This window comes from Triticum urartu, chromosome 4A, assembly GCF_056163025.1.
Source record: "Triticum urartu cultivar PI428250 chromosome 4A, HENAU_Tu73, whole genome shotgun sequence".
NCBI lineage: Eukaryota > Viridiplantae > Streptophyta > Magnoliopsida > Poales > Poaceae > Triticum > Triticum urartu.
Genome location: NC_141876.1, coordinates 560,591,105 through 560,661,816, shown reverse-complemented (window position 1 = coordinate 560,661,816; position 70,712 = coordinate 560,591,105). Strand labels below are relative to the sequence as shown.

The following is a 70,712-nucleotide window of genomic DNA, read 5'->3' as shown; positions in this document are numbered from 1 at the left end:
GGTATGTAGTGACTCGCTATATATTCGGAAAGAATAAATGATGTATACTGACCGTAATGTCAGGATATGTGTAGGAGCGACGACCGAGGTCAAGGCCCTTAAAAAGGCCCTGGACGAAGCCGATGGGAAAGCTGTCAACGAGCAGGCCGCTCGTAAGAAGCTTAAGGCTAGGCTGAACGAGGTCCAGCAAGAGCTCCTGGACGCGGTGAATAAGTGTGAGGCCTTGGAAGGCGATGTTTCGGCTCGAGAGGCCGAACTCGCCAAGGCTCGCCAAAGCACGAAAACGGCCCGGGTTGAAGCCCAGGGTGCCCTCCAGGAGATCCGAGAGGCCAAGAAGATCGTGGCGGGTAAGGCATTTAGTATGCAAAGCAAGTATGTGAAGAAGAAGTATTTCCTACTAACCCAAATTCGGAGTTCTCTAGGGGCATTTGCAGATCTACCGCGCAGTGTGTCTAACGCTGCGGAGTTCTTTCGAGCCGAAGAAGGGAGCTCAACAGAGAAACTGTTCTGGTCGCAATACCTTACGCCAGAACATCCAATGCACTTCACCGATCAGCTAAAACAGCTGGTCAAGCTGCATAGAGTGGCCGAACTGGCCATGAAGGATTTGATAATCCGGCTGTGGCCTGCCGAAGTTATACCCAGCAGCTACTTCGGACTCGTGAAGCAGCTGGTTGGTGCCTACCCTCGGCTGGACATCGTCAATAGGTCGGCCTGCATCGAGGGCGCGCGCATGGCCTTCGCCCGTGTCAAGGTGTGGTGGGCGAAGATGGATGCCGTCAAGCGTGTGACCGAGGGGCCACCTGAAGGCAAGGAGCACCGCACGCCGGAGCGGTATTTTGAAGACGCCCTGGAGGGGTCCCGCATTGTGGCGACGCAATGTGCGCAAGACATTATATTCGAATGAATATATTCATGTTGTCTCTGCCTTGTATGATGAAACAAATTTTGTTATGTAATATAATGTTTGTTTTTTTAAAAAAAATCACCTCCTATGCGGCCGTGTTGTATGAAATCTGAGAGTTGGTCAATCGTCGGCTTCTGCCCCCACGTAGGAAGTACGGGGGTGTTCGGGATATAATCTAAACACTCTTGATCCAATTATTTGGTCCTTGAAGGAGGTGTTTAGCGCAGCGAACCAGGCAATCAGACTATTCGGCTTGAATACCCTCACTTAGCCATAGGAGTTTGACGATAAAAATTTAGGCGCAGCCCCTGGTATTCGAACCAGGAAGCTATAAACACCTGATCGGGTAAGTACCAATCCCTCGCGTAATGCGGAAAAAAATCTCTAACGATTTGAGACATCCGAAGAGCTCACCGGCTCTCACTGCATCATGACAGTCAGTTTTCGGCTTTCTCTACTGGGGTGCTCCTTTGGATAAACCAAGGCACAATCGCAGTAGTTCTCCCTTTACTACCTTAGCCGATATAGCGGAACGTAAGGTAGCAAGCACAGGAGCTGGGCAACCCAACTATTGACCAAAGACATGATTCGAAGCCAATGCATATAGTGCTAAATTCGGGGTGCCGAACTATACTATGAAAAGTGTTCAGACTTTTTGTTGCCGTAGTGTGGGGTGCTATGAAGCCCCTGGCAAACATCAAACGTACCAAAGTGTACGGGTGCTACCTGATAGGGTTACCCACAGGGGGATAAAAAGAGAAAACAGAAAGGGTGCAAAGGTGATAAGTTGGGGCCTTAAAGCTCCAGCCGCGAACTGTTTTCATTGTAATTTGATTAATATGTCGAGGCGCAATGATACAAGTAGTGCGATAAGCAATAGGCTATTTATCATGCCAAAAACCAAGGGGAGAGCTGCATGTGGGTCCTGAAAAATAGGTAGAGTGATTGTTAACGAAACCACCTTGAAAATCCCCCATACGTCTGTGTTTCTCGCCGTCTTGGTGTGTTTATCCTTCAAGAGGGCTAGTGATCAGGCCATCAGATGGGGCCTGCGGGATTGAAACCTGAAAAGGAAACGAATAAAAGTGAAAGTATGTGTGTATCCGGTGTCGGTTGAGCCGTACTGTGGATCACAAACTAGCTATGCTTGTGTCGATGCCCATGGAATTTTGAGTGCGCAGTTATGTACGCGTGGTGCGAATGCCACTACTTGACCAGGACTGAGACGGAGGCCGAATTGCTAGTCTAGCTCCTGACGAGCCGAGCTGTCCTGCTGCAGGGTAGTTCGGACCCTCTTGATGGTGTCTGTGGGCTCGGCAGCCGAATGAAGGCTCTGCTTGAGAAGGTCGCTCTGTACTTCTGCTGCTAAGGCAGCTGTGTGCTCTTCTGTACGGAGGGAGCGTTTCGTATTTCCATTGACTGTTATGACGCCACGTGGACCGGGCATCTTGAGCTTGAGATAAGCATAGTGTGGCACTGCGTTGAATCGGGCGAATGCGGTCCGTCCGAGCAGTGCGTGATAGCCGCTGCAAAAGGGGACTATGTCGAAGATTAACCCCTCGCTTCAGAAATTGTCCGGAGATCCAAAGACAACCTCGAGCGTGATTGAGCCCGTACAGCGGGCCTCTACACCTAGTATGACTCCTTTGGAGGTAGTCTTTGTGGGTTTGATCCGTGATGGATTAATGCCCATTTTGTGGACTGTGTCCTGATAGAGCAGATTGAGGCTGCTACCCACGTCCATAAGGGCGCGCGTCAGGTGAAATCCGTCAATGATAGGGTCGACGACTAGCACGGCTGAGCCACCATGACGGATACTAGTCGGATGATCCCGACAATCAAAGGTGATCGGGAATGAAGACCATGGGTTGAATTTTGGGGCGACTGGCTCTATCGCGTAGACGTTCCTTAGTGCGCGCTTGCGCTCCCTTTTGGGGATGTGTGTAGCATATATCATGTTCACTGTTTTGACTTGAGGGAGAAACTTCTTCTGTCCCCCTGTGTTCGATTGTCGGGGCTCCTCGTCGTCGTCCTCGCTTTGTGACCCCTTTTCCCTGTTCTCGGCGTTTAATTTGCCGACATGTTTGAAAACCCAACAATCTCTGTTGGTGTGATTGGCTGGTTTGCCTGGGGTGCCATGTATCTGGCACGGGCGATCGAGTATGCGGTCCAACCTGGATGGTCTCTGATTGTTTCTTTTGTATGGTTTCTTCCGCTGGCTGGACTTGGAGCCGCTGAATCCGGCATTGACTGTAGTGTCATCGGTATTATCACCATTGCTTCGGCGTTTGTGCCAGTTACGTCGGAGCTTGCCATTGCTGTTTTTGACCTCGGAGGGGCCTACCTCGCTGGCTGTGTTTTTGCTGCGAACCAGCCAACTATCCTCACCCGCGCAAAAGCGGGTCATGAGTGTCGTAAGGGCTGCCATAGATTTTGGCTTTTCTTGTCTGAGGTGGCGGGCGAGCCATTCATCGCGGATGCTATGTTTAAAGGCCGCTAGGGCTTCGGCATCCGGACAGTCGACGATCTAGTTCTTTTTGGTTAGGAACCTAGTTCAGAATTTCCTGGCTGACTCTCCAGGTTGTTGAACTATGTGGCTTAAGTCATCAGCGTCTGGTGGCCGGACATATGTACCTTGGAAGTTGTCGAGGAAGGCTTTTTCCAAGTCCTCCCAGCCGCCGATAGAATTTTCGGGCAAGCTATTTAACCAGTGTCGAGCTGGTCCTTTAAGCTTTAGTGGGAGGTATTTGATAGCATGGAGGTCATCTCCGCGGGCCATGTGGATGTGGAGGATAAAGTCCTCGATCCATACCGCGGGATCAGTTGTCCCGTCGTATGATTCAATATTCATGGGCTTGAATCCTTCAGGGAATTCGTGATCCATTACTTCATCAGTGAAGCAAAGAGGGGGTGCGGCGCCTCTATACCTGGCCGCATCGCGAGTAGCTCCGATGGAGTCCGTCTATGGTTGTTGGCTCGGGCATGACCAGGTTTGTCACGTACGAATATGTAGCCATCATCATGTGTCGAGGAACGTCCTTGCGATCCGTAAATCGATCGGGTATATCCTGCTCTACTATCCAGGGTCTGCCGGAGGTCGTATGTATGACCCCGAACTGTTTTGTCTCTATTTTTACGTGGCGGTGGGGCAGGCTGCTGTTCGGCCTGAGTTGCCGCTCTATCCCGACCACGTGGTGGTTGGTCCACCGCACTGTCCCGACCGCGTAGTGGTCGATCGGCCGCATTACGCGAGGGAGGTATGGGCTCCGACGTCTCTTCATCGAACTGAGGTAGCAACCTTCGCTTCAGGTAGCTCTTGGTTGGGCATATGAGGCCGTATTCTTCGGCTGCCAGAACATCAGTCCACCTATCGACGAGCAGATCTTGGTCAGCTTGAAGCTATTGCTACTTCTTTTTCAGGCTCCTTGGGGTGGCTATTAGCTGGCGCTTGAAGCGCTCCTACTCGAGAGGTTTCTCAGGCACGATGAAATCTTCATTGCCGAGGCTTTCCTCATCCTCGGAGAGCGAACGATAACTACCGTCCTTCGAGTCGTTGGGTCTGGCCTGTTCGTCGGGACTAGCTTGCCCGTTTTCTTCCTCCTCCTGTTCGGATGTTACCTTAGCAAGGTCTTCATTGTTTTCGGCGTCGTCAGGAGTATTATTTTCGCCGGTGCCAGCATTGCTGTCTTTTGAACGACGTGACTTAGAGCGGTGCCGAGGACGCCGACGTTTTTGCTGTGTCTCAGGAGGTTTATTCTCGACTGGATCTTCTTTGTCATCGTCGTTGGTTGTTTTGGGTGTGTCCACCATGTACACATCGTACGAAGAAGTGGCCGTCCAGCGTCCAGTAAATGCTGGATTTTGGTTTTGCTCCTCATCAGCATCGTCGTCCATACCGTCGATGTCTTCGGAGCTGTAATCGAGCGTGTCAGTTAAATCCTTGACCGTGGCTATGAAGTGGGTGGTGGGTGGGAAGCAAAATTCCCTTTCATCAGCTTCTAGTTCGAACCGGATATAGTTCGGCTGTGAATCCCCCGCTAAGGATAGATTTTTTAATGAATTCAGCACATCGCCCAAGGGTGAGTACCGGAATACGTCTGCGGCGCTGAATTCGGCGATCGATAACCGATCATGCTTGACATGTGCGGACGCACATAGTTTGGAACTTTTAACCGGGAAGGAGCCCGAGGTTCCGGTGACACAGGCATTACCAGAGGTTCGGTCTGTGTGCGGCTCCAACGCCGTGGAATCTGCGGCTTCCGTGGCGGGGTTAAGCTTCCTGTCCTCGGATGGCGCAACCTGCTCCGAATCTAAGGCCAGAGCGGTTACAGGTGCAATTTCCTGGGTATGGCCCGATGACAGATCTAAGTCATGTTCATCAAGGTGACGGGGAGCGATTGCCGTGGTATCAAATCCATCGAAGATCAAGTCTCCGCGGATATCCGCGACGTAGTTCAAACTCCCGAATCTGACCAAACGGCCAGGGGCGTAGCTGTCGATCTACTCCAGATGGCCAAGCGAGTTTGCCTGCAGTGCAAAGCCGCCGAACACGAAGATCTGTCCAGGGAGGAAGACCTCCCCTTGGACAGCGTCGTTGTGGATGATTGAAGGAGCCATCAAACCTTTTGAGGACAGCACAGTGGAACTCTCAATGAAAGCACCAATGCCGGTGTCAAAAACGGCGGATCTCGGGTAGGGGGTCCCGAACTGTGCGTCTAAGATCAATGGTGACAAGAGACAGGGGACATGATGTTTACCCAGGTTCGGGCCCTCTCTATGGAGGTAATACCCTACTTCCTGCTTGATTGATCTTGATGAATATGAGTATTACAAGAGTTGATCTACCACGAGATCGAGATGGCTAAACCCTAAAAGCCTAGCATGTATGACTATGGTAATGATTGTCCTTCCTCCGGACTAAGTCCTCCGGTTTATAGACACCGGGAGGATCTAGGGTTACATAAGGTCGATTACAAAGAAAGGAATCTACTTATTTGATCGCCAAGCTTGCCTTCCACGCCAAGGAGAGTCCCATCCGGACACGGGTACAGTCTTCGGTCTTCGTATCTTCACAGCCCATCAGTCCGGCCCATGGCTAATAGGCCGGACGCCCGAGGACCCCTTAGTCCAGAACTCCCTCACTCGTATCCAGACAATATGAGAATATTGGTGCTGATGCATCCCGCCGTTGAGTTTGTCCTGTGTATAAATTGATGACTTCAAGGGGGTCGGATTCCACCTCAACTCAATTAAATCCTAAAGAGTTTGCAATCTCTAGTCCACACCGCAGAGGCCTTGTCTCGATTGTCGGTTATATCATAAGCATATTCAATATGTTTGCATTGTGCTTCCAAGCATTGTCTCCTCTCATCTCTGATTATATCAGCCGTAGCTCCTCTCCAACATCCTCATAAAAAATAACATCAATGTTTACTTTAACAAATCTTGGTTCAGACCGTGTCCACCTTTGTTCCGGTTCCTTCCTGGTCCGGGTTGAAGGTTTATTGTAACTGTTGGAAATATGCCCTAGAGGCAATAATAAATTGGTTATTATTATATTTCCTTGTTCATGATAATCGTTTATTATCCATGCTAGAATTGTATTGATAGGAAACTCAGATACATGTGTGGATACATAGACAACACCATGTCCCTAGTAAGCCTCTAGTTGACTAGCTCGTTGATCAATAGATGGTTACGGTTTCCTGACCATGGACATTGGATGTCGTTGATAACGGGATCACATCATTAGGAGAACGATGTGATGGACAAGACCCAATCCTAAGCCTAGCACAAGATCGTGTAGTTCGTATGCTAAAGCTTTTCTAATGTCAAGTACCATTTCCTTAGACCATGAGATTGTGCAACTCCCGGATACCGTAGGAGTGCTTTGGGTGTGCCAAACGTCACAACGTAACTGGGTGGCTATAAAGGTGCACTACGGGTATCTCCAAAAGTGTCTGTTGGGTTGGCACGAATCGAGACTGGGATTTGTCACTCCGTGTAACGGAGAGGTATCTCTGGGCCCACTCGGTAGGACATCATCATAATGTGCACAATGTGACCAAGGAGTTGATCACGGGATGATGTGTTATGAGACGAGTAAAGAGACTTGCCGGTAACGAGATTGAACAAGGTATCGGGATACCGACGATCGAATCTCGGGCAAGTATCGTACCGATAGACAAAGGGAATTGTATACGGGATTGATTGAATCCTTGATATCGTGGTTCATCCAATGAGATAATCGTGGAGCATGTGGGAGCCAACATGGGTATCCAGATCCTGCTGTTGGTTATTGACCGGAGAGTTGTCTCGGCCATGTCTGCATGACTCTCGAGCCCGTAGGGTCTACACACTTAAGGTTCGATGACGCTAGGGTTATAGGGAAAGTATGTACACGGTTACTGAATGTTGTTCGGAGTCCCGGATGAGATCCCAGACGTCATGAGGAGTTCCGGAATGGTCCGGAGGTAAAGATTTATATATGGGAAGTCCCGTTTTGGTCACCGAAAAAGTTTTGGGTGATATCGGTAACGTACCGGGACCACCGGGAGGGTCTCGGGGGTCCACCAGGTGGGGCCACCAGCCCTAGAAGGCTGCATGGGCCAAGTGTGGGAGGGGACCAGCCCCAGGTGGGCTGGTGCGCCCCCCCCCCACCAAGGCCCAAGGCGCAAGGGAGAGTGGGAGGGGGCAAACCCTAGGTCCAGATGGGCCTTAAGGCCCACCCTAGGTGCGCCCCCCTCTCTCCCCCCTTGGCCGCCACCCTAGATGGGTTTTGGGGCTGCCGCCACCCCTAGGGAGGGAACCCTAGATGGGGGCGCAGCCCCTCCCCTTCCCCTATATATACTTGAGGTATTGGGGGCTGCAAGACACACGAGATCATCTCCCTCTTGGCGCAGCCCTACCTCTCTCCCTCCTCGTCTCTCGTAGTGCTTGGCGAAGCCCTGCTGGAGTTCCGCGCTCCTCCACCACCACCACACTGTCGTGCTGCTGCTGGATGGAGTCTTCCCCAACCTCTCCTTCTCCCCTTGCTGGATCAAGGCGTGGGAGACGTCACCGGGCTGCACGTGTGTTGAACGCGGAGGCGCCGTTGTTCGGCGCTTAGATCGGAATCAACCGCGATCTGAATCGCTGTGAGTACGACTCCTTCATCCGCGTTCTTGTAATGCTTCCGCTTAGCGATCTACAAGGGTATGTAGATGCACTCCCCTTCCCCTCGTTGCTAGATTACTCCATAGATTGATCTTGGTGATGCGTAGAAAATTTTAAATTTCTGCTATGATCCCCAACAGTGGCATCGTGAGCTAGGTCTATGCGTAGTTTCTATGCACGAGTAGAACACAAGTTGTTGTGGGCGTCGATTTTGTCAATTTACTTGCCATTACTAGTCTTATCTTGATTCGGCGGCATCGTGGGATGAAGCGGCCCGGACCGACCTTACACGTACTCTTACGTGAGACAGGTTCCACCGACTGACATGCACTAGTTGCATAAGGTGGCTAACGGGTGTCTGTCTCTCCTACTTTAGTCGGATCGGATTCGATGAAAAGGGTCCTTATGAAGGGTAAATAGAAATTGGCATATCACGTTGTGGTTTTGGCGTAGGTAAGAAACGTTCTTGCTAGAAACCTATAGCAGCTACGTAAAAAATTTGCAACAACAATTAGAGGACGTCTAACTTGTTTTTGCAGCATATGCCATGTGATGTGATATGGCCAAAAGGATGTGATGAATGATATATGTGATGTATGAGATTGATCATGTTCTTGTAATAGGAATCACGACTTGCATGTCGATGAATATGACAACCGGCAGGAGCCATAGGAGTTGTCTTAATTTATTTATGACCTGCGTGTCAACTTAAACATCATGTAATTACTTTACTTTATTGCTAAACCATTATCCATAGTAGTAGAAGTAATAGTTGATGAGACGACTTCATGAAGACACGATGATGGAGATCATGGTGTCATGCCGATGACGATGATGATCATGGCGCCCCGAAGATGGAGATCAAAATGAGCAAAATGATATTGGCCATATCATGTCACTATTTGATTGCATGTGATGGTTATCATGTTTTACATCTTATTTGCTTAGAACGACGGTAGCTTAAATAAGATGATCCCTCGCAATAATTTCAAGAAAGTGTTCCCCCTAACCGTGCACCGTTGTGAAGGTTCGTTGTTTCGAAGCACCACGTGATGATCGGGTGTGATAGATTCTAACGTTCGAATACAACGGGTGTAAGCCAGATTTACACACGCAATACACTTAGGTTGACTTGACGAGCTTAGCATGTACAGACATGGCCTTGGAACATGGAAGACCGAAAGGTCGAACATGAGTCGTATAGAAGATACGATCAACATGAAGATGTTCACCGATGATGACTAGTCCGTCTCACGTGATGATCGGACACGGCCTAGTTGACTCGGATCATGTTTCACTTAGATGACTAGAGGGATGTCTATCTGAGTGGGAATTCATTAAATAATTTGATTAGATGAAGTTAATTATCATGAACATAGTCTAAATTGTCTTTGCAAATATGTTGTAGATAAATAGCTCACGTTGTAGCTCCCTGTTTCAATACGTTCCTAGAGAAAGACTAAGTTGAAAGGTATTGTAAGCAATGATGCAGACTGGGTCCGTAGTCCGAGGAGTGTCCTCACTGCTACACAGAAGGCTTACGTCTTTGATGCACTGCTCGATGTGCAAACCCCTACAACCTCGTCTGTGGATGTTGTGAACACCTGACAGACACATCCTGATGACTACTTGATAGTTTAGTGCACCATACTTTACGGCTTAGAATCGGGATTCCAATGACGTTTTGAACGCCATAAGACATATGAGATGTTCCAAGAGCTGAAATTGGGATTGCAGGCTCATGCCCGTGTTGAGAGGTATGAGACCTCTGACAAGTTCTTTTGCCAACAAGATGGAGGAGAATAGCTCAGCTAGTGAGCATGTGCTCAAAATGTCTGGGTGCTACAATCACTTAAAGCAGGTGGGAGTTAAACTTCTAGATAAGATAGTGATTGATAGAGTTCTCTAGCCACTATCACTAAGCTACTAGATCTTCGTGATGAACTATGACATGCAAGGGATGGAGTTGATCCCGGAGCTGTTCGCGGTGTTTAAGGCTGAAAAAGGTAGAAATCAAGAAGGAGCATCAAGTGTTGATGGTTTAACAAGACCACTGGTTTCAAGAAGGGCAAGGGCTAGAAGGGAAACTTCATGGATGGCAAACCAGTTGTCGCTCCAGTGAAGGAACCCAAGGTTGAACCCAAACCCGAGACTAAGTGCTTCTATTGTAAGGGGAATGGTCACTGGTGGCGGAATTACCCCAAATACATGGTAGATAAGAAGGCTGGCAACTTCAACAACGTATATACGTGTTATTAATGTGTACCTCACTAGTAATCCTGGTAGCACCCAGGTATTGGATACCGGTTCAGTTGCTATTATTGGTGACTTGAAGCAAAAGCTACGGACTAAACGGAGACTGGCTAATAATGGTTATTTTGTTTACATGAATAATACCTTTCATGGTCATGCACCCTATGTGAATGGTTCGTTGAATCTCGGTTGTGGTAATACGCATGTTCACGCCAAAAGATGTAGAGTTAATAATGATAGTACCACTTTCTTGTGGCACTGCCGCTTAGGTCATATTGGCGTAAGATGCATGAAGAAACTCCATGTCGATGGATGTTTGGAGTCACTTGATTTTGAATCGCCTGACACATGCGAGCCATGCCTCATGGGTAGGATGACTAAGACCCTGTTTTCAGGTACAATGAAACGGGCAAGTGACTTGTTGGAAATCATACATGCTGATGCGTGTGATCCAATGAGAATTGAAGCGTGCGGTGGATATCGCTATTTTCTCATCTTCACTGACGATTTGAGTAGACATAGGTATATTTACTTAATGAAGCACAAGTCTGAAACATTTGAAAGGTTCAAACGCTTTCAGAGTGAAGTTAAGAACCATCATAACAAGAAGATCAAATTCCTACGATCTGATTGATGAGAATTTCTGAGTTATGAGTTTGGCAATCACTTAAAACATTGTGGAATTGTTTCACAGTTGAAGCCACCTGGAATACCACAGGGTAATGGTGTGTCCGGACGTCGTAATCGAACCTTATGAGATATGGTGCGATCTATGATATCTCTTACCGATCTACCATTTTCATTTTTGAGGATATGCGTTAGAGACAGCTGCATTCACTTTAGATAGGACACCATCTAAGTCCGTTGAGACGACGTCGTATGAATATGGTTTGGCAAGAAACCAAAGTTGCCGTTTCTTAATGTTTGGGGCTGCGATGCTTAAGGCTTTAGCCGGAGAAGCTCGAACCCAAAAGCGGACAAACACATCTTCATAGGATACCCAAAGGTAACAGTTGGGTATACCTTCTATCTCAGATCCGAGGGCAAATTGTTTGTTGCTAAGAATGGGTCCTTTCTCGAGAAGGAGTTTCTCTCGAAAGAATTGAGTGGGAGGAAGATAGAACTTGATGAGGTTGTCGAACCTTTACTTCAACCAGAGAGTGATGCAACACAGAAAGATGTTTTCTGTGGCGCCTACGTCTGTTGAAGAGGAAGTTAATGATAGTGATCATGAAGCTTCGGATCAAGTTGCTATCGAACCTCATAGGTCGACAAGGATATGTACTACTCCTGAGTGGTACAATAATCCTGTCTTAGATATCATGTTGTTGGACAACAATGAACCTACGAACTATGGAGAAGCAATGGTGGGCCCGTATTCCGACAAATGGTTAGAAGCCATGAAATCCGAGATAGGATCCATGTATCAGAACAAAGCATGGACTTTGGTGGACTTGCCCAATGATCGGCAAGTCATTGAGATAAATGGATCTTTAAGAAGAAGACGGACGTGGACGGTAATGTTACCGTCTATGAAGCTAGACTTGTGGCAAAGAGTCTTTTCACAAGTTCAAGGAGTTGACTACGATGAGATTTTCTCACCCGTAGCGATGTTTAAGTCCGTCAGAATCATGTTAGCATTAACTGTATTTTTCGATTATAAAATCTGACAGATGGATGTCAAAACAAGTTTTCTTACCAGTTTTCGTAAGAAAAGGTTGTATGTGATACAATAAAAGGTTTTGTCGATCCTAAGGATGCTAAAAGGTATGCTGGCTCCAACAATCCTTCTATGGACTAGAGCAAGCATCTCGGAATCGGAATATATGCTTTGATGGAGTGATCAAAGCTTTTAGGTTTATACAATGTTTGCGAGAAACTTGTATTTACAAGAAAGTGAGTGGGAGCACTACAACATTTCTGATAAGTATATGTGGATGACATATTGTTGATCCGAAATAATGTAGAATTTCTGGAAAGCATAAACGGTTGTTTGAAGAGTGATTTTCAAAGGAAGACCTGGATAAAACTGCTTACATAATGGGCATCAAGATCTATAGAGATAGATCAAGACGCTTGATGATACTTTCAAAGAACGCACACCTTGACATGTTTTTGAAGGAGTTCAAAATAGATCAGTCAAAGAAGGGGCTCTTACCTGAGTTGTAAGGTGTGAAGTTGAGTAAGACTCAAAGATTGACCACGACATAAGAAAGAGGAAGGACGAAGGTCGTCCCCTATGCTTCTGTCATAGGCTCTATACGGTATGCCATGCTGAGTAGCGCACCTGATGTGTGCCTTGCCACATGTCTGGCAAGAGGGTACAAAGGTGATCTAGGAGTGGATCACCAGATAGCAGTCAAAATTATCCTTAGAGGAATAAGGAAATGTTTCTCGGTTATGGAGGTGATAAAGAGTTTGACGTAAAGAGTTACGTAGATGCAAGCTTAACACCTATCCGGATAGCTCTGAGTAGAGATACCGGATACGTATAATGGAGCAACAATTTGGAATAGCTCCAAGTGGAACGTGGTAGCAGCATCTACGATATGGCATAAAGTTTTGCGAATACATAGGGATCTGAATATTGCAGACCCGTTGACTACAACCTCTCTCACAAGCATAACATGATCAAACCCAGAACTCATTGAGTGTTAATCACATAATGATGTGAACTAGATTATTGAGTCTAGTAAACTCTTTGGATGTTGGTCACATGGCGATGTGACCTGTGAGTGTTAATCACATGGCGATGTGAACTAGATTATTAACTCTAGTGCAAGTGGGAGACTGTTGGAAATATGTCCTAGAGGCAATAATAAATTGGTTATTATTATATTTCCTTCTTCATGATAATCGTTTATTATCCATGCTAGAATTGTATTGATAGGAAACTCAGATACATGTGTGGATACATAGACAACACCATGTCCCTAGTAAGCCTCTAGTTGACTAGCTCGTTGATCAATAGATGGTTACGGTTTCCTGACCATGGACATTGGATGTCGTTGATAACGGGATCACATCATTAGGAGAATGATGTGATGGACAAGACCCAATCCTAAGCCTAGCACAAGATCGTGTAGTTCGTATGCTAAAGCTTTTCTAATGTCAAGTATCATTTCCTTAGACCATGAGATTGTGCAACTCCCGGATACCGTAGGAGTGCTTTGGGTGTGCCAAACGTCACAACGTAACTGGGTGGCTATAAAGGTGCACTACGGGAATCTCCAAAAGTGTCTGTTGGGTTGGCACGAATCGAGACTGGGATTTGTCACTCCGTGTAGTGGAGAGGTATCTCTGGGCCCACTCGGTAGGACATCATCATAATGTGCACAATGTGACCAAGGAGTTGATCACGGGATGATGTGTTACGGAACGAGTAAAGAGACTTGCCGGTAACGAGATTGAACAAGGTATCGGGATACCGACGATCGAATCTCGGGCAAGTATCGTACCGATAGACAAAGGGAATTGTATACGGGATTGATTGAATCCTTGACATCGTGGTTCATCCGATGAGATCATCGTGGAGCATGTGGGAGCCAGCATGGGTATCCAGATCCCGCTGTTGGTTATTGACCGGAGAGTTGTCTCGGCCATGTCTGCATGACTCCCGAGCCCGTAGGGTCTACACACTTAAGGGTCGATGACGCTAGGGTTATAGGGAAAGTATGTATGCGGGTATTGAATGTTGTTCGGAGTCCCGGATGAGATCCCGGACGTCACGAGGAGTTCCGGAATGGTCCGGAGGTAATGATTTATATATGGGAAGTCCTGTTTTGGTCACCGGAAAAGTTTCGGGTGCTATCGGTAACGTACCGGGACCACCGAGAGGGTCCCGGGGGTCCACCAGGTGGGGCCACCAGCCCTAGAAGGCTGCATGGGCCAAGTGTGGGAGGGGACCAGCCCCAGGTGGGCTGGTGCGCCCCCCACCAAGGCCCAAGGCGCAAGGGAGAGTGGGAGGGGGCAAACCCTAGGTCCAGATGGGCCTTAAGGCCCACCCTAGGTGCGCCCCGCTCTCTCCCCCCTTGGCCGCCACCCTAGATGGGTTTTGGGGCTGCCGCCACCCCTAGGGAGGGAACCCTAGATGGGGGCGCAGCCCCTCCCCTTCCCCTATATATACTTGAGTTAATGGGGGCTGCAAGACACACGAGATCATCTCCCTCTTGGCGCAGCCCTACCTCTCTCCCTCCTCGTCTCTCGTAGTGCTTGGCGAAGCCCTGCTGGAGTTCCGCGCTCCTCCACCACCACCACACCGTCGTGCTGCTGCTGGATGGAGTCTTCCCCAACCCCTCCTTCTTCCCTTGCTGGATCAAGGCGTGGGAGACGTCACCAGGCTGCACGTGTGTTGAACGCGGAGGCGCCGTTGTTCGGCGCTTAGATCGGAATCAACCGCGATCTGAATCGCTGCGAGTACGACTCCTTCATCCGCGTTCTTGCAACGCTTCCGCTTAGCGATCTACAAGGGTATGTAGATGCACTCCCCTTCCCCTTGTTGCTAGATTACTCCATAGATTGATCTTGGTGATGTGTAGAAAATTTTAAATTTCTGCTACGATCCCCAACAGTAACCACCTGTCATTGCCAACACTGATAATGATCATTTGTCTGCCGGCGGGCTTGGTTCATTATGCGTTACCTGTCGTCGGATTCACCATAGATACCAACATCCCACCGCTAGAAAATCTATACTTCACATGCTTGACATGACCTGTTATCTAGTTACTCCATCCTTTCCGGTTTATAGGGCTTATCTCAAGATCTTAGTTTTTCCATTTTATAAGGCTCAATTTGGTTGTTCCCCATCACAAGTTCAGATGTCAAGGTGCATTAAATCATTGCATGCAAGTATTAAGTGAAAATTGACCAATGCATGTACTTTATGCATGCATGCATTGCAATTAATACATTGGTAAACTTAATTTTTTGTGGAAAACAAGGGCATTAATTGGGTGCTTTTGCAAATTACAAAAAGTATTCCATCACTCACCATCTACCTTGGTCGGTGAGATTTTTGAATTGAGCCTTATAAACCGGAAAGGAGGGAGTAGTTAGTATCTCCAAGGACGTGAACTTTGGATACGTACCCATATCTATGCATTAGGTTATATCTATCCAAGAGTTTCTCATTCCATGTTATCTAGTTTGTTATCTTGTGTATCTTGCTTGCTAGTTGCTTATAATCATATAGGTCGACTGATCTTAACTGCATTTTAGAGGACCTTTAATTTCGCAATCCCTGGAATCAACAAAGAAAGTTAAAAATTGTAGTTGCCTACTCATTCCATCCTTTTAGTTGAATCCTTGATCCTTCATCCTTGTTGGCATGTTTATTTGTTTTTTTTCGCTAAAAGTTAGCTTCGCAATACATAGGCAAGCCAAAAAATTGGTTGGTTTACAGCCTACTTAGCCACCTCACAAAACTTGCTAATTTTTGGCAGCTTTTATACTTGCCAAATGCTCACGTTCCAAATTGGCTACCAAGCAAGCCCAATATTTCACACACACGGCTTGAATTATAACCAAGCCCCGATAGACAAAATCAATGCTTCATCATAAGATTTGAGAGTAACAAGTTGGCACCACATGTCAACGGTCCCTCACTTCACTATCACCATTCAGGTTGGCCGAAAAATCAGTCAGTGGGTGCCACAAAGTCATTGGAACCATATATTAGTCGTGAGTCCCTCACTTGGCTTCCCAAGTTACTTGTCCATGCGGTTTACACTCGATGGGTTCCAAACATGTAGGACGAAATGTCGAGTCCATGCGGTTTACACTTGGTGGGTCCCAAACACCTAGGAGGAAATGTCAAGCTATCGCCCAGTCAGCATCATCGACAAGATCTGTGTCGTTGTTATCATTACAAATTATGATGATATAATTTGGTCAAAATGGACTAAAAATAAGGTCATAAAAGAAGATACATACTTATATGACGATATCGTGCAATGAAAACATATAATTTATAACAAATCTTCAATAAACTTGCAGGGTTGGAACATTCGATGACAATCTCATAGAAAACGTTCCTAGACTTATGGTTAGTTTGGTCATTGTCATTATATTTTAATCATAAATCAACATATTCCTTGTGGTGAACTACTCGTATAGTCATTGCTATGAATCTATATGCTAAATTTGTATAGGAGATTGATTGTCGATCAATTGTCACGGATATCAGTAGTTACAAAATGCTAATAAAAACCATCAGCATGCCTTGCAGGACGCGAGAACTACTGTGGTTCTACAAAGGGTATATATGTGGGTCGTCGTGTCCACACTGGATGCGTCCTTGGGTCGAAGGGTGCATCCGGGTAAGCCGACAACGAAGGAGGCAGTTGTGCATGGAAGCGACCATCCAGCGGCATCGGAGGCATCGTCATTGTGTTGGAGGGCATAGACGGGTACGTTGGCACCGGAGACAAGTGCAGGTGGAAGCGGTTATCCAGCGGCGTTGAGAGCCATAGTCTGCCATGGGTGTCATGGTGCAGCACCGGGTGCGTCAGATGGGAGTTCACCGGATAAACATATCCTTCAATCAACAAAGCAATGTTGGTAAGTCACAATGTACATCGAAGAAAGAGAGGACAACACCATGTTGCGACTCACAAGCATGGGTATGTTCTTACCTGGCCCTGGTGGAGGCAAATTGTGTTGCGGCATGGCAGGGTACATGTTGTAGCTTGGGTGTACGTAGTCGTGGTACACAGCATCATATAGTGCATCGGGTTGTTGACCGAGATGTCGTCGACATGGACGCTGTTTGCAGGATTACAGACAAGAATCGATAAGGTACCGTTTGGATAATAAAATGACCTGACTTCACCCTCCTTAATGCATATATACTTTGAAAATCCCATATATTCATACGAACTATTCTTTTGTAACCAAGCTGATTATCTGAAACCATGCATGAATTGAGCTAAGCTACAAAAAAATAAATACTATAAAACTAGTCAATTCAATGATGACCCATCCATGGATTCACCTATATAGGCTGAAACTAATATTGCAAAAATAAGAGCTTGAATACCGCCTGTAAATAATCCAAGAAACATGTATAGGGATGACTAAGGGAACTAAAGAAACAACAACAACAACAACAACAACAATAACTAGTTCATCCGCCAATATATTCCCGAAAAGTCGAAAGCTAAGTGATAACGATTTTGTGAAATCTTCTAAGATGTTAATTGGTAAAAGGATTGGAGTTGGTTTAGGCAAAAGCTGGTCGAGATGCGAGCGGGCGTTTTGAGACGAAGCAGAGCGACAAACAAGAAACCGAGAAAAGGGGCGGGAACGGATAAGATAGCAAAACACCCCCATTCTTCCATTCCCCCCTTTGCTGCTCGCTCTCATGGCCGCCGCCGCCGCCTTCCTTCCCCCCGCCCCAATCTTTCGCCCTCGCACCACCACCGCTCGCCACCGTGCCTCACCCATCTGCGCTGCCGCCTCCGACGCGCCGCCGCCAGATGCCGAGACGGACGAGGGAGAGGCCCCACGCAGCGGCCGGAAGGACCGGCGCCGCGTGGTGCGGATCGCGTGGGAGAAGCTCGTCCGCTGGTCTCGCTCCTGGCGCAGCCGCAACCGCAGCGACGTCCTCGAGACCACGCGCAAGGTGACGGAAAGACTCTTGTCTGCTTCAACCCATGGAGCCGCAAACTTTTTTGTGGGATGGGATCTGATCGTCGGAGGAAAACTGCAGGTGGTGGTCCTCGGTGGGGGCTCGTTCGGAACGGCGATGGCGGCGCAGGTGGCAGCCAAGAAGCCCGACCTTGAGGTGGCCATGCTGCTCCGGGATGACCTCGTCTGCCGCTCCATCAACCACCGCCATGTCAACTCGTGGGTAACCTCGTCGCTTTCCTTACTGCAGTATCTGCCTAACACGAAGAGGGTCCATTTTAGTCATGTTTTCGTCCATGATTGATATGATGAGGTACAATGTATTTCATGCGAGCATTCAGATGCTTCTCCATGAAAAGACCATGTGACTAGTTTCGTAAGAAAAATATTGCAAACGATTCGATTGATTGATGCACATAGTCATGTTTTCGTCGATGATTGATTGATTGATTCCACTGCAGCAAATACTTGTCAGAATACAGCTTGCCAGAAAACATTGTTGCAACAACTAGTGCTAGCGAGGCGTTAGCAGGAGCTGATTTCTGCTTCCACGCTGTCCCTGTTCAGGTATTAACACTTCTTTATGAAGCACTGTGGCTTCCAGGAGGGTTTCTTCTTTTTTGGAGTCTGATATTTTCCCTGGCAGTTCAGTTCATCCTTTCTTGGCAGTATTTCAACTTATGTTGATCCAAAGTTGCCATTCATATCGCTTAGCAAAGGGCTGGAACTTAACACCCTTCGGACAATGTCTCAAATCATTCCTCTTGCATTGGGAAATCCTCGCCAGCCATTTATTGTTCTGTCAGGACCTTCTTTTGCCGTGGAACTGATGGAGAAACTACCAACAGGTTAGTTAGCATCATTTCTCATATTGTTAAGTTTTATGTCATATTCTCTTGTGCTTTCCTGTGACACAAAGTTGTCTGGTTCATGTTGCTTATGTTGAAGAATTTTTGGCTTTCCAAGCACTTTTTGGAATCTGTTGTGTAAATAGAACTACATGATTATCCAACTTAATATTGCAGCTATGGTGGTGGCATCCAAAGACAAAAAGCTGGCAAGTGCTGTTCAGCAGCTCTTAGCGTCTTCAAATTTGAGGATAAGCACATCAAGGTAATTATACCTAATACTTCAGCTTTAGACGCTATGATAATCTTCAGCCACAAAACGTGTACAAAAGCATGCATGTCATAATCATGATTATTGTTTGTTTGGTTGCGCTGTATTGTCTTCAGCCACAAAACTAGTTGCTATTACATAATTAAATAATAGGATATGACTTACTGTGAACAATTTGAGATTTCTTTTGCATAAGAGGATCTATATTGCCCACCTGTGGACAATTGATTTAGTTATTCATGTAGGTAAGTGTTGTGGACTACCAGGAGGGAGTCCAAACAGAGAGAAGGGTTCTGCTAGCAGATTTCGTAGGCTAGGTGTTAACATGAGAGTTCATATTAGCATAGGTCTAAGGAGTCCAATTAATTAGGAAGGCCTAAGCATCTATTACCTCCGTCCCAAATTAGTTGTTTTTGATTTGTCTAGATACGGATGTACCTAAGACTAAAACGTGTCTAAGACAACTAATTCAGGATGGAGGGAGTAGTATATAAGCATACCATGTATCTAGGGTTGTGTTGGCGAATAATAGTCTGTCGATCTTGCGATCTAAAGGTAGTCGTGCAACAAATGTAAAGAGGGGCCGTGCCCAAAGGGTTCTCGTCGGCGATGATGCTGACACAGTGGTTTACCCAGGTTCAGCCCCCTAGATGCGTAATAGCTCTACGTCCTGTCTAGACCTGGGCATGGACACGGCCCGAAAAAGCCAGGCCAGGCCGGGTCAGGCTTGGCATTCGGGCCGAGCTCGGGCTTCATTATCTAGCCCGAAAGGCAGTTTGGGCTGGGCTCAGGCTTCTGTTTTTCATGATTTCGGGCGGGGCTTTCAAGCTTCAAGCCAGGCTTACATGTGGAGGCGACGAGAAGTGTTGTTCGGGCCGGGCTTGGGCTTGCAGTTTGAAGGTTGGGCTTTTGCAAGCCCGGCCTCCAGCTCGGCCGGACTAATGATCAGATTTAGCATAGGTCTAAGGAGTCCAATTGTGTTAGTGAGGCCTAAGCTCTACCGTATGAACATACTATGTGTCTGGGGTTGAGGAAAGCAAGAACGATCAATCTATTTCCCCAAGTTATTCTCTCAACTAAACCTATGTCTACCCATTCGCTCGCAGCCATGCCATCTGGCTATCTTCAGCACCATAGTTACCCTGTTGTGAATCAAGGTTCACAATAGACACCCACATTAGCGAAGCCAGTAGCTATAGATAGACCAGAGGTATATTCGATTAACCTGTGTCTGTCCAGCCTAGAGCAACTCCTCTCTGAGTGTGGTTCGTCAGATGTATACTTGCTTTGCTTCATGTAGTTAGATAATAGGCTTTTGTATTTTTCTAGAGCAGTTTCTCGTGTTTCCTTGCAAACGTGTTCAAGAATCTGCTATGTTTGTAGAGCCGTAGGACGGCAGTGTAAACTTTTCCTTCTTGGAATGGAATGATATGAAGATCTCTTCCGTATTCGCGAAAAGAAAATGAAGCTGCTGTATGTTGGAGTGCCATGTAGCCTCGCTCTGGATTTCTGGACCCCCATCGATTGGCTACTATGCATTGTAGTGGTGGATTTTGAGCAGTAGCTTCAGCTGATATAGCACACTGGGTTTTAAGTAGTAGCTTCAGATGGTGTGGCACACACTGAAAATCTCTTCTCCAGATAAAGCTATCTTATCTAATTTTACTATGCTTTATTTTAAGATTTCAGACCGGCAAGATGAATTATAAGATATACTGTTAGGGTTGTGCATTGATTTATAGCCATGCATTCAAGTATTAGAAAAAATATTTAAATGTGAACTGTGATGCTTCAGTGACGTTACAGGGGTAGAAATTGCAGGGGCACTTAAGAATGTTCTTGCAATAGCAGCAGGTATAGTAGAAGGTATGCATCTTGGAAATAATTGTATGGCTGCCCTTGTTGCTCAAGGCTGTTCTGAAATTCGGTGGTTGGCGACAAAGGTGTGCAGTAGTAGTTTATCTTCTGGACTGTATTATCTATAAAACAAAAAACTACTGGTTTAAAGGATCAACTTATTAATTTGCAGATGGGAGCAAAGCCAACAACCCTTTCTGGTTTATCTGGCTCGGGTGATATCATGCTTACATGTTTTGTCAATCTTTCACGGAACAGAAACGTGGGATTGCGTCTTGGTTCAGGCGAGAAACTTGATGAGATCTTGGATTCAATGAATCAGGTTTGTAATATTCCCCTCTATTGCTTCGATATATCACCTGTATGGTTGGTAATTAGTATATTGTCTCTCACTTCAGGTTGCTGAAGGCGTGTCAACTGCTGGCGCTGTCATCGCATTAGCTCAGAAGTACAACGTCAAACTGCCAGTCTTGACAGCGGTAGCACGGATAATTGATAATGAACTAACTCCGAAGAGGGCTGTTATGGAGTTAATGAATCTTCCACAGGTCGGTCATTCAACCTCATGTTTGATCCAGTTCTTCCTAATGAACTGTTTTCTCTCACAGACATACATCTTCTGCTACCATTTTGGAAGTGTTGTGCAAACTTGTCCTGATGATACTTAAGCAGGCCTCCTCTCTAAAAACAGACTCTAAAAGTTGCACATGGTCTTTTATTTCGGAAATACATGTGATACAAAAATATACTATTCTCTATTTAGTTGGACCATATTCAATGCTATGTATACTTTAGACCGATCCTTGTATAATCGCTTTTCTTGTTGATAAAATTGGCCATACATTTTGAAATGGTGCTTATAGTAAAGTTCGGCTAGTTTGCCTGATATACCGATGTGGATTTTCCAGCAATTACCATTTGCAGCCATATTATTGAACTTCTGTTTGCTTACTTTTGCAACTATCCTACATTTCCAGCTAAAAAAAACTATCTACATTTAAGTGAGTTTTATAACCATTACTGGTGAGTGAATGATGAATTGTGAAAATTGTGTTCATAGGTCGAGGAAGTCTAAAAGGAACCAATCCAAAAGGGGAGCCGGATCCCCTGACGTACGATGCCCTGACGTTGGGCCACTGACGTGTGGGCCCGGGTCCACATGTCAGTGGGCCAATGGCACGCCAGAGGAGCCGCCTCCTCCAAAAGAATGGAGCCACTGAACCTGTTCTGTCATACTTAAAATAGCTGTATGCTCCATATGTTTGTCTCCCATCTCTGATCAGCTATATTTTCTCGTCAATCTATCGAATCATGATGATTGCTTTCAGAGATATCACGGATTTTGCACTCCTATGAAGAGTTTATGCTTTCATGCACATTCATGTGCACAAATGCAGACAGGATATACATTATAGGGACCCGAAATTGAATGGGAATCCATGTTTGGTTATCCAAAACAAGATCATGGTTGTAGGTTTCATCACTTTTAGAATGAGTTGGTCAAGGAATACATGTTAGTTCTTATTTTTCTTTTGTATGAAATGACCTGGTTCATATTCATGGCAAGACTTGATTTTATATTTTTGATGAAAAAATTACTCATCCTTGTTATAAGGAAATAGAGTGTATATACTACCTAAAAAAGATGAAAATGTTTCATCTTGTGTCAATTTTCTTCTGCCTGTCTCTTCATCTGTCCTCCCACATATGTTTATTATGCCTATCTCTTTGTCTGTCTTCCCACATATGTTTCGTCGTGCCAACCCCCCCCCCCCCCCCCCCCTCTCCCATCCTATTGTTGTTGGTACGTTTTGGTACAACCGACGTAGTGAGGTCCTTATACACAAGGATTACTCCTACGATGATGACTACCTATGCATGTTCGTCACACACAAGGATTATATTCCTAAAATGACGAATGCCAAATTTTGCAGTGTCATAGTGGATGCCCGTCATCTATTCGGCGGTGGCGAGGAGCCTCTGGGTTTCAGATGACGCCTCGCGGAGTGACGTGGGGGCCAATGTGTATTTTCTGGGATCCAATATAGGCTGATAAATTTCATGTCGTGCCCACAATAAACAGGTGGCCATTCATTTCATTCTCCCACTTTACAACTTGTTTGCGGACCTCTAAAACTTGCATAAGTCTGTGAGCTTTGGCAGTTCAATATTTCTAGCCTACCAAAGTTCGACCGTCTAATGACTTATCCTATATTTGCCTTACACGTAATATGAGTTTAGCTATATGTTATGAACTACACATGTTTACTGTGTGATGGTGACTCCCTTCTTCTGCAACCTGGCCTTGCGCTCCTGTGAGAGCATATGTGCGAAACTGATTAGCTCCTCCTCGTTGGTGCCTCTATTGTCGTCGGGCACGGTCTTGCCGGTCTCGACGTTCACCCTGCACACGCTCCTCTTGAGCAGCGCCTTGCCGACCTCGACGAGCCTGTTAAGGTTCTCCGGCGTAGACACGTCAACAGATGAGGTGTCGCCTTTAAGCTCGTCGTCCTGGATGCGGAGGTAGCGCTTCTCGCAGCGCAGCGCCTGGAAGAGCACGGACGCCTGGATGTCGACGAGGTCGGCGCTGGCCTGGCTGAAGCTGTCGATGAGCGGCGTGGCGCCGTGGTTGTAGAGCCATCCGAGGATCCCCCACTTGCTGCACGCTGCGGCGTCGAACTTCTCCTCCACCTTGGCGGAGCCGGTGCCGAGGGAGAGCACCATGAATTTGCCGTAGTCGGCGGGCTTGATCGGGAAGAAGTCCTGGTTGCCCAGCAGGATCTGCTTGCTCACGTCCGTCATGGCCAACATTGTCTACATGTATCCAATGTCAACATATCAAAATAGAGCACAGTACATGGACGTCATCGAAATTCCATTATATTCTTTGGAGTGCTTTTTAAGGAACGGAGACATACACCAAGTGTCTACTATCACTCACCGGATTGTTTGCGGCAACGCCTCCGTCGATGAGATTGAAGGCCCGGGGCTTGCCATCCTTGTCCTTGGTCTCGAAGTGGTGGCCGGGGAGGTAAGTAGGCGCCGCCGACGTGCTGATGCAGACGTCGGACAGAAGAGCGTTCTTGGAGACGTCGTTGCGGGCCTGGACAAGCATGCCTCACGTAAGCACGACGCAGAGGAAATTACATGCAGTTCACGTAGGAAATATATCATGATGCACGTACGTCGTATCGGGAGAAGATGGTTGGCTGGAGCAGCTTGATGTCGAAGGTGGGGATGACTATGTTCTGCAGCGCCTCGCCGACCCGCGTCTCGCCGAGCAGCTCTTTGACGACGGAGTGGAGGTACTGGCCGTCGTACTTGGGCCCCCTCATGCTCCTGAGCAAGCCCAGAGGCCCGCCGTAGCCGGCGGGGAAGATCTTCGGGCAGTGCTCCAGGTAGAAGTTGTTGATGTCCTTGGCGGCGAAGAGCGGGCGTCCTTTGGCGTCGGGCGCGGTGAGCATGGCCGTCACCAGGCCCCCGGTGCTTGTCCCGGCGATCACGTCGAAGTAGTCGGCGATCCTCACGTCCGGCCCATCGAGCTCCTGCAGAAAATAACAAGAAAGCCATTAGAACCGGTGCACCTGCAGTAACTACCATGGGTGCAACGGGAGCAGAAGCTAATTACTACTCACCTGGAGCTTCTCTTCGAGGAAGGCGAGGATGGTTCCGGGGATTATGCCGCGGACGCCGCCGCCGTCGATGCTGAGCACGGTGACGATGCTCCCGTAGGACGGCGGGGGCGACCTGGGCGTGAGGGCCGACGACGACGACAGCCGGCTGAGCGCGCGCTGCACGGGGTTCAGGGTGAGCGACCCCGACCCCGACCCGCCGCTGCTGAGCTCCGGGACGTGCACGGGCGACATGCTGGTGTCCTCCGACCGGCCGGTGCCCCCGAGCTTCTTCAGCTAGGTAGTACGAACTTACAGGAGAGCTGCTAAACCAAAGATCCTCTTTACGGGTGCCTTAGCTGCTCTTCTGTGGCTATGTGTTGTGTTGTGTTGCGCTTTGTGAACTGTGCTTAGGCTGACCGGCGTGCGCCCGTATTTATAGCCGCCGGCCGGGTAATGGAACGGCGGTCTGGTACGACCGCTCGCATGCCATGCAGCTCTGACTGTTCCGAGGGAGGAAACGGAGACGAAGCATCAAGCATGGGCGCACCGCGAGCCAAAGCACGTTGAAGTGATCCGCACCGCACGTACTACTACACGGGAGGGGGGAGGCCAGGTTGGGGCATGACGGACCTGACCGCCGCGCCATTTCTTTCCTCTCCTTGAGTGGATGACCGCACCAAACATGCACGCACGCACGATAGCAATGTGCAAAACAATATTTTTACTCTGTCAGGTCAGGGTTCGTGTACGCCGTGAAACTGTGATAGCCGCCACCTCACGGTTTGCTGCCTCTCGCTTTCTTCTTCTTCCGGATGCGTACGCAACGTAGCGTAGGCGTAGGGCCTGCCTGCGAGCGAACGCGTGTAAACCAGTGATCGATCGATCGGTGCCACTTGCTAGCTGCTGCCTTTGGCTCCATTTGTTCAGCCGGATACGACCGCCATACATTGGTCTTGGTCACTCGCAACCCTCGGTCATGAGCGGCTGTGGATGGAACGTACGTACGTACGTGTAACGTATTTGACTTGAGGAGCGCTCAGAAATGCGTGGAAACCGTCGTAAGGAGTTCCTTTCACAGAACGGCGACGAGCTACAGTTTACAAGGTTGTTTTTATCTGCAACCACTTAGTAGGAGAAACCTCCATATGTATATGGACCGAAACTGGGGATGCAAGCGGACGTCCTCGATCGTCTGCAGATAGAAAAATCAAACTGCCACGGTTATTAAAATTGATAAATGAAGATTAATGTAATTTTTGCTACTAAGTAAACCTGACCAAGCGAGCTATAGGAGCTAATTAGCAGACACGGAGAGAGGCACAGAGATGTAGCTATCGCGTGCTTCTCTGTCACTCATCTCTTCTTTCCTCGTGTACTCTTTTGGGTTTTGACCGTTGACTCTTTTTTTTTGCTAGTTGGTGACTTCGTGGCAGGGCTGGGGAAGCGATGCTCAAATGTGTGCAAGTTTTTTTTCCTTTTCTTTTGGCAAGGCTGGGAAAGCGATTGTTTCTCGAGATGTTTGCTGTTGGAATATTAGGTAAATTCATGATTAATTCTAGTAAATAATTCATGACTAAAACAAAGACTAGCATGTAACAATCTTACAAACTAGATGAACAGCTAAATAAACATGTACACCGGCATCACTCATGAAGTAGCAACTACGAGGAGAGACATGAACATAACACGTAGAACGTATTGTTCGTTGGTTGCTGAAGGAGCAACAGAGTTGATGACGGTGTTGGCGACGATCTGTTGTTGATGGCGATGAAGACGACGATGAGTAGCACCGTCCGACTTGGATGGAAGACGACCCGTGATGACGAACTTGAGCAGTCGCGCCGAGCGCTTCCCAAAAACCTAATTCGTCCTCTCCCGGAGCAGGATCAAGGACGAACGGTTTCGGAGACCTACTCTCCCGCACACCGATGCACGTCGGCGTTAGGTATGAAGTAGACTATGATGGTGGTGCAATTTGCGAGATGAGGTAAAATCCTAGGTGTTTTAGGTGTGTCCTTGGCCGCAACCAGTAGCACTATATATATATATATATATATATATATATATATATATATATATATATATATATATATATATATATATATATAGGGTTACGCTATTCTAAGCGTGAGTGTAGAGTAGCTTATTCTACACCCCAGTAACGCTATGTACAAAATCTAGTAAAACACTGTATAAAATGTAGTAATTTTGAAATAATTTTTTTAATATCCAAGTTTTGAATTTACTATATATATATATATATATGTGTGTGTGTGTGTGTGTGTGTGTGTGTGTGTGTGTGTGTGTGTGTGTGATATGGATCCTCTCAATCTTTACAAAGGTTTAAGAATGGTACTCCCTCGTTATATATACAAGGTCTCTTCACATTTTATGTCTAACTTTGTACATTAAGCTACCAAAAAGATGTGAGTTATATGCCACAAAAAGCATGCCCTTGATGCATATTACAAATAACCTTTTGATGATATATTGTTGATATAACCCATATTTTGACGACCAAAATATACAAGTTAAAGTTTGGCATGAAAACAAAGTGACCTTGTTGTAGACAAGGATGGATGGAGTATAAAATAATTTTGGAAATCTTAATTAGAACCTAAATAAATAAAATGATAATCTTGGATCTATCTAGGAGGAGGGATTTTACGTTGTGAAATCTCTTAAAAGTTTGAATCTAATCCTCCAATAATATTTGGAAGCTATAATAAAATTTCTAAGAATTATTAATCAAATTGGTAAAACCCTGAACTTATGAAATAAAAACATAATCAAATTGGGATTATATGTTTAGAAATAAAAACATAATCTCCAAAACTTGTGAAATTTGTTGTGTGTGCTGGGTTGCACCAGTGAGATTAGACAGGAATTTACAGGTTTTTCAGGTGGGAAGTAAACCCTCATTTGAATTTAAATCAGCAGCAAACATTAAGGGAAACAGAATAAAAATAAAATAAAAAAGAGAGCATTGTAGCTCTTGTATTGTGCCTGCTGCAGTGCCAGGCCGAACCAACTAGTAGCATTAGAGGCCCAGCCCAGCCCGCGCCGGTACGGAGACGAAGCATGGATGGGCGCACCGCGCGAGTCAAAAAGAACGTTCAAGTTTGATCCGCACGCGGGATGGGAAGGGGCGTGACGGACCTGACCGCCGCACCGCACCGCGCGCCATTTTTCTTTCCTTTCCCTCGGTGGATGACCGCACCGGACATGATAAGATCGGGACGGCCAAGGCCTCAAGGGCGCGACGCACGTGCGGGATGTGTAAAACAATAGGTATACATACATACACTTTCAGTCCGTTTGGTCAGGTTACTGCCCTGCGTAACCCTTTTGCTCAAACAGAAGGCTCCTTATGTCAGTGTCAGGTTAGCTTTCCATGAGCACGTACGCCGGGAACGTGTGAACCGTACGCAGGTGTCCACTCGGCCGGCCTCTCGTTTTCGGCAAAAGGCACAAATACCTTAGATCGAAACTATTTCACAAATTATATTGTTTTTGAAAGTATTTCACTCGGCTGACCTTTAATGTGCAGCGCCTGACAGCAAGGCGCTGCACTCTACTGTGCAACGCCTAACATTTAGGCGCCACACTATGCAGCGTCTAGCTTTAAGGAGTTGCACTACACTGTGCAGCGCCTAGCTGTAAGGAGTTGCACAGTAGAGTGCAGCGCCTTGTTGTCGGACGCTACACAAAAAGGTCAGCGGTGTGAAATACTTTCAAAAACAGTTTAGTTTGTGAAATACTTTCGTTTTGAGGTCAAATTTGTTAATTTTGCCCTCGCTTTCTTCTTCGGCCGGATAAGTACGTACTACTACGTTGGCGTAGGACCTGCTAGCGAACGTGTGTACATGCATGGTTCCTGCTTTGCCTGGTCCATGCCACTTGCTGCTGCCTTTGGCTTCGTTCAGCTAGATACCGGATACGGCCACCATTCAGTGGTCACGCAACTACCCTCGGTACACGGCTCTCCAGGAACGTAGACGAATTCCAGAGACAGAGAGAGAGAACTTTCAGCCCGAGAATGCGTCCTTCGCGCATGGAGGAAGGAGTTCCGATCCTTTCGCGAGGATGGCGACGAATTGCAGGTTGTTTTTATCTGCAACCATGCACTCATCCGGAGAAACTTTCATATGTAGACCTGACCAAACTTGACCAAGCGAGCCAGTGGCGGAGCTAGCATCTGACAACAGGGTAGTCCACTCCTAAATTTTTTTTGACAACCAATATCACATCGAACATAGTAAAACTAGCCACAATGGATAGTAACATACACATATCCCTGGACTATATTACTATCTCCCTAGTGCGTAGTAACTTAAGGATGGTAACATGCAAAGATTCATTTATTAGGTTATAGGCTCATATTGCATTGGGACATGTGATGTTACAGTAACTAGCTAAGTTACTATAACTACCTCTTTTCTTATTAACTCATTGCCACATAAGCAAATTTGCTGAGTTGGACTCGATGTTACTATTAAAGTTACTTCCACTGTGGCTAGTCTAAGAGCATGTACAATAGTAGGCGCTTATCTAGGTGCTTACACAGAAAAAAATAAATAGCAAAAGGTTTAAAAATCCCCAAGCGTTATCTGCTCCAACGCTGGGGCTAACCATGGGCGCTAAATACGTATGGAAAACAACGCTCGCGCCTCATCTCGTGGGAAAAAAAAAGAGGCAAGCGCTCGATGCCTTTCTTTCCGTCGCTGCAGCTCCGGACCCCTAGGAATTGAGGGCGTAACTGCCGATCAGACTGGAAATTATTCGTAGCGTCCACCCTTAGGGCATTTCCAATGAGAAGGCGCTTGTACAGGCGCTTGAGAAGAAAAAATTAATAATTTACCACTTAGCACCGACGTAAGAGTCTCAGCCTCCAACGCTCGTATCAATCTGCGGACGCTTAGGCAAATTAAAAAAAAATGCAAGCGCCTGTAACCTCCAATGCTGCTAACAAAGCGTCCATCGAAGTTCACCGCAAGATCCGTACGTACCTGGTGGATTTCTGTTCCTTCCTTTGCGTCCTGTGTAGCGTCCGACTCCCGTTATATGACTTATATCCACACGTGAGACATTTTTTTTTACTGAAGCGTCCGGTGCCACCTCACACGTCGACGCCAAGAAAAATCTCAGGATCAGCAGGGAATGAAGCGTAACGACAAGAAAATCCATCGTAGCGCCCGCTTATAGCACCTGCGTTAGCATTTCCATTGCAGAGCGCTTGTGTAGGCGCTTAGGAAGACAAAATAAATACCGTAAAATAAAAACAATCAGCTTAGCGCTTTTTACCCAACGGGGAGCGCTAACGACGGTCGCTAATTAATAGCAAAACCAGTTGGAAGACCTGTCGCTACATGCATCGCTGAAGGCCTGCTGGAGAAAAAAAAGGAGAAGCGCCCGCCTCCAACCTTTGCGCCGACGCCAGGTAAGGCGCTGGGATTTGTTACTCTAGCTGCCAATTGAGCACATTATTAATCCTGGCGCCCGGCACTAGCGCCCGGCATTGTAGATGCCCTTAGCGCCTAGCGTTGAAGATGCCCTAACTAACTACCAATATCACAAAGAAATATGTAGATCAATATGGTCTTACAACACATTAAAATTCTCAATTAAGTTTTAGTGCAAAATTAGGTATCTATTCATGTACTGGATAGCATAGTACAAAAAATCAAACCCCAAGTCAGAATTTAGGATACCTTTACAATTGGGGTATTCCTGGGGCTGGTGTGGTGACTGAGCGGCAGTGACTACCGCAGGATTTGCAGGAGGGCAAGGACAGGGGCGCAGCCGCAACCGCGCGCAGGGCAGGGGCACGGGCAGGGAGGCACGGCCGGACCAGAGGGACGGACGGCAGGGCGGGCGGGAAGGAGAGGCGGGACCGCGGGAGCCTCCTGGGCGCCGGGTTCCGGCCAGCGACGGGCGGCGAGGTCGTGAGGAACGGCGATGATGAATTGGTGAGGAGGCTGGGCGTCGGGGTCGAGCAGTGCCATGCGAGGGCATTACTTGGACTGGGCTTGCCTGCGTGGGTCAACCGGTATGTGCGTTGGGCCGTTTTTTAACTCTGGCCCAGTTATAGATGTATATGTATAATAGGCTGATCCAAAATTCCAGGGTGAGCCGCGGCCCACCCTGTGGCTCCGCCCCCGAAGCGAGCTGTAGGCTGTTGTAGCTAATTACTTGACATGACACGGACTGAGACAGAGCTGTAGCTATCGCGTATGCTTCTCTCTCTATTCATAATTTAGGGTGCAAAATAAATTATTTTTCATCCGAGATAATCTTATGATCGCTTTCTAAATAAATTACGTTTAAAATATAAATAGTTACATGCATATTGATTCAATATGTAAATTTTGGTATAAAAAAGCAAAAATATAGAATATAAGATCAGAAAACTCACATTATATATATATTTTACATACATTCGTAATTTTACGTAACATAAAATACTTTTTATGGCAAGTACGTATTTTCTTACGTTCTCTTTTTATGTACGAAATAAGAAAAAAATTACGAAACGTAAAAATACGGTGCCTTGATGTCAAAATAGAGAGGGGTTGAAGAATAATTATTCCTCACCCAGGATGACGAATAACGCGACCCTATATATATATATGAAAATGGATTAGTACTCCTAGGAGTACGTACTCCCAATGCCATGTGTGCCTCTTTTTTTAGACGCCCAAATCGCTGCTTAAATCTGCTTAGCTTTTTATTTAAGAAAACAACAACTGTTGCATGCGAGGACCGCGCTCGTTTACAAGTTTGTTGACCGATCCATGTTTTTAGGGATTATAACTAGCTGTTCTCACCGGAATACAAATTTTAGAAGATACCTTCATAGAAAATATCCACTCTCGGCGGCTCCTCCTATGGCATGTCACAACCTTGCCGACGTATCACGACAGGCGACGACGGCGGCGGCACTACAACATCTGACGACGACGATGAGATGCGAGACTTGCGGAGGTAACCAACGACATGTAAAACCAGATCCTTGGGAAGATCCTCCTTCTGTTGGATTCCAGGTGATTATCTATGGCCTTGTCGTTGCCTTCCGCGTCGCTAGTTCACATGGATGAGAGTTATGCATCAGTACAACGGATCTTGAAGCCAAGGGCCAGCAGCATGCGGTTAGTCTCCATACGATCAACCTATTATTTTTCCTGCTCTGTCGTTTCCTAGAGAAGAATAAACAGTTTTTTTTGTGCCCTATATGGAGGTTCTCCAGGTGGCCGAGGGTACTAGAACTCGGACAACTACGATGAATCCGTCGGCGACATACGTACGGGCTCAGCTATGTATGCATCCACTTATCCATATTCAGGGCGTTCAAGAGAGGCATTGCAAACTGCTGGCCTCGGCCATAAAAGAAGAATGTCACCACGATTCCTTGACCATCAAAGAAGAATGTCACCATGATTCTGGGGTAATTTGTTAGGATTTTCTTCTAGTTGTCTATAGATTTTCCTACTTCTATGTAAAAAGACCATAATGAATTACATATGCTAGTTACTTCCCACGAACTGTTTAGATGAACAAACTTGACGTGTACTGTCCTTGTAAATTAATATTCTCATAGATCTGATATACTTATTTTTAAATGAACATACTCCTTTTTAGGTGTCAGAGTAATTGGACACGGATACCCCGAAAACGGCAAGATGATACTTCAAGACATCGGGGCTGGCAAAGCCCCTCAGTCCGACTGCATGGCCGCTTCCGCCGGCTCCCCAGCCGGCTGCCGACTGCGCCTACCAGCCGGCTGCCGACTACGCTAACCAACCGGCTGCCGACTGCACCAGCCAGCCGGCTGCCGACTGCAGCCCGAAGCGACATCGACAAGACCCCGACGTGGCGGCCATACCGCGGACGAAACGGCTATACCTCGATGCCATCATGTATAGTGTCACTTGTCCCCTGGCACTATTTATGAAGTGACCCAGGGAACAAGCATGACACCCCACCATGCCTACATAGCTTACTCTCTAAGCTAGCCATGCCTATATAAAGGCACATATCCACACACACACACAAGCTAGCAAGCTAGCTATCCATCCATCCATCCACATGAGCACACATGCTCACGGCCATGAGCATGGCCGGCCACTAGCATGCCTCGTATAGGCATATACCAGATCAGATGCATTTGGCACTGATCCCAGATACAGCTCTAGGAGCACTTTGTACTGCCCGATGTACACCCCAGATAGATACACTCAGACATGCAGCAGTAGGAGTATTATTTCTCCGGAGAGCTCCGAAGCTGGGTAAATCACCGCGTGCTACTCGCATACCCGCTCCCGGTCCTATCAGCAGCAGTCTTACCCACACACTAAGCCCTTGAGACATCTGTCGACTCGCAAGCCCCCCGTGAGAAATACCACGACAGTTGGCGCCCACCTTGGGGCGGTACTACTACTACGCTACCACATTGCTGCTGGTTTCGCTGTCCGGGCGGGACCCTTTTTTCTTCGTCGCCTCCGCCGCGGCGTCGCGCCGTCACTCCGGTAGCACTCGGGGGCTCGACATCGACCCGCCCCCGGAGCGGCTGCGAGGGGCGGCGCGCCCTCGCCGTCGGCCTCTTCGTCTTCATCATCGCGGCGTCGCGCCGCCTCTCCGATAGCGGTCGGGGGCTCGACATCGGCATGCCCCTGGAACGGCCGTGAGGGGCGGCGTGACCTCGCCATCGGCCTTGCCTTCTTCACCACCACCGCAACGCCGACCATCCGTCCGCGCGCGCGCCGCGCGCGGGGCCTCGCCTCGGTCGGCCGTGTCCGTCCACGCGACGCTCGCGTCTGCTTTCCTCCGTGTTGCGCCTTGCTCCGGTCGACACACGCGTTCATTCCTCCACATACCATTTATGCGAGCTAGCTAGCTGCTAAGTCAAACAGTCAACCATGGCCATACATTGCCCATACACTTCTCAGATATGGATCGGACACGACCTGTACACTACCCAGACCATGCCCAGAGGATGGTGTGTTTCTATACCATGCTGCGTCTCCGACTGCCCTCTGCTCCGCTCTCCTGCCATGATTGCGCGCCCCTCCACCATCCCCGCGGCCGCACGCCGCCCCGCTGGAGCTGTGCTGCTCCGGCGCCCCTCCTCGCCCGGCTTGCGGCTCGGGCCGCCCCGCACGACTCGCCGTCTCCGTGCCACGACCATCTCCCGCGAGCCCGCCGGCCCCGTGCCGGCTTCTGCTCCGCCCAGCCGCGGCTTGCCGCGCCGGCTGCGCCCCTCACCGCCGTGACCAGCGTCCGTGCTGGCTCGGCTGGCCGTCCCCGCCTGCACCATTTCCACGCCGGGTTCCACCCGCGCCGGCGGCGTCGAGCCGCCAACCCCTCTACGTCCCCGCACCCGGCTGCCGGCTCCCGCGCCCGTCACCTGTGCCGCCCGCCGGATCCCGTCCCCAACGTCGCCCGCGTCTGGCCGCTTCCTCGCTCGGCTGGCGGGCTCCCGCGCGCCCGTTGGCCGAGCCGCCTCCGGCTCCCGCGCGCCCGTCGCCTGTGCCGCCTCCGGCTCCCGCCCGCTCCGGCCAGCTCTGGCGTCCGCCACCGCCCCTGGCCGACTCCCCTCCTGGCCGCCTCCGCTTGCGGCCGCCTGCCGCCCGCTCCGGCCGGCTCCGGCTTCCGCGCACCCTGCCGGCTTCCCAGGCCTGCCGGGTCTGCGCCCGCCCCGCCCCGTGGCTGACTCCCTCGGCTCCGCCTCCGCGAGCTGCTCCAGGCGCGGCCCCGCCCCCTGCGGCCTCCTCCTCCTCCGCCGACCCGGCTGCGCCTCGCGTCTGCCGCCGTCCGACTGCTCCGCCTCGACCGCAGGCGTGCCCGCTGCCCGAGGCCGGCTCCTCCGCCCGAGCGGCAGCCGCCGGGGTCCTCCGCGCCGCGCCCGCCCTCTGCCCCGGGCTGCTCTGCGTCGAGCCGCCTCCGGGGCTCGGCCGGTTGCCCGTGCCGGCCTTGCCGTCTCACCCCCGCACCCGGCCGCCTGCTCCCACGCCCGTTGCCTACCCCGCCGCGCGGACTCCTCCGCCTGCGCGCCCCGTGGCCGGCTGCGTCGCGCCGGTCGAAGGCCGGCTGAGCTCCGCGCCGACTCGCGCCTGCGACGGCCGCCTCCCGCCTCGGCCGTGGCCTTCGCTGGCCGGCTGCCCAGAAGACAAAGAAGGGGGGCCGGCTAGAAGAGGATGGCTGTTCGGCTGGAAAAAAAAGAGAGAAGAGAAAAAAAATGCGTCCGACTGCCAGATATACGTCCGACCGTTGGCTATCTGGCCGGCTGCAAAGAGCCCGACTGCCGTGTCGGGGTCCGCCCTTCAGCCGTCTGAAGAAGAAAAAGAAGAAGACAAAGTAGTTGCCGGAAGATCCGGCCCGACTGCTCAGCAGTCGGCCCGAATCTCGGGGGCTACACCCAGCGGGTGCGCTGACGCGCCCCCGCGAGAGAAGAAGACAAGGTAGTTGCCGGAAGATCCGGCCCGACTGCTCAGCAGTCGGCCCGAATCTCGGGGGCTACACCCAGCGGGTGCGCTGACGCGCCCCCGCGAGAAAGAAGACAAGGTAGTTGCCGGAAGATCCGGCCCGACTGCTCAGCAGTCGGCCCGAATCTCGGGGGCTACACCCAGCGGGTGCGCTGACGCGCCCCTGCGAAGATGAAGACAAAGTAGATGCCGGAAGATCCGGCCCGACTGCTCAGCAGTCGGCCCTACACCCAGCGGGTGCGCCGGCGCGCTCCGCGAGCGCCGAGTCGCGCCGGCTGTCTTCAACAACCGTGACTACACGAAAATCAATGTGAGCTCCTCACCCGCATATTTTTGCACTACGCAAGCACGGATAACCCCGAGCGATGCTCGGGGGCTGTCTCCGCATTTTATTACAGTAGCATCACTGTTTGCCCCGACGCCAGCCAGAGTTGGCCCGGGGGCTGGCCGCTTGGCCTGAGACGTTAGTTCCCGCAGACGGCTTAGTACCGTGCGCGGTACCAAAGGCCCACTCTTAGTCACAGACCGCAGAGCGGCTGCCGACTAGCAAGAGTGAACGCTGGAGGCCACCCACGCGAAAAACGCCCGGGAAGGAAAACGTTCGGGCGACCCGGCCATTTTCCTTTACAAGTATCTACTCGGTTGAATCTGCTCCCAGACTCTGAGTACTGTACACTCCACTTCGCGGCTCACTCTCAGCCACAGACTGCAGAGCGGCTGTCCGGCAAGCAAGAGCACAAGCCAAAGAGTGGAGGGAACATGAAAAAGATTGAAGGGGGTTTGGACGAAACCGAGTCGGCACCCTCCGCATAAAACTTGCAATACTAAAAGCAAGCTTATGATATATTTGCGTGGACTAACTTTGTCCTTTTTATGATCATTTCCATGAACATTTGCCAAAAAACCTCCGCCCAACTTTGCCAAGTTGCCCGGAGGCTTGGGGGCTACTGTCGGAGTAATTGGACACGAATACCCCGAAGACGGCAAGATGATACTTCAAGACATCGGGGCTGGCAAAGCCCCTCAGTCCGACTGCCCGGCCGCTTCCGCCGGCTCCCCAGCCGGCTGCCGACTGCGCCTACCAGCCGGCTGCCGACTACGCTAACCAGCCGGCTGCCGACTGCACCAGCCAGCCGGCTGCCGACTACAGCCCGAAGCGACATCGACAAGACCCTGACGTGGCGGCCATACCGCGGACGAGACGGCTGTACCTCGATGCCATCATGTATAGTGTCACTTGTCCCCTGGCACTATTTATGAAGTGACCCAGGGAACAAGCATGACACCCCACCATGCCTACATAGCTTACTCTCTAAGCTAGCCATGCCTATATAAAGGCACATATCCATCCATCCAGGGGATGGACTCTCACACACACACACAAGCTAGCAAGCTAGCTATCCATCCATCCATCCACATGAGCATACATGCTCACGGCCATGAGCATGGCTGGCCACTAGCATGCCTCGTATAGGCATATACCAGATCAGATGCATTTGGCATTGATCCCAGATACAGCTCTAGGAGCACTTTGTACTGCCCGATGTACACCCCAGATAGATACACTCAGACATGCAGCAGTAGGAGTATTATCTCTCCGGAGAGCTCCGAAGCTGGGTAAATCACCGCGTGCTACTCGCATACCCGCTCCCGGTCCTATCAGCAGCAGTCTTACCCACACACTAAGCCCTTGAGACATCTGTCGACTCGCAAGCCCCCCGTGAGAAATACCACGACATTAGGAAAATGCTCCTTTGTAACGAATATACTAATAATACTCATAGCTCTGAATATACTATTTTTAGATGAACATGCTCATATTTCTGAGCATACTCATGGCATATTTGTCCAGAAAACTAATTATACCACATTTTCTTTCTAGCTTTTTTTATCCCATAAGAAGAAAAGTGAGACAGCGTAGAGCTTTTTTTTTTTGCTATCCTAGTTTAAGCTACAAAGCAAAGGTCATCTTGTAAATTAGATGGAATTCTAGTTCTAATACACTTGCACTGTTTCTCTTTTGACATACTGAATTTATGAAGCAATCACCATCTCTTCATAGTTTAACGAGTTTCCGAGCTTCTTGTTTCACTATTGCTCATGTTCTTGACAAAACAACCATACTTCTTTACTTTCAGATCTTACATTAAACTGCAGCAAATTTGTGCTTTGGAAAGGAAGTGTGTATTGACATCTGGCGAAACATATTCAGATTGGTCACAAGATATACTCTTTTGTATTCTAATTCATTTTTATTGTAAATATATGCTCGAATTGGGAGATGCAAAAGCAAGTGCGTACTTTTATTTGTTATCTGGTACAAATATCTTTTATTTGTTATCTGGTACAAATATCTCTCTTGTGTTGGAGTAGTATATACTTCTTTAATTTGCTGCAAGTCATATAGTATAACCAACCATCTGTTTCTGGTCGTATATACTCCTATGGCTGCAAAGTAGTAGTATAAACTCCTCTTGTTTTTTGCGAAAATAGTAGTACATACTCCTTTGGCTGCAAAGCAGTATATAGTCCTGATTTCAAATAGAAGTATGGCATACTCATTTGGTAGCTAAGTATAAATCTATCTAAAAATGAAGTATGTACTCCTCCTCACAAAAAATGGCAATATATACTCCTTGAGTATTTGTTGGTATATACACCTTAAAAAAATTGGCAGTGTATACTTCTTGAATTTCGTTGGTATATACTCCTTCAAAAGTTCAGCATATACTACTGAAAAAGGCAGTACAGACCTATTTACAAAAAAAGAAAACAGGTATATGCCTGGCATGTAGTTGGGTATATACATCCACCACCAATTTGAAATATATTAAAACACATATGAGGTATATACTGCTAGCATGATGTAGATGAAAAAGGTCTGTATCTTTTTTTTAGTGCTTCATTCCCAATCTCAAGATGTATAAAGGGTATATACTAAAGTTCAGCAAATAAATTAAGGGTATATACTACTTGCGTTCCAAGTGCCATCTCACCTCCGTAACAAAACCTAACTTTCCCCCGCAAAGGAAACAGACTTTCCATTGGATAACATGCACCCGTTACCTATAATCTTGAAAGTTGTTTGCGCATGCAACACAATTTGCTAATATTTTAATTATTGGGCCATTTAATAGGGTGGGAGTACATACTCCTGGGAGTATAAAAGAGGAGTCTTATATATATATATATATATATATATATATATATATATATATATATATATATATATATATGTATATATATATATATTAAAATGGTTGTGTATTTCTGGGAGTACGTACTCTAGCTCCTCATATACCACATAGATGAATCTTTTATACCTCTTTATTATCTTTAATATACTTCATTAATAATTATTAGATACCCCAAAATGAGTTTCATGAAAAAATTAATGTGAGTCTACATATTTTTAAATGTTTACGTATATACTGATGTGTTTGTACGTGAAAAAGGTATATTACAAAAAGTATGTCGCAGATGATATTTTTTCAACAAAACTCGTATTGGGGTATCTTAGAATATTTAATGAAGTATATTAAGAATAATAAAGAGATATAATTAATGCGTATACAAGATATATTGAGAATGGGAATACATATTCTCAGGAGTACAGAAGAGGAGTTATCTCTCTCTCTATATATATATACATACATATAGATACATACATACATACATATATATATATATATAGGAGCACTATTCTGATCCCGGGATCAGAATAGTTATTTGGATCACGGCGGCCCTATATAGGAGCCGAGCGGATGTTCCTGAACTCTCCGACACACAGCGAAACAAAAAATAAAAAACCCACGTTCCCCACCTCTCCCCACTCTCCCCGATTCCCAGCCGCAGCCATCCCCGTCGCCGTGCGCCTCCCCCATCCTCCCAATGACCGGCGAGCCTCCCAACAGCCGTTGCACCTCCCCACGACCGGGTCCAGGCCGGCTCCCCACGCGCCGCCGCCGCCATCTTCGCCGGCGGGCCGCGCCCACTCCTCAGATCGCCAGCCACCGCGCCCACAACCCAGATTCCTCCGCCGCCGCCCCCCGCCGTCACTGGCCCTGGATCCCATCGCACCGCCGCCCGCCGTCGCTGGCCCTGGATCCCATCGCGTCGCCGACCGCCCTCTGTCGCCGTCGCTGTCGCCATCTACCTCAACCGCAGCTCCTCACCCCGCAAGATTCGCCACGACGACCCTCGCCCGCCGGATGGGCTCTGCCGGTACTTTGGCCACTGGATTCGGCCGTCCCTACACCCTGCGGGTCTCTGATGACCGCAGATGCGTGCGATCGATGGACACCGATGGTGACCACCGGTGTACTCACTGTCGCTTTTGGACTGCAGCGACCATCGAGTCAGACCTTCCCCGGCATCACAACTTTTCCTTCTCTCTGTCCATCAACGCGCGCTGCCGTCCACATTATCTTCCCGCCCCAGGTGATGAGTGCCCCTGCCAACCTCTCCAGTGACCAACTCTGGATCTTGCTGCCCCGCTGAGGAAAGCCCCTGCGCACTACTGCGGCGATGCATGCCCCTCGTCCCCGCTCCTCTCCACCGGCCCCGACGACGCCCAGCCCTCCATCTTGTTGTTGCTCATGTAATTTTCTCTGTTTGTTCTCGGCCTGATGCCGTCGTGCATTAGCATCCCCAGCCCCATCGGCAGAGGTCCCCGTTTGGGCCTCCTTTGTGTAATCGATCATCATCCTCCGTCCTACAGAACTAAGAGCACCGGAAACAATGGCACTGACAGAATCCCGCGGGGCACACGAAGGAGCAGTTCAGTTTCTACAGTGTTGCTGTGTCGTGCGTGAGTTGATGCCTGAACCAAAAAACTTTCAGCAACAGTTGGTTGTACTTTCTAGCAATTCATTTGTGTTTCTATTAAAAAACAGAAGTTCACCCTGCAAAATGTGCATAGTTCAATTTGTAAAAGAGAAGATAGATAATAAAACAACAGAAAAGTTTCAATCTGAAAATCCAACTTTTCACAATTCAAAAAAATGTAACTTCTCACTATACAATTCAGTTTCTATTTCTCTTTTCCAAAAATAATAATAAAAGTAATATGTTGAATCTATTTGTGTTTATGTCTCTAATAATTGTAATAAAAATAATAAGAACAATTGCCTCTGTCCGTGCTATGTGTTACACACCTTCCCAAATCAAAAAAAAATTTCATGCGTGAGTAGAAAATGTACAAATTTTCTCAAAGCATTTTCATTTTCAAAAGAACAAAACATATTTCAACAAACAAACCCATTCGGCTCGCAAAAAAATAACTTTTAGTTAACAGGATGAGAACCGAGAAGTTCAAGGATGAAACCTTGGGGGGTTCAAAAAAAGAAGTTAAAAGGTTTGATTTTTATTGTAAAATTAATATTTTCATAATTATTAAAGAATAACCAAGTAATTCAAATAAAAACAAAGTAGTTCAATGTTTATAAAAATGATTTTTCTCATTTCTAAAAAAGCATAGAAGTTCAAATTGACATATCAAAACACCAGTTTCCACATTTTTGAAAAACACACAGAGAAGTTCAAATAAAAAAAGTTAGAGCGGTTCGATGTCTATACCAAACTCAGATTTTTTTCCGCTACTAAAGCGAAACCAAGAGAAGTTCAAGTTGATAACAGCCAGAAGTTCACGTACTGCAAAGGTGTGTGTTTTCATATGAGAAAATAGAATTAAAAAGTTAAAGTATAACAATTTAGTTGCGAGAAGTTCACTCGGCACGGGAAAGTTCAGAACTTCTTGTGAGAGAGGTAATCGGCACGGTATATCATTTGTGCAACTCCGATAAACGGGTGAGAGATTACGAAAAAGATGAAGTTCAAAATTGAAATAACAGAGAAGTTCGGAATTTATTAAAACCTAGGATTTACCTATTGAAAAAAAATAAAAAACACAACCATTTTTTGCACTTTTAAAAACAACTCATAAACGAAAAGAATGGTTGCTCGAAGTTCAATTGCTCGGCGAGGAAAAATTCAAAAAATTCTTGTCAGAGAGGTTCACCGTGTATTTAGATGTCCAAAATATATTAAAAAATATGTAATTTTTGGTGTTTTAAAATAATTCTCTCAAACCAGAGAGAAGTTCAAAAGTGATAACAACTGGAAGTTCATGTACTACATAGTGTGTATTTCATATAAGAAAGATACAAATAAAGTGAAACAAAGTGAAGTTCAAACAGACATGTCCCAGAAGTTCAACTACTTCACGCAGTGCATTTCCGTTAGCGATGAACGCAGAAATCATGATCTCGCCATTTTCTAATTTACCTCAAAATGACAAGAATATCATTTGTGTAAGTTTAAGTCCTTGGTCGGAGAAACTTAAAAAAATTATTGCGAGAGACGTTTGTACAAAATGAATATTATTTGTGTAACACTAACGAATGGATGAGAAAATTACAAACAAAAATTCATCACAGAAGTTCAACGTGAAAACAGCAGGAAGTTCAACTACTACGGTGAATGAATTTTAGATGAAAAACTTTTAAAATCATCGCGATTATGAAAAAATGATCAACACGGGAAAGTTGCGTGTTTACAGCAGCTTTCCATCGGTATATCACCTGCTCAATTCCGGTGAGTGGATGAAGAGTTACGAGCAGTGGATGGAGACCTACAAGCAAAAAAATCACGTGAAAAACAGAGTGAAGTTCAGGTACACGCGTCGAGAAGTTCAGGTTCTTCACGCGGTGCATTTTCGAAGAATCTGTTTCGCGATTTAGGCAGAACGCATGATCCCGCCGTTTTCGAAATTACTTGAAAATGGCTAGGAATCAGAGAAAACCATCAACATGAAAAAGTTTCACATTTTCCGTAGCTTTTCAGCGGTATATTATTTGCTCCATTCCGATAAAGTTTGTAGAAATTACGGTAAAAATACGTTTTTAACCATTTTCAAAACTGACATAAAACCGTAGTGAATTAGGAGAAACAATATATATACAAAAAAGTTTCGCATTTCTTCAAGCTTTCCAACGCCATATCATTTGCTGTATTTGAACGTACGGTTAAAAAATTAGCTCAAAAATACAAACTCGGTGGAAGTTGTACCATTTTCTAAATTACTTTTAAATTATTCAAAATTAGAAAAAGCTTTTAACATAAAAAAGTAGCGCATTTCATAAGCTTTCCAACGCCATATTATTTGCCTCAATTGGATTAGCCGTTTAGAAATGGCGTCAAAAATACGAACTCAGGTGTTCGGTTTACGAAATTTTACGATTTTCCGAATTACTCTTTAACCGTAGGGAATTAGAGAAAACTTTCAACATGTGGAAGGAGCGGTTTTCAGCAGCTTTCCAACGCCATATTATTTGCCTCATTCCGATAAACGGTTTAAAAATGCGATCGAAAATACGATTCACGTTTTTTGTATGAAGAAAAAACGGTTTTCAAAACTGCTCTTAAACCGCTTATATTTTGCCAAAAATTTAACTTGGGTCATGATACTGATGTCCATAGCTTTCCAATGGTATATCACAAGCTCCATTTGGACACCTTTTAGCTGAAGTTCAACATAGTACTCGGGGAGGGTCAGGCGCGTTACTCGGGAAGTTCATGTTGTGATCAGAATATTATTCTGATCCCGTGATCAGAATAGTGTTTATGTAATCTCTTCTTTCCCCTTCTACTCTTTCTTTTGGGTTTTGACCGTTGATTCTTTTTTTACTTTCACCTGGTGGCAAGGTCCAGCTCGGCAAGGTTGCGAAAGTTTGCCTTTTTTTACGCAGTTGCTCCACTACTGAAGCAATTGCAACAAGGCAAGCAGACGAATACCCCTTCACTCCTCAGGCGCGCTCCAGGGCACAAAACAATGACTTCACTTTAATGTTTATATAAACTGACGAACAAGAACAAATAACTGAAGACTTAACAAATAGTATAACTGAAGAGAACTAGAATGAAACACTTATGGTAATTATCCTCAGGCATATCGGTGACTAAAAGCTAAATGATGATTCAGTCAAATGCATTAAAGCTGAGAAAATGGTATACTAAAACAGCTAAAAAAATGGTTCATATAAACTTCTTACAGTCCCCAACCCCCCTCAACTTCCAGAAACAACAACAAAAAACGTTAATCTATTTCTTGGTTACTTATCACGCACAAACTTCACAACCCCCCCTGAACTTCCACAAACTTCACGCACCACATTCAGTCCACACACGCTGAATACTAATATTGGTTACTTACATATACCCAACGGAACGATTTTCTCTGTTAACTGTCCAGAGGCAGGATTATTTTACAACTACAGACTACACTATCTAAGGGGTTAAGGATTCAGAACAAAAAATGTTAATACCTGCTGCATGTCCTACAAAGGTCTTGCATTCGAAATCATAACTACCAAGATGCATGTATTGTTTTCACACACCACATTCAGACTCCGAACTACATATATATTATGTCTCTGCTACTATTAAACTCACTGGTAGCAATACTATTTTTCGTCAGCACGTATTCGATACCCATACTAGATAGTTAGGAAACAAAAGTAAAATTACTGATATATACGTACCGGCCTATGTACATAATTTTGTTGGTAGGTATTAGATGCCCGTATTAGATAGTTAGCAAACAAAAATACACGTATTAGATACCCGCATCAATTCAAACAAAATAAACATTAATAAGTTTTATTGTATGGCAAGTCATGCATGCCTAATAAATAAAAAAACAAATAAAACGTAAGCAGGGAAAGTCTTGCATGAAAAATAGTTTTTTTTAGCATCAGTATAGACACAAGTGCTCATATATACGCGCATACACTCACCCTATGAACGCATACACGCACACCCTACCCCTATGAGCATCTCCGAGAGACTGAGCCGGCATATCATCTTGAGATTTACGAAGTCATCGTAGGCGCCTCGTCGTCGATGGGAACGTCTCCTCCCACTGAAAGCGCATCGCCGGAAATCCTGAAATAAATCCAGGAATAATGCGAGCACCATGATTTGAACCCTGGTGGGTTGGAAATACCACTGTCCGCCTAACCATCTCAACCACAGGTTGATTCGCTTGCATGAAGAATAGTTGTAGGAGACAAATTAAATATACCACGGTTTCCAAAACAATCAAGGTGCCTAGGCACCTTGGTGTACCATCTATTTCCATTCTAAGAATTGCTTATTAAATCCAAATTCTGAAAAAGCATCTCTTCGACTACTAACCCTTTACCACATTTTGCCTGTTGCAAACCTTGTGGGTCTGCAACAGTTATAAAGGTATTGTTGGAACTAGATTGAACACATGCCTGTTGAAGAAAAAGCCGGGGGCTGTGAGGATTCCGGCCACATTGGCAACAACGGTAGTGATAAGGCTCTTCCCAGTGCTCCAAGGTGTACAGGTGCTAAGGGTGCCACATAGGCAGAAAAATGATGTGGCAAAGCAATTAAAGAGGAGAGAGAACATTATGGTGACTCCAATAAGAACCAATGCTAAGCATGTAGACCTAGGCAAAAAGACTACCAACAAATACATGAAGGAGTTTTATTACTAAACAATTAAATAGAGGAGGCTTAGCTACAAAATCTAAGCACCGATGCATTGGGGACATTAGTTGCTAAGCATTTTAATGTACTTAGCACCCCACTTTAGCATCAATGCATTGGAAGAGGTCTAAGCATTGTTGGCCATGGGCTGTAGTGTTCACCGTTGACACTGGATACATCAATTGGGGGTTCACTGGATCGATGGAACCTTCAGCAAAAAGCGAAAAAGAGTAAATGATAGCAGAGAAATATATTCATGTTAGGAAAAGAACTGTATACATAATTTTATTTTCTTTAATTGATTTCGAAGAACTTAAAGTTTGGGCACTTTCAAAGAAATAATTTAAGGACAGTTTTCATATCACAAGCTTTGTGAGTGTTAATTATTACCTGATCGGAATGAGTTCAAGCTGGCATGGTGAGACTGTGGCAGATTAGACGACCATCCGGCGGGTGGATGCAGCTGGTAGTTGATATCGTCGTAGCCTTGATCATGTCCATAGAAGCTTCCATTGTAGTTGTAGTAGTAGCCATCCATGTCGTCGTTCCACGTGTTTTGGTGGGGTGGAGGAGGTGTATTCATATGTTGAGAGAATGTAAAAGCTCGGACATGGGCATGATCCTCAGAATGTGGTTCAAGAATCTCTATCGTCTTCTTGCCAAGATCAACACCGACCGTCCATTTCAGTTTTTGGCGACGATGTCGAAGCGTGGACACCATTGTCAGATACACCATGTCGCCGGCATGGATACTCAGGGTCGGCTGGCCTGCTTCCAGTTGCCTCACCGTCCATCTTCTAGCAGCGTCGTCCCACATCGCAGGCAACATCGCACGATGCATCGGCTTGTAGACTTGGATTTCATCGACGTCGACATTGTGGCCCTTGCGCCAGTGGTCCCAGGAAACATGCCTGTAACATGTTCGGATCCTCCAACCATTGGGGACGCGGACGAAATCTATGTCCCCGCCTTCGCATTCGCGGCGGAGGAGCTCGGAGTCGAGGATGGTGTCTGCGTGATCGAGATCCGTGGTGGTCTTGATCACGGGTCTTTTCTTGATCATGGCGACGTGGCGGAACCGGACATCCATGTCGACAAACTTGATGAAACCGTCGGCGCAGTAGGCGACGTCCCTGTGGAACACGTTGGGGGGAGATCGATCACGGAGCGCGTGATACTCGGAGCGGCAGAAATCGGGCTTGGGCAGCGGGATGAAGCGAACGCGTTTGGGGTCCTCGTCGAGCACGTCGAGGACGACGACGCCCTGCCAGAGGTCCACCCAGCCCAGCACGGTTCCTCCGAGCGCGATCACCTTGGTGGGTTGGCAGGGCATGTCGTCCTGCTTGAAGTTGACGAGAGGCGTGAGCGCCCTGGTGCTCCACACGCACGTCTTGGAGGAGAAGAGGTGGAGTTGGTAGGTCATCGGGTAGTCGTACTTGCCCACGCTGAGATCGGCGAGGAGGAACTGGCCGCCGTCGTCAAAGGGCAAGATGGCGACGCAGGAAGACAAAGGAGTCGGAGTGGCCGGGATGGGTGTGAGCGAGGGCTTGCTTCCGCGGCCTGCTGCAACGTGGTAGACAAGAAGTAGAAATTGCTCGTCGTAGGGCTCAGACTCTCGCTGAGCCCATCGGCGGAGGAGGATGAGGTCCTTGGCCTTTGAGATGACCTCGACTCGCGCTGAGTATCGGGCTTGCTCCTCCTCGCGCCGGGAGTCGACGGTCTCGTGGACGAACAGGCGGGAGACGTGCGGCGGCGGGTCGAGGCAGAAGCTGACCTTGATGCTGCCGCCGGTGCTCATCTTGGCTTCAGCGGTGGTGTCGTTCTCGCAGTCGGCGTAGCCGCCATTCTTATCGAGGAGAACCCAGGACTGGTGACCGGCGGCGGCGCCGGCATCTACGGGGTGGAAGCTGCAGGAGGAGTCGGACGATGGATCCATGTCCACGGTTACGTACGATCAGGGGATGGCTGCGGGGCTAGATCTTGTTGGGTTTTTAATCCCAAAAAGGTCAAACAAACGGAGGAAAATTACAGCACGGTCCTAACATTATCCAATTAATTGCACGCCTCATCAAAACTACTGAGCCGACACTACCTTGAGATTGAAGATATGCACCTACTCCCTCCGGTTCTTTCTGTCTGCATATTAATCAAAGTCAAACTTTATATTGATATCAACATCTACAATACAAAAGTTATATGTTATGAAAATTAATTTCATCATACATCTAATAATATTGATTTCATATTGTGAATGTTGATATTTTTTTTATAAAGTTAGTCAAACTTTACAAAGTTTGACTTTGACCAAATCTTATATGCAAACTAGAAAACCCGGAAGGAATACATGGCAACAAGCGCACGTATAGTAGAGCATGAGTAAATCTCAAATGCTAAAGGCATCTATTTAACCGATGATTTAAAAGGCTATAGAGAAGTAAAAATTCCAGTTTGCTCCTCTAACCGGACCTAGCCTATCTTTTAAAGCACACAAAGGACTAATTTTTTTCACTCCAAGCGGTGTCCGAGGAGTAAGGGCCTGTTCTGATCTCCTCCAGCTTCTAACTTCATCAACTTCTCGAATAATTTTGTCCCGAACGTTTGGGCTCCAAGAAGCTAACTTCTCGAAGCTGATCCAACTCGCAGTGTAAAAATATGAAGCTCGAGCGGCCCAGCTCCACCGATCGAAGAATCAGAAGTTCGCCCAATTTACAGGAAGGTGCCACCGCCAAAGAAAACGATTCGCCGCCCCCCGCTCGATAAAAAGAAACCAACGATCCCCAACCAATCGATACCTCCCTCCCTCCCTTGTATCGTTGCACTGGGCCGAACAAGGCTGCCCCCAGCCGGCCCGATTAGTGCCAAACGGGCCAGAGCCCTCCAAGTTGGGCTGCAGCTCTATGAGAAGCTGCCCAATGCAGCCGAACGGTCCTGCTATCGCTACGTGAAGTTAGAAGCGAGGAGGAGAAGCTGGATATGTGAAGTTTTGAGAAGCCAGAGAAGATCCGAACAGGCCCTAAATATACTCGCCCGCTCGGTCGAGGAGTAGAATTTTCCCCTCTATTCCCCTCCCACACGCTGCTCTATCCTCGCCTCCCCATGCCCCCACCGCAACCCGCAACCCATCCACCCACCCCCCAGGCGACATGGTTGTATCCGGAGGCCGCCACTGCTCCCTTGACCATCCACAGCGTGCGGCCGGCGGATCGACGTTGCGGCTCCACCTCCTCCTCCCGCGTCGGCGATGCCACCTCCTCCTGCACTAGCGGCTTCCTCGAGACCCCACCGCTGGTGCCGAGGTACCACAACATGCAGCAACACCAATGGGGACTTGGGTCGTGGAAATATACGGCTGCGACACCTGGAAGACCCATTGGCTGGGCTCCTTCCACTCGGCGGAGGCAGCGACGCACGCGCATACGACATCAAGTCGGTTCACCTCTATGGCGCTGTCGGCCACCGCAATTTCCTCGATGGATATTTGCCGCCTGCGGACCCGCCGGTGGACAACCGGGTGGCCAACGCACGAGAGAGGCGGGAGGGCCGAGTGGCCTGTGAGCTGCTAGCGGCGGAGGTCACCGACGAGACATACATGGTTGAGCTCTGCCGTCGAGGCCGAACGACGACACACGGAGTAAGCGGTCGGAAGAACCGTGGTCATCGACCTATGCAGTGATGAAGACGGCAAGGGCGAAGGCGACGACGACTCCAACGATGGCGGCAGTGGCAGCGATGAGCCGGACCCAATGATCAGCGACATGTCTAGAAGGGAGTGAAAACAGCTCGAGGAGGAATCTGATGAATCGGATTAGGTTAAATTTCTGCCTAAAAATGTCAAGTCTAGTTTTAGTTCTATGTAATGTATTAAATCTGACCGAATTTAAGTTTATGTAGCCGAATTTGCAATGAATGTGGTTTAATTTGCACGGATTTGCATCGATTATGTTTTATACTCCGGTAAATTTGAGAGTTCGGCTAGAAACGACTTTTCTATAGATGAGTAAATATACTCCATTAAAATTTAATCCTCGGTTTACTCCTCTAATATTTAAGGGATCGGCTAGAGATTCCCTAAGGGGTGGATGTGTATGTCTTTCACTTCTCCGCGACGAGGCGGGCGCAGCGGCTAACAAGGGTAGCGATGGTGTGTTGGATTGGGTAAAAGCTTCCGTTATATTAGTTCCTCGACGCTATGATTTTTAATTTGTTCATTCTTCCTGCTCACGTTGATAACTGGATCGGTTCTTGCGTGCCGGCGAATTCATTGAAATCAAATTTGGCGCCATGCTAAACCAGAACTTGAGTTTATTCAGTAACTGAACTACACCAAATGGTTTCAGACTTTAGGCATTGCCTGTCACTCCGCCCGCTTAGTTATCCTTTCTACTCAAACCCCCCTTGAACGGTTCTGGAACATGTACGGTATGCTTGCAAGTCAGTTAGAATGCCTGATTGCTCCTTAACCCGAAGTGAAGTTCTTTTGTGTGCGTCTGAACTGAAGTTGGTCTCACTAACAGAAACTTCAACTTGCTCAAAAAGATACTCCCTCTATTTCATAATATAAAAACCTTTTTTACACTAGTGTAGTGTCAGAAACGTTCTTATCTACTACCCCTATAAAATGAAGAGAGGGCGAAGAATCAAATCATCCTATCCATTCAAACCTACAATTTGATAATCTACATTGCTTCAAAACACCAAACATGTTTTATACTTTAATTACCCACCGTGCCAATGGGTTACAATCCTCATAAACACGTCCGGTCAAAAAAAAAGCGCCCTCCCGTGACCACGCCCTCGGGCAGTTTGGCCCCTGCCCGACCTCTTCCCCCCACATACTCCCCGCCAGCCACCGCCGCCTCCGTCTGCACGCCGCCGGACCGCCACGCCCACTCTCCAGCCGCTCGGTCGCCCTGTTCACGCGCCGCCCGGTCCGGCCCCTCCCCGCCCCGTCCACAACGCGCCGCGCCCAGAGGAGAGCCGAGCCGTCAGGGCCGCCGCGCCCAGCCGAGCCGTCAGGGCCGCCGGCGCGCCGCCCGGTCCGCCGTCGCCGCCATCCCTCCTCCACGCACTGCCGCCTCCGCCAAGGAAGAGGTGCCCCGTGAAGGGGAAGTCCCTCCAGGGACGGCGCAGTCGGCGAGCACCGTGTAGGCGTCGGTGAGGACATGGGCGAGGGAGGTGGCCCTGTTGTGCGCGGCGGGGAGGCAGATGCCGACCGCGTGTCTCCTCTCCGAAGGGGTGTGCCTGCATCCGATGGTGAGGGACCCTAGCTCCACACCCTTTTGTCGTTGATGAATGAAACCTGCAGGTACATCTCTTTCTTTCTCTGATCTACTTTTCCTCTCTCACATACACAGTTCTGCACCTTCTCTTGTCCAAGTCATGATTCCTTGTAGTAGGAGGGGATCACATTGGATCCGAGTATGTGAGGGAGGAGCAAGAGCAACAGGAAATTGATAAGGCAAGATCACACCCCCCCCCCCCCCCCCCCCCCTTGTTAATTTGTATTTCTGTTGCTGCGTGATGATATAATCTAAGTGATGAAACGTCAATTCTGTATGTGACTGATGAAAGAGAGGTTTCGCATCACAAAGCAAAAAAAACCCTATCATGACACAGTGTTTGCATTTTACTTGCACATGCTGTAGGAATATAGACAGTATGCATCATAGGCTTATAGTGCTGATGTTCTCAATAGTATCCAAAATTTTCTTTGTAGAACCAAATAAGCAACGAAATATATTAATAAGTTTACAATTTAGCTGTGTACCACAAAGAATCATGGAAACCAGATTTCAGGTGTTTTGGATGTGTGTGTTCAGTTCCGAAGGCAATGGTTAACAAATGTGTGTTTTCAGATTTTTCAAATGAATTTCACCCTATGGCTAGAGCATCTTCAATGAAATGCAAAACTGTTCATTTGTCTTTACCATTAATAGTTTAATACTCATGCTGAAATATTGAGGTCTTCTATTTACGCTTTGTGTGCTATGTTTTGTTCTCACTGTACTTCAGTAAGAATATTATTCAAATTCTTCACCACGATGTCCTATATTTCTATGCTTGCAGGTTTTCCACCGGGAGAACAATTTCTAGATGCTAAATTGAAATGTATTGTCCAGTGTCTTGCGATGTCATTCTTTCATTATTCAAGGTATGTGTCTCACAAGGAAATAGAAAATCCTGAATTTTGCACGTGTGATTGGTTCAACAACCTCAACCTCTGCACCTCACTGTCAACCACATGCAAGCTTCCTCCTTACTTTAGGTGAGAGGATTTATTTCATCGCCTTTTTAGCTTGCTCAGATTGCAAGTTTGATAGGTTTCCCCAACCCGGGTTAGGAACCCCTTTGATTTTGGTTCCTTGCTACAACTCTGTATGCAATTTTGTTTCTCTGTCACAGTTTAACCGATCCATTATTAGCTACAAATGCTTATTTATAAACAGACGGGTACAAGGTTCATTGTAGTCTTGCAGTTTGGAATACCAAAAAAAAGCATTTGTTTGAGTGGTGTAGCGTTTAGATGTCATTTTCTTGTTTGCTGTTTTTTATCGCCTTTTATTGTCGTGCTATGAGTTGATATGAATCAGCTAGCTATTGTCTAATTGTTGAAATACCACCCTTTCGAGCAGCCCTTGAACACAGAACAAGGAAACAAGGATATTTCGGAGTCCCAGTTTCACTGCCTTCGTGGACGCTGGAGCCACTGCCACCTTTACTATGTGTGTGGTTAGGGCATAGATCAAACTACAATTCAACAATGGTCATCTACACCATCAGATCTCCGACTATAAAACTCCATGCTAATGTTCCATATTCCTCTTTTCTGCTAATTTTTAGAGTTTATCCTTCTATGAATTACCTAATTTCAGTCACAACTGACAAATATCAGTCTATTTGTTAACATCTCCTTCTCCATCAAGGTTTATAAATTGACTTAAGAGTATGTATGTGCCCCTATCATTTTTTTTGGTTCGTCAACATATGAAGTAATCAACCGTTCGAATGAGGGATTAGGAGTACATCATCTAAAATATTTCTATTCCCAGTTAAATGTGTACTGATAAATTTAACTATCAAAGTCATTGTAGTGAGAAAAAATTTTGTTCTTATTTGCAGGCATTGTGTGGCGATGAACACATGACCAGCAAGGGGCCCTGCCCCCCTCCCAATACTATGGATTTGTTCATAATAAACACATGAACAATGCAGCATTTGACTTGTTTTCTGCTCCAACCGGCCCTCCCCAACATCCTAATCCCACTAATCCCGCCTCCGCCACTGCAGGCATGCCGGCCTTTTCTTAATTGCTATACTTTTGAGGACGCATCACTAAAAAAACTAAAAGAGGTACCACAACTCTATAAAACCCTTATTACATTTTTGCATACGTACAGAAGTGAAAAATGAAAGTGAATTTAGCTATATACTATGAAAATTGTAGTGGTTTTGCATGTCTCATAATTTTTTTTGTTATGATATTATTTTGTTCGCCGGTATTTAACCCTTGGGGATTTTTATCTTTCCCATTCAGAGTAGTCCAATTGATACTTCTGATGGACACACGATAGGTTGCTGATGATGTCGTCTAATCCATATTGGAAGGTTTAATAACGTACTTGAACACTAAAACTATATAATGGATGGTTCTAGATGGGGGCAGGGATCCTCTATTTCCTTTACCAAATGGAGTCGGTCGTAATCACATGTTGTCTGACCTTCTCTCTATGCTCTCTTCACCTTATTCTTTGCATCATTTCACCGGTACAAGTCATCAGACGGGTATTACTGTTTCCAGTATGTTGTGTGTCGGTGGCCTGAAGCACAAGCTACTCACTATACTATATAGTACCGTGCTACAACTGTGAATTTTGCAATCCTGGTATACCCTAATTTGAGGTGATTTGTATGCCAGGTTATCCTAATCTTTATGTATCTGATGCTAAAACCATCATGCTTGCTTGCAGAGATTCAGTTAAGACTTAAATTAACAATTATGTATCTGAAGACTGACATTTGAAATTACAGGTTTCATGGCAATGATGAAGTGCTACCAAATTATGTTCCAAGAAAAATGATTTCTGCCTCAACTTGACTACATGTACGTGACTTGCAGTCAGTATGAAGTTCATTACACTACTAATATTAATTTCCTCATCTCCTTTATTTAGCTATTTGTCTATAGTCAACTCACATCACTCGACATCTACAGGCATGTTGAATTGTTGACCCGATTTGACGGACTATATAAGTGCTCTTCTCCTTGGGAATTTGAAAGCACGCCCCTTCTAAGCATCGCACAATATATATGCTTATATATGTGGTAGCAGTCATTGGTACAAGCATGTGTGCATTAGACCAGAAAAGGGGTAAGTTGCCTTTGATACTGATCTGGTACCCCCTATAAGCGTATGATATTAAATAGGTTTCTATTGATTTATCAACAGAGAATTTATGTCAATTGATTTAATGTCGATATAAGCTTTATGCAAGTTTGTTTTCTCGAGAGTACACAATCGGTACTATAGCTTTTTTATGCAAGTTTGTGATTTATGAAGTAGTGGATCCTACCAGGTTTCAAACTCGCAGAGCATATTAAAGGTGGTACAAATCATTGCAGAGTGAATTACAAGTAGCTATATGTGGATTGGAATTTACTGAAACTTTGCATATTCAAAATTTTAAGTCGAATGAGACGTGCATTGCACATGCAAGCTTACTAGTATTACAAGGCGGAGGGAGTACTAATTAAGGTAATTGTATATTGTAGCAACGTCTAAGTCACGTGTTTGCATACTTATGGCCAGTGAATGATGTGCGCATTTTTTTATTGTCTTGCCACCGTACATGATCGAGTTACATCGGGGAATCGATCCGTGTGATCCGCATAGTGTTGTACTCTACAGGGTCAATCTACCTTGTCATTTAGTGTGTGCAGCAGTCTTTGTACATTACATGATATAATCGGGACAAAAAAAAATTTCAATCTTTACGGTGGCGGCGATTCTCGACGAATATTATCATTTTATTTGTGAACTTGGTGTATCACTGATTGCAAATCTAGATTAATACCGGACTGAACTTGGTGTATCACTTATTTGTAAACAAAAATAGTTCGAACATTGTAATAAGAAGGCAAATATAGATGCTCATGAGCTTGATGACTAGATTTTCCTTGACGTTGGATTGGTTTGAGGAATCTCTGACTGAAATTGTGCGCTTCTCATAAACGATGTAACCGTTATTTTCAATGAACAAAGTTTTAGGTGTTTTGTGAAAAATAATAGATCGGGATATTTTTGAAAAAAACATAGCATGATATTTTAACCTTAGATTTGTCTTATCCATTTGTTGTGAGATTAGTGCGAGCAGACCCTTTGCTCGAGCCTTTTCCGGAGAGACCTACCTCGAGGTATCTCAGAAATCAACGGCTCAAAATAAACCCCGGAAACCGAATCCCTGCGCCCACACAGACACTGTGACGGAACTCCTCCAGATAGGAAGATAATGGTGGGCCGGAAGCCGATGCGCCGGCGCCGCGCCGACCACCCGCCTCCGCCGCCGCCACAGTCCTTCGGTGCCACGGCCCGGCCGACCTCCCCCCGCTCCTCCACCTCCGCCTCCGCCGTCGCCGACCTGGACGAGCTGCTCCACACGCCGTCCGCGTCGGAGCCCCGGAGCTTCCCGCACGCGGTGAAGCAGCAGTGCTGGGAGAAGGCCGAGAAGGTGCCTGGGCGCGACCCGGAGAGGTGGCGCCGCGACGCGCTCGGCAACATCGTCTTCCGCAAGCTCGTCGGCTGCCCCGGCTGCCTCTGCCACGACTACGACCACATCGTGCCCTACTCCAAGGTCCCAATTAAGAAGCTTCGCTTCCTATTTGCTTGATACATCTGGATTTCAATAGTGCTTGTGCATGCTCGTACGTTTTTTTTCTTCCTGAACTTGTTGTATCACTGATCCTTTTCAATTGGCAGGGCGGGAAGAGCACATTGGAGAACTGCCAGGTTTTGCAGGTACATATTCCATGTTTGATCACTCCAGTCTCTGTTGTGTACCCAAAAATGTACTATGTCTAGAGCATGATAATGGATACTTTCATGCTGGGTTATGTCTAGAGCAAGATAACTGATACCACCATGGTCCAGCAGACTATTTCTGTTTATGCTTATGAGCAACTGAGAGAACCAAACTCCCTATCTTATGCCTACCTTTTGCATATTGTTTGCGCATGTGTGCTACTTTCTTCAGACAAAGATTTTTCGAAGTAGTCGCCAGTAGCCACAGATCCCTGTTTGGCACTCTAGTCTCTGTTGTTTGCCTGAAAATGTGCTATGCCTAGAGCAAGATAGTGGATACTACCATGGTTCAGTAGACTATTTCTGCTTATGCTCATCATAGGCAGCTGAGAGAACCAAACTTCATATTTTATGCCTATCTGTTCGCACATTGTTTTTGCATGTGTGCTCCTTTCTTCAGCCACAGATCTGCTGAAGTAGTCACCAGTATATTAGTCATTACTGTGATGCGAATCAGTTTATTCTATAGAGCATAACTGATATATCAAATCATACTTGCAGGCTACTGTGAATCGATCTAAAGGGAACAATACTGAGATATCCAAATCTGAACTAGCACAGAGAAGCGCATATTGTCGGGTTTCAGGTAAGTAATGTCTACCTTGAATGAGCCTGCTGCCTTTAGTGAAGCAGTCACTGAGCGCAAAATTTATTCAGACACCCAACTTGTTAAGTAATCTGTCTGATTTCCTCAGGACGTGATATGGATCTTTTTGAACTCTCTGCCTTTGGGAATGTTCGACGAGGGCCAGATTCAGGGGGCTGCAAAATCCAATGAAGAAATGAACATATCTGATGTGATGTTAACCAGCTTTGAGCAGTTGCCTCGAATCTGTGAAGAGAAAGCTTGGTTGATGGTTGTGTCAAATATTATCAGTTATATGTCTGTAATTTGACACTTTGAGTGAATTATCCAAGGAAAAAGGATCTGCTATTTTGCAGCCCAATATATGTTGTGTTCAGTACGGAGTATATCTTTTGTTACTCCAGTCCTTTACCATGCCAATTTTACAGTCATACAATTTATCTGGAAATAGTATGCAAGTAAAAGCCATAGGAAGAATGTTCAATTTGATTTAATGCTGTGATCCAGATAATCTACAGACCGACAGCTGAATTTTGTGGGTTCTATTTTAACGTTTGCGCTGTTGTATATACTTATAGACTTATGGTTACTTCTTTTTGTAAAATACTGAATCAAGGCTATCATGTATTGAGAAGCTTTATGCATTCTTTTGTCCACAATCCAGAGGATTGACTATCAGGATGAGCTGTGTCATCTTAGCTGCACTTGGCAGGACGCCAGGATGATGGGCAAAGATACTGAATCCTGATTCAGGGCTTGTACTTTCTAGTGTTCAATACCCCAGCTCGAAAGTGCAGTCACCGTATACAGGATTTTGCACAGATAATGCAATCTTTCCATGTGAATTGATTGATCTGACATTTGTATCCACAGATATATGAGTGGATGTGGAGACATGCAGATGTATGATCTTGGTTCGCAAGCCACAAATGATGCAATATCCAGATCCAAGGCATGGTGATGCCACTGAAGCGACAATGACTGGCTGTCTTGGGATTTTTTTGCAGTACTTCCTGAAACTTTTTTCTGCATTCTTATACTGCTTCTGAAATCTCAAACCTGAGTATAATTTAACTTCAGTGTCTGAGTTGGAATTTAGTGCTATTCACTGCATGTTTTCTACAGTTTGAAATAGACAAGATGTTGCGTTAATGTGAATTTTTTAGTAGTCTAAAACTCTAAATAGATCTGTGCTTCATATGTTAAGATTGTCCAGTGATCATGGCATATTTATCTTCATAGGTTTATTGATTGTTGTTGATATGCTAAATTACTTCATCAGAAGTCGCCAACTCACCATCCTTGATATGTGTATCTTCTTTTAAGAGCACCATGCCACATGCATACAGTATTTCACTGTTTAAAATTTATTTATTACATCCGAATCTTACTTGCTAATTTTTGTTCATATTTGAAAAGAAGTATGCTGCCAGATTATCCCCAAAATTTGCACCTATAGCTAGCTAAATTATAGCATAAGGATACAGACCGTCTGATGCTCCACATCTAGAGGAACTACAGGAGTGATGATACATACTAATAGAGTAATAGTAACCCAAACCTCACTGTTTCTGTTCATTTCTCTTTTCTTATTCATGCATAGATAGGCCTGAAATTTGAATGTTTACAAATTGCGTGTTCTAGGTGTTCCATTGTAGTCAAACACTCGAGAGGTCAGCTTGCTTGCATGCTTACTTTCTTTCATGCTCTGTGCATGACGTGCTCAGTGCTGTAACCGTGTCCACGCCTCCATGGTGGGTATGTTGAAATCCCACTGTCATATATCTTTCCATTTTATTTTTATTTTGGTATTAAGCTTGTCTTCACATATAAATAGTGTTCAAAGCAAGTAAGATGAATTTGCTAAATACTTAGTGTGGACTGAGGACTTGAAAGTAGTTATTCTTCTAGCGAACAGTGTTATCCACTTTAGCACTCTAGTGCAGCTTTTGCGTTATGCGCCTTTGATGGGAAAGTGCGCTACAAAAGTTTGGTAAAGTTAACATCCTTAAGGTTTTAGCTGCCAATTATGTGAAGACACCAAAAGGCAACTGGTGCTATAAAAAAGTGACTACTGCTTGTTGTGTTTGACCTTTAACTCTTTTATTTAAAGTATTGCATCACTTCTTTCGTAACGTGGCCGAAAGTCCCATGGATAGACATGATGGCCACTGTGCCCCCAATACTTGAGGAAATACGGTTATTTTCCTGTTAAGTATGCAGAATAATAGACCTTTTTTTAGCACATCATATTAAACCATATTACACATGTGTTCTCACCATGACAATACTGCTGAAAGATAAAAACAAAGTCAATAATATTGAGAATCAGAGGCATGCTTGGTTGGAAAAGCTTTATGCTTCTCTTCTTACAGTAGTATGTTTTATTTTGGTTGTGTCTTTGCCTTAGAGGAGGGAGGGGGCTGCACATTTTGTGTGTGTTCTGATAACCATTGACCAGCAATCAGATGACCATTATTGGAAGTTTGATAGAAGGTCAAACATGTAGCCTATTAAAGGTCAAACTGGTTGACGATGGTGTAAGTGGAAGTGGCACTGCCAGATGCCAATGACTGAAAAGCAGAATGAATGGGGGCAATAATGCATGTTGTTGAAACATTTGAAAGGTAGGATGTTACCTAACAGATAGAAATTTTTGTTTAGTGGTATGTACCAGTCTATACCCGCCGCCCACACTCTGTTTGTTTGTAGGACTACCAGTGTCTTTGTTGATGGGATGGCACAACTTTCAGACACTACTTTTTTGTCAGCTCCTGATGTTACTTCCTTACCACATGATAAAATGTTGATCTACTTAAGTACGCTTCTGAGATATTCATATGACCATGGAAAAAAAATGATATTCATATGAGACCATGCATGGACTTGAAGATTTTCTTTGTGCTCATCTTTACTTATTGGTTTTCTTTATGCAGGACAGTTTGCAGTATGTGTGAAGGAGATAATATATTAGTTGTCACATTTAAGGTTAGTGGGTCATCCAGTAGTTGTCTATCACTTTCTTTCTTTCTTCCATGCCTTCCTCCACTTTTTGCATCACTTTCATAACCCAATTATCTCAACTATAAGGATGAGAAAACAAAGAAAAAGAAAGGGAGAAAGGAACAAATATATCAGATACTGTTTCTGCTATCTGTGCAAATTCTTATATTAGAAGAAATAGACAAATGGAAACAAGCTGGAGATATGCACATGGTATCACATTTCCAAGGATGCAATGGGCTCATTTTTGTTTGTTATACAATATAATCAGACAGCTACCAATTGTTTCGGTGCTATCACGCAAAGGTGTTCCTGCCAAATATTCCAATCAATATATCATATTTATCTACAGATACAGGAACTTCTGCTCCCAATCTTCCCCAACCCAAATAGCTATCTACAAGTTACCTAGTACAGCTACAGTTACATGATCTGATTATAGCTATGTTGAACACTTCATGTCTCTTATCTAGTAGTATACAATTATCTAATGTACAAAATTTCAGCTGTATCATGCTACATGGTTTTATAGTAGCAGAAGGCAGCATGAAGAATTTCCAGATGGTGCTCAAGATCTCTCATGGAAGTTGACTGAGCGTGACAGTGCAGCAGGGTTCCCCTTCAAGAATGGCAGGCTATTGTTACCTCTGTGGCTTGACGTCTTTGCCTCATCCTTTGGATCAAAAACCCTTGCAAGCTTACACCCTTTGCCATCATCCTTCTCCTCCTTGTCGCCCTTGATCCCAATAAGTGACCAGATAGAACTCCTGGCCACCTCATCTACGTCATCGATCCGGATCGTCTTGGGCACCCACACCTTGCCATTACCCTTGGTATCTCTTTCCTCATCACCGTCTCTAGGATGCTTTCGGGATTGGAAGCAACTGGACATTGTCGATACCGGAGAAGCAGCACTAGGTGGTGAGCTAGATTGACACTGAGACTGCGGCTGCGGCTGCGGCTGCGGCTGTGGCTGCCATGGAGTGTTCCAGGCTCCCGGAACCATGCAGCCCCAGTAGGCAGCAGCAGCAGCTGGATAGAATGGAATTGCTACGTTTGAGGGGAAATAGGCAGGTGGTGGTGCACAACTGAATGGCCACATGGCTGCCCCGTTCATGCACGGATGCTGCACAAAATTTGCGGATCTATCTGCTGCAACTCTCTCCCTCGGGTTCATTTGGCTCGACTCTTCTCCCTTTGCCCATCCTTCAGCAGAAGACCCTACTGACGGGGCATCGGTGTTCTCAGTCCGGGTTACCGAGCTGAGATCCTTTATGTGCTTCATCTGTTCTGAGACGTCTAAGGTGGACGCATCGGAGCCAAAGCTGAGCACCGTGCCGTTGGTGTTGACCGGGGTGCAGAGAGGATCACCGGGCAGAGCAGCCCTTATCCTCTGAAGGAAGTGGGAGGCGGCTGACAGACTCTTGCTCTTGCGGCGGCCCGCGCCCACAGGCACGTTGCGCATGGCGCCTCCGGCCGTCCAGTACCTCTGGCAGTTCTTGCAGAAGTGGCGCGGCTGGTTGATGTTGTAGTTGTTGTAGTAGCAGAACTTGGTGTCCATGCTGCTGCACCGGGGGCAGGGCAGGATCTTGTCAGGCTTCTTGAGCTTCTCCTTCTGGTTAGCCGTGTCGCCCTGCTCTTCATCTTGTTGATCTGCTGCCAAGTTCTTGGCAGCGGATGGGTCCTCGACGTCCACAACCTCCGGCTGCTGCGGAGGCGAGCCCGTGGAGTCCTGAGGGGCGATTTCTTGCACCTTCGGTTCAGCCGTGGCGCTGCTGCCTCTGTGCTGAAGGTCCTGTAAACATACAGAAAATCCCGATGAGGTCCTTTGCAATTCTTTTGCTGTGAATTTAGAAGTTCACACCCATGGTTTATATTCGGGTTATTGACCTGTGACTGCACATGCTATCTCCAAGTGTAAAATTTGACAAAAAAGTATTAATGTTTCGGTTCTTATCTGTTAGTGAAAAGAAGCTATGGTGCTTTAATTTGCAGTGGGTGATCTACTCAGAGTCTGATGCATCTCAAGCTCTGAAGTCCAGTAGGTTACGGCACCACATAGCAGTAGCCACTTTCAGCAAAATCCTTGGAAGCACGCGAAAACGACCCATTAAAAGAGGCCAACGCCTTTCTTTCCAAAGTCCAGATGATGTTCAGACAACTAGATCACGTAGTAGTACTAAAAACTGCTGCTATTAGAGAGCAGCAAAGGCGAAATTCTCTTGCTGATGGGAGCTAAACCTGCGTGCTTAACGCTTAACTGATGCTACTATCTCCCGAAATAGGCAAGGAACTCCATGCTTAAGACCCGATGACTAGACCGAATACGACTCCTCGCCATGATCAACTCCAAAGCCACAGAAAACAGGCTTCAAAATGAACTTTCCCCCCCTAGGCTCAGTAAATAAACCAATCAAAATTCCCAAGTTCCTATACAAGAACACGAAGGAGGAGGAGTGCATGAGCACCAACCTTGTCGACGACGTCTCCGGCGCCGGCGTCCGGCACGGGGATGGTCTTCCCGAACAGCTTGATCAGGCAGTCCCCGCCGCCTCCAGGCGCCGCCCTGAGCTGCCCCATCTATGTCGCTCTGTCTGTCTCTCTCTCTCTCTCTCTTTTCGAGGCTATGTGCTCCCCGCTGCTCCGTTCTTGGGAATTTTGCTTTCTTGGACCGGGCCACTGCTGCTAATCCCTACCGTGCGACGCTCGCTCGCAGACAAGGAGGAGCAGTAGGCGGCGAGGTATGGCGCGATGGAGGGAGGGAGAGATTTTTTGGCCTCCGGGTGGCTGGAGCTGCTGAGGGTGGATGGGATTGGGGATAGTCCGGTTTTAAGGAGGAAGAAAGGGGGGGTGGCGGGGGCCACGGGCGCGGGCAGAGAGCCACAAGTTGGGTTTGTGGCCTTCAGGGGTGCGGTTTTTGATTCGCTCCACCATCTCGCTTTTGCCCCCGCGTCGCCCTCCCACCCCCCTTCCGTGGCAACCCAACGCTTGGCTGAGGCTGGGCGCACATTCGCCTGTTTTGTTTTCCATCTCTCCCCCCTTGGTGGGTGCTTGCTGCTGGGTGAAAAAAAAATGCCCCGCTTGCTCGGTGTTATTCTTCCCTGGTCTCTCCTCTCTGGGCAGCTTGCGTGTGCAGTTTCTACCGTACGCTCCGTTCGTTTGGTTTGTATCAAGTCAAACTTCTTTGAGTTTTTTTTTGCGAATAAAACTTCTTTAAGTTTGACCAACTTTATAGAAACAAGTGCTGATGTCTTAACATCAAATAAACGTATAGTGTTAAAATATATGTTATGATGAATCTAATGGATTTAATTTGGTGTTGTAGATGTTGGTATTTTTTTCTACAGAGTTGGTCAAACTTGAAGAAGCTTGACTCGGGACATTCAAGTATTTTGGAACAAAGGGAGTAGCACGCCTCGAAAACAAGGGGAGTAGCACGCCTCGAAAACCGCAACGGGTTTAGACTTGTGCAGAGATCGATTGCTATAGGAGCTTTGGCATGAGGAACATTCAGGAAGCATGTTTCTTGGTTGAAATGGCTTCTAAAATTTGAGCATTGGTTGTTCTTGTCGAGTACTCGAAGAAGAGACATTTTCTGCCAACAGTTCCCACAATATCTGAGAGCATCTCTCTTTTTTAAGCACCCAGTAATTAAGTGTTTTCACCAAAATAACAATCAATGAGCTCATGGCTTTTTTATAATGTGGATGAGAAGGTGTTTCACCACAGAGAGTATATATGGTTTTGTTTGAATTGAGAGTATTTTTGAAGTTATGCAATGTGTTCACATAACATAGTTGTTCATCTTCTTGAAATCACATGTTTTTGTTTCCTGGCCCAGATGAAGGGAGCCTCAGAACAACTGCCCGGGCAATGTGGTTCCATGATGCAATTATAGTCAGCCACCATTGCAGGATAAACTTAAGGCAAGCTACCCACCGGTGGTGTGCCTTCAAATTGGGCACCCAAGAGCCACAACACATCATGAGAAGCCCTGCAAAAGATTGGGCATCGGAAGCCCTACAAAAGATTGGCATGTTCGAGATAAGTGCTTCGAGGTTTATGGTGGTGAGGTTGATCGTCAATGTCGGCCCATTTGATGGTGTGGTTACAAGGGCTCTCCTGGAGATGAGGAGGGGTTGGGGGCCAGAAGTTTGATTTGTGGTCTCAAGGGTGTGGTTTCTTATTCGCTCCACCATCTCGCTTTTGCCCCTGTGTCACTCACAACCCCACCCCCCCTAAATGGTAGTCAAATACTTGGTTGTGGGCATGCACATTTTTTCCTTTCTCGGTTTCCCTGTTAGCTTAGGTGGGTGCTTGTTGTCATTGCATGGAAAATGCCTTGTTTGTTACTTGGTGTGTCCTCTTTGGGCAACTTCATGCGCGATTTCATATCAAAGCAAAACACCTTTCCAAATGGTTTAGGCTTATGCTTAGGCTAACAACCATATAAAATTAGGTACAAAGGAAGTATCTAGAAATATGTTTTTGTTTGAAAGAACTTCTGAAATTGGAGCATTAGTTGTTGCTCTTGACAAATCAAAGATGAGCATATTTGTAACAGTCCACCTAAGTCCAGGAAGCCTCATTTTGAAGCTTTTAGCTAATCAACTAGGCCAGCCATAGAATATAAGCCCATGGTAAATTATCTCTTTTAATATAACATATTAGAAGTTGTTTCGCCCTACATTTTAAGATCATGTTTGGATTGAAGGTATTTTTTCATAAGTTTGTCTAAACACGAATCTTTCATTTATTTGAAACCATGTATAGACATTAGGAGACCTAGCTAGATCGTGAAAGCCGCTTAGAAGATGTTGAAGCAATTTTCTGCCAACACTCTGCATAAGTTCGGAAAAGCCTCTTTCTAAGCTTGTCATTGATGGACTGGAGCGGCCTTGGGAAGTAAGCAAACGGTAAAATAGTTCCATTGAAATAAAAATCAATGAGCTCACGGGTTTTACATAATGCAAATGAGTAGGGTTTTCACCATGGAAAGTAAGATTTTGTTTGGATTGATAGTGTTTATGAAGTTAAGTAATTTGATGGTTTTCTTTTCAAAGCTTGCCTAGAGACGAGGAGGGGTCGAGGGCCAGAAGGTTGATTTGTGGCCTCAAGGGTGTGGTTTCTTATTCGCTCCACCATCTCGCTTTTGCCCCTATGTCACTCACACCCCCCCCTCTTGCATGACAGTCAAATACTTGGTTATGGGCATGCACATTCCTTTTTTGGTTTCTCTGTTAGCTTAGGTGGGTGCTTGTTGTCATTGCATGGAAAATTCCTTGTTTGTAACTTGGTGTGTCCTCTTTGGGCAACTTCATGTGCGGCTTCATACCAAAGCAAAACACATTTCCAAACGGTTTAGGATTGTGCATATGCTAACCACATAGAAAATTAGGTATAAAGGAAACACCCAGACGCATGTTTTTTGTTTGAAACAACTTTTGAAATTTGGGCATTAGTTGTTGATCTTGACAAATCAAAGACCAGCATATTTGTAACAAGAGTCCACCTAAGTTTAGGAAGCCTCATTTTGAAGTTTGTAGCTAATGAATTATGTCGGCCATAGAAAATAAGCCCATGGTAAATTGTCTTTTTTAATATAGCAGATTAGAAGTTGTTTCACCCTACACTGTAAGATCATGTCTGGATTGAAGGTATTTTTTCATAAGTTTGTCTAAACACGAATGTTTCATTTATTTGAAACCATGTATAAGCACTAGGAGACCTATCTAGGTCATGAAAGCCGCTTAGAAGACGTTGAAGCAATTTTCTTCCAACGCTCTGCATAAGTTCGGAAAAGCCTCTTTTTTTAAGCTTGTCATAGATGGACTGGGGGCGACCTTGGGAAGTAAGCAAATGAGTAGGGTTTTCACCATTGAAAGTAAGATTTTGTTTGAATTGAGAGTGTTTATGAAGTTAAGTAATTTGATGGTGTGGTTTTCAAAGCTCGCCTGGAGAGGAGGGTCGTGGGTCAGAAGTTAGATTTTTTGCCTCAGGGGTGTGGTTTCTTATTCACTCCACCATTTCACTTTTGCCCCTGTGTCACTCACAAACCCCCTTGCCTGGCAGTCAAAAACTTTGTTGTGGGCATGCACACCTTTTCCCTTTTTCGGTTTCTCCGTTAGCTTAGTTGAGTGTTTTTTGTCCTTGCATGGAAAATGCCTTGTTTGTTAATCAGTGTGTCCTCTTTGGGCAGCTTTGTGTGTGATTTCGGACCAAAGCAAAACACCTTTCCAAACGGTTTAGACTTACGCATAGGCTAACCGCCATTGGAAAGCATGTTTCTTGTTTGAAACAACTTCTATTATTTGAGCATTATTTGTTGCTCTTGTCAAGTTGAAGAAGAGCATATTTGTACAAAGAGTCTACATAAGCGTTGGATGTCTCCTTTTCAATCTTGTGGCTACAGACCTCAACCGACAATAGGAAATAAATCCATGATAAATTCTCGCTTTTAATATAGCAGATTAGAAGTTGTTTCACCCTACACTGTAAAGATCATGTTTGGATTGAAGGTATTTTTTCATAAGTTTTTTTATGGAATGTCTAAACACAAATGCTTCATCTATTTGAAATCATATATAGACACTAAGGGACCTAACTAGGTCATGAAGGCCACTTAGCGGGCGTTGAAGCAATTTCCCACCAACGATCCACATAAGTTTGGAAAGACTCTTTTTTAAGCTTGTTGTTGATGGACCAGGGCGGCCTTGGGAAGTAAGCACATGGTAAAAAATCATGCAAATAACAATGAATGAGCTCATAGATTTTTTTAATGTGAATGAGAAGGTCTTTCACCATGCAAACTTTGTTTGAATTGAGAACGTTTATTAAGTTAAGTAATCTAATGGAGTGGTATTCGGAGCTCGCCATAAGATGAGGAGTGGTCGAGGGCTAGAAGTTGGATTTATGGCCTTATGGATGTGATTTCTCTTTCGCTCCACCTCTCGCGTTTGTCCCTGTGTCACTCAAAAACCCCACTTGCATGGTTGTCAAATACTTGGTTGTGCATGCACACATTTTTCCCTTTTTGGTTTCCCTGTTAGCTTAGGTGGGTGCTTGTTGTCATTGCATGGAAAATACTTGTTTGTTAATCGGTGTGTCCTCTTTGGGAAGATTCATGTATGATTTCGTACCAAAGCAAAACACCTTTCTAAACGTTTTAGGCTTGTGCATAGGCTAACCGCCATAGGAAATTCAGTATAAAGGAAGCCTCTAGAAGTATGTTTCTTGTTTGAAATGGCTTCCAAAATTTAAGCATTGGTGTTGCTCTTGTCAAGTTGAAGAAGAGCATATTTGTACCAAGATTCCACATAAGTTTAGGACATCTCCTTTTGAAGCTTGTAGCTAATTAAAGACCTCAGCCAGCCATAGGAAATAAATCCATGATAAATTCTCGCTTTTAATATAGAAGATTAGAAGTTGTTTCACTCTACACTGTAAAGATCATGTTTGGATTGAAGGTATTTTTTCATTAGTTTTTGTATAGAATGTCTAAACACGAATGTTTCATCTATTTGAAATCATGTATTGACACTAGGGGACCTAGCTAGGTCGTGAAGGCCGCATAGCGGGCGTTGAATCAATTTCCTACCAACGGTCCGCATAAGTTTGGCTCTTTTTAAAGCTTGCTGTTGATGGACCAGGGCGGCCTTGGAAAGTAAGCACACAGTAAAAAGTTTCATGGAAATAACAATCAATGAGCTCATAATTTTTTAATGGAAATAACAATCGATGAGCTCATAATTTTTTTAAAGCTTGTTGTTGATGGACCAGGGCAGCCTTGGAAAGTAAGCACACAGTAATAAGTTTCATGGAAATAACAATCAATGAGCTCATAATTTTTTTAATGTGAATGAGAAGGTCTTTCACCATACAAAGTGAGAAATTGTTTGGATTGAGAGTGTTTATTAAGTTAGGTAATCTGATGGTGTGGTTTTCAGAGCTCGCCATAAGACGAGTTGGGGTCGAGAGCCAGAAGTTGGACTTATGGCCTCATGGATGTGGTTTCCTTTTCGCTACGCCGTCTTGCTTTTGTCCTTGTGCCACTAACCCCACTTGCATGGCTGTCAAATACTTAGTTGTGAGCATGCACACATTTTTTCCCCTTTTCGGTTTCTCTGTTAGCTTAGGTGGATGCTCAGATCCGAACTTGCCGTACTCCGGCCCTTGTGCCGCATTGAAGTGGGCTGACCACCCGTTCGCGTGGCCTGGCCGCGGCTATATAAGACGTGCTCCAGTGATGCACATCTACACCTCTGTATCTACGATCCCCTCCTCCTCTCCGATGCCGAAGTGAGGATGGTCCACGCCGACAGGTGGTGGCGGAGGGAGTTCATCCTCAAGTGGATCCTTGCGCTGCTCCCCGTGCTCCCCGAGATCCTCGGCATCGGTAGTCCGCTCCTCCGGCAAGGAGGAGATCATCCTCTCCTCTGGGGACGAGGAGGACCAGTAGCTGGAGCAGCGGCCTCGCCTCCATGAGGAGGCGACTCTAACGTATGAAGAATTCATCTGTCAGATGGAGATCATGACGGAGCGCTCGCTCCGTCAGATGGGCTCGGCACCACCGCCATCGGCGTGGGTCAATGAGGAGGCAATGTCCCCTTCGCGCTACCGCATTAAGCCAGAGCTAGTGTCCCCACCCCAGCGAGTCTAGGAGGAGCCCGTCTCCCCTCCCGCGTAGCCATGACCATGGTGTCCAAATTGGACGCCATGTGAAGTACGAGTCCGCCGCCAGGGCTCCGACGGTGCTGGCAAGGGCAAAACCTCCCACGCCGGCAAGGGCAAGACCGCCCCAGGGCTCCACCGACGCCATTGGCACTACCCTTGGGGGCACTCTACACCGCACAACAGGAGGCGGAGCGGCTACATCGCCAGTGGCAGGTAGCCGCAAGACAAGGCTGTCGCAGCGTGATGTCTACTACACAACTTGTTCTTGTAGACTCGTGTTGGGCCTCCAAGCGCAGAGTTTTGTAGGACAGTAGCAATTTTCCCTCAAGTGGATGACCTAAGATTTATCAATTCATGGGAGGCGTAGGATGAAGATGGTCTCCCACAAACAAACCTGCAACCAAATAATAAAAAGTCTTTTGTGTCCCCAATACACCAAATACAATGGTAAATTGTATAGGTGCACTAGTTCGGCGAAGAGATGGTGATACAAGTGTAGTAATGATAGTAGATATTGATTTTTGTAATAGGAACAATAAAAAATAGCAAGTAAGCAAGTAAAAAAAGTGAGCACAAATGGTATTGCAAACGTTTGAAAATAAGGCCTAGGGTTCGTACTTTCGCTAGTGCAATCTCTCAACAATGCTAATATAATTGGATCATATAACCATCCCTCAACGTGCGACGAAGAATCACTCCAAAGTTCCTATCTAGCGGACAACATAAGAAGAAATTGTTTGTAGGGTACGAAACCACCTCAAAGTTATCCTTTCCGATCGATCTATCCAAGAGTTCGTACTAAAATAACACCAAGTTATCCTTTCCGATCGATCTATCTAAGTGTTCGTACTAAAAGAACACCATATGATACACATCAACCAACTCTAATGTCACCTAGATACTCCAATGTCACCATGAGTATCCGCGAGTTGATTATATGATATGCATCAAACAATTTCAGATTCATAATACTCAATCCAACACAAAGAACCTCAAAGAGTGCCCCAAGATTTCTACCGGAGAAACAAAGACGAGAACGTGCATCAATCCTTATGCATAGATTAGCCCAATGTCACTCGGGAATCCACGAGATGAGTGCGAAAACACACATCAAGTGAATCAATATGATACCTCATTGTCACCACGGGTATTCATAGCAAGACATACATCAAGTGTTCTCAAATCCATAAAAGTATTCAATCCGATAAGAACGAAATCTCAAAGGAAAAACTCAATTCATCACAACAAGATAGAGAAGGAGAAACACCATATAATCCAACTATATTAACAAAGTTCCGATACATAAAGATCGTGCCAAATCAAGAACACGAGAGAGAGGGAGATTAAGCACATAGCTACTAGTACAAACCCTCAACCTCGAGGGTGGACTACCCCCTCCTTATCATGGTGGCCGCCGGGATGATGAATATGGCCACCGGTGATGATTTCCCCCTCTAACAGGGTGCCAGAACGGGGTCTAGATTGGTTTTTTGTGGCTACCGAGGCTTGCGGCAGCGGAACTTCTGATATAGGTTAACTTTCGGGGGTTTATGATTATATAGGATTTTTTGGCGTCGATTTCACGCGAAGATGGGCCTCAGGGGGCCCACTGGCGTGCCCTGGTGCCTTGTGGGCAGCAAGGGGGCCCCTCTGGTGGTTCTTTTCTCCATTATTTCTCTTTTCTTTAAAAAAACTCGTCAAAAAGTTTCGTCCAATTCTGAGAACTTTTATTTCTGCACACAAAAATAACACCATGGTAGTTCTGCTGAAAAGAACGTCAGTCCAGGTTAGTTCCATTCAAATCATACTAAAACCATATATAGTTTTTGTAAACATGGCATGTATACTTCATAAATTATAGATATGTTGGATACGTATCATGGCCCTTAGGCGCCCTTCCTTCGCTGGAGGGACGTGGAGGGACGACGATGACAAGGGCGGGATGGCAACGGCGGTACGACAGGACAGGGCGATGACGCGTACGAGGTGGTCATCTAGTATAAGATTTAGTATTTTTTACGTTTTTAGTTAAACATTCGAAATATCGACCTTTTATGTAAATTATGTTTGAATTTTAATGAAATCCACCATGTTTGCATGAATTTTGTCTGGTTAGTTCAAAAGGTTGGTGAAATGTCTGCGGGCAGCGTTGGATGGCCGTCTCCCGCATCCATATCAGCGGACTGGTCCCCCTATCCGCGGATGGATACCAGAGCATATTTGCGGGTCAGCGTTGGAGATGCCCTAAGCACCCAGTAAGTGTTTTCAACAAGATAACAATCAATGAGCTCATGGCTTTTTTTATAATGTGGATGAGAAGGTGTTTCACCATAGAGAGTATATATGGTTTTGTTTGTATTGAGAACGTTTTTAAGTTATGCAATGTGCTCACATAACATGGTTGTTCATCTACTTGAAATCACATGTTTTTGTTTCCTGGCCTAGATGAAGGGAGCCCACCAACTTCCCGAGCAATGTGGTTCCACGATGCAACCATAATCTTCCACCATTGCGGGATAACCTTAAGGCTAGCTAAGCTACTCACCGACAGTGTGCCTTCAAATTGGGCACCTAAGAGCCACAACGCACCATGGGAAGCCATGCAAAAGATTTTGCATCGGAAGCCCTACAAAAGATTGGCATGTTCGAGATAAGTGCTTGGAGGCTTATGATGGCGAGGTTGATTATCAAGGCGGCCAATTTGATGGTGTGGTTTTCAGGGCTCTCCTGGAGACAAGGGGGGGTTGTGGGCCAGAAGTTTGATGTGTGGCCTCAAGAGTGTGGTTTCTTATTCGCACCACCATCTCGCTTTTGCCCCTGTGACACTCACAAACCCCCATTGCATGGCAGTCAAATACTTGGTTGTGGGCGTGCACACAGTTTTCCTTTTTCGGTTTCCCTGTTAGCTTAGGTGGGTGCTTGTCGTCATTGCATGGAATATGTCTTGTTTTTTACTTGGTGTGTCCTCTTTGGGAAGCTTCATGTGTGATTTCGTACCAAAGAAAACTCCTTTCCGAACATTTTAGGGTTGTGCATAGGCTAACCACCATAGGAAATTTGGTATCATGAAAGCATCTAGAAGCATATTTTTTGTTTGAAACAACTTCTGAAATTTGAGCATTAGTTGTTGTTCTTGACAAATCGAAGATGAGCATATTTGTAACAAGAGTCCACCTAAGTTCAGGAAGCCTCATTTTGAAGCTTGTAGCTAATGAACTAGGTCGACCATAGAAAATAAGTCCATGGTAAATTGTCTCTTTTAATATAGTAGATTAGAAGTTGTTTCACCCTACATGGTAAAGTTCATGTTTGGATTGAGGGCATTTTTTCATAATTTTGTCTAAACACGAATGTTTCATTTATTTGAAACTATGTATAGACATTAGGAGACCTAGCTAGGTCGTGAAAGCCGCTTAGCAGGCGTTGAAGCAATTTCCTGCCAAGGTTCCGCATAAGTCCGGAAAGCCTCTTTTTTTGAGCTCCTCGTTGATGGACTGGGGCGGCCTTGGGAAGTAATAAAACAGTAAAAAAGTTTCATCGAAATAACAATCAATAAGCTCATGGATTTTACACAATGCAAATGAGTAGGTTTTTGAACATGGAAAGTAAGATTGCGTCTGGATTGAGAGTATTTATGAAGTGAAGTAATTTGATAGTGTGATTTTCAGAGCTTGTCACGAGATGAGGGGGGTCGACGGTAGAAGTTGGATTTTTGGCCTCAGGGGTGTGGTTTCTTATTTGCTCCACGATCTCACTTTTGCCCCTGTGTCACTCACAAACCCCCCTTGCGTGGCAGTCAAATACTTGGTTGTGGGCATGCACACTTTTTTCCTTTTTTGGTTT

The 70,712-nt window shown here is 46.1% G+C and overlaps 4 protein-coding genes across 12 annotated transcripts; 2 read left to right on the top strand and 2 right to left on the bottom strand.

The window, feature by feature from the left end:
* The first annotated feature begins 17,591 nt into the window (after window positions 1–17,591).
* On the top strand, window positions 17,592–22,991 carry GLY1 (NAD-dependent glycerol-3-phosphate dehydrogenase family protein). 3 transcript variants are annotated; one of them, XM_048695565.2, is made up of 9 exons: window positions 17,592–17,939; window positions 18,027–18,163; window positions 18,406–18,511; window positions 18,591–18,792; window positions 18,970–19,057; window positions 20,859–21,006; window positions 21,093–21,242; window positions 21,319–21,468; window positions 22,855–22,991. In XM_048695565.2, exons 1-9 carry the CDS (start codon window positions 17,679–17,681, stop codon window positions 22,966–22,968), a joined length of 1,356 nt encoding a protein of 451 aa, XP_048551522.1. In that variant the 5' UTR covers window positions 17,592–17,678; the 3' UTR covers window positions 22,969–22,991. The 3 variants fall into 3 exon arrangements, with proteins under 3 accessions (XP_048551522.1, XP_087375064.1, XP_048551523.1); XM_087518938.1 differs by lacking the exon at window positions 22,855–22,991 and adding an exon at window positions 22,249–22,590 and having other exon boundaries at window positions 17,593–17,939; XM_048695566.2 differs by lacking the exon at window positions 22,855–22,991 and adding an exon at window positions 21,981–22,590 and having other exon boundaries at window positions 17,597–17,939.
* LOC125531155 (patatin-like protein 2) lies at window positions 22,988–25,162 on the bottom strand. Its single transcript, XM_048695568.2, has 4 exons — window positions 24,556–25,162; window positions 24,106–24,465; window positions 23,862–24,023; window positions 22,988–23,734 (listed from the first exon to the last, which is right to left on the bottom strand). Exons 1-4 carry the CDS (start codon window positions 24,784–24,786, stop codon window positions 23,186–23,188), a joined length of 1,302 nt encoding a protein of 433 aa, XP_048551525.2. The 5' UTR covers window positions 24,787–25,162; the 3' UTR covers window positions 22,988–23,185.
* A 24,167-nt stretch (window positions 25,163–49,329) lies between these two features.
* LOC125552785 (HNH endonuclease) lies at window positions 49,330–55,579 on the top strand. Of its 7 annotated transcripts, none has more exons than XM_087518935.1 (11): window positions 49,330–49,784; window positions 49,886–49,989; window positions 50,598–50,682; window positions 51,164–51,253; window positions 51,651–51,881; window positions 52,560–52,632; window positions 52,744–52,900; window positions 53,895–54,380; window positions 54,506–54,544; window positions 55,109–55,193; window positions 55,303–55,579. In XM_087518935.1, the coding sequence occupies exons 8-11, from the start codon at window positions 54,039–54,041 to the stop codon at window positions 55,383–55,385; spliced, it is 549 nt and encodes a 182-aa protein (XP_087375061.1). In that variant the 5' UTR covers window positions 49,330–49,784; window positions 49,886–49,989; window positions 50,598–50,682; window positions 51,164–51,253; window positions 51,651–51,881; window positions 52,560–52,632; window positions 52,744–52,900; window positions 53,895–54,038; the 3' UTR covers window positions 55,386–55,579. The 7 variants fall into 7 exon arrangements, with proteins under 7 accessions (XP_087375061.1, XP_087375058.1, XP_087375059.1 ...); XM_087518932.1 differs by having other exon boundaries at window positions 53,106–54,380; XM_087518933.1 differs by having other exon boundaries at window positions 52,744–53,284.
* Window positions 55,580–58,505: 2,926 nt separating this feature from the next.
* On the bottom strand, window positions 58,506–61,015 carry LOC125552784 (cyclic dof factor 1). Its single transcript, XM_048716456.2, has 2 exons — window positions 60,669–61,015; window positions 58,506–59,991 (listed from the first exon to the last, which is right to left on the bottom strand). Exons 1-2 carry the CDS (start codon window positions 60,774–60,776, stop codon window positions 58,765–58,767), a joined length of 1,335 nt encoding a protein of 444 aa, XP_048572413.2. The 5' UTR covers window positions 60,777–61,015; the 3' UTR covers window positions 58,506–58,764.
* Between the last annotated feature and the right edge of the window lie 9,697 nt (window positions 61,016–70,712).

Bases quoted from the DNA above. Each gene is read 5' to 3' on its own strand.
- GLY1 (XM_048695565.2), top strand. From the start codon at position 17,679: ATGGCCGCCGCCGCCGCCTTCCTTCCCCCCGCCCCAATCTTTCGCCCT. The intron at 18,793-18,969 runs GTTAGTTAGCAT...TTAATATTGCAG, and splicing joins GATGGAGAAACTACCAACAG to CTATGGTGGTGGCATCCAAA. The intron at 21,007-21,092 runs GTGTGCAGTAGT...ATTAATTTGCAG, and splicing joins TTCGGTGGTTGGCGACAAAG to ATGGGAGCAAAGCCAACAAC.
- LOC125552785 (XM_087518934.1), top strand. From the start codon at position 54,039: ATGGTGGGCCGGAAGCCGATGCGCCGGCGCCGCGCCGACCACCCGCCT. The intron at 54,381-54,505 runs GTCCCAATTAAG...TTCAATTGGCAG, and splicing joins ACATCGTGCCCTACTCCAAG to GGCGGGAAGAGCACATTGGA. The intron at 55,194-55,302 runs GTAAGTAATGTC...TGATTTCCTCAG, and splicing joins CGCATATTGTCGGGTTTCAG to GACGTGATATGGATCTTTTT.
- LOC125552784 (XM_048716456.2), bottom strand. From the start codon at position 60,776: ATGGGGCAGCTCAGGGCGGCGCCTGGAGGCGGCGGGGACTGCCTGATC. The intron at 59,992-60,668 runs GTTGGTGCTCAT...GTATGTTTACAG, and splicing joins CCGGAGACGTCGTCGACAAG to GACCTTCAGCACAGAGGCAG.
- LOC125531155 (XM_048695568.2), bottom strand. From the start codon at position 24,786: ATGTCGCCCGTGCACGTCCCGGAGCTCAGCAGCGGCGGGTCGGGGTCG. The intron at 24,466-24,555 runs GTGAGTAGTAAT...TATTTTCTGCAG, and splicing joins TCCTCGAAGAGAAGCTCCAG to GAGCTCGATGGGCCGGACGT. The intron at 23,735-23,861 runs GTGAGTGATAGT...GGATACATGTAG, and splicing joins GCGTTGCCGCAAACAATCCG to ACAATGTTGGCCATGACGGA.